The following is a 72089-nucleotide window of genomic DNA, read 5'->3' on the forward strand; positions in this document are numbered from 1 at the left end:
TGGGTCGCAGTCCAGTAACATAACCATAATACCAAACAATTATCCGGGTAGCAGAGCTGTTAACTGGCTTATATACTATTCACCACACTTCATTTGGGTTGAAAAATAATGTGTATGTAAAAGAATACATGCACAGAAGAGATTTAATAAACCATAATATTATTGCATCCATATATGCAATTGTAGCAATGTTGAATTTGATTCAGAGATGTGTTTCTCTAAAGGAGGTCAGATTCAGTAAATATTATGATAAATTATCTTTTATACTTTATAAAAAATATTTTTTGTAATTGTATTTTAAATAATATTTAACTTTTTAATGAAATTACTTAGTTCTTTACATTATGTTTACTGCACAGTTTGTTATTTATCTTTATTATTTACATATAAACAAAAAATCTATTTTGTATTTTCTGTCGTATATTTCACCAATAAAGAAATTACTATGGCAGTTTTAATTTTGTCCTATTATTTTACTTTTACAAAAGCTAAAAATTATTCATCGAAAAAAAAATCTTAAACCCCTATTTACTTTAAGGAATTATTATTCAGTCAATTTTGGTAACAAAGCAATAGAACTTTTTTTAATTGTATGTTCTAGGATGTTTATTTTTACTAAATATGATGGATAAGACCGAGGGACTGAAAATAAATTCTATGATATAATTTTCTTAGCATTATATTTATTGATTTGTGCAACATAAAATATAATTCTATACCTCATTCAAAGCATTTTTCCAATTGGAATATATATGTCTATCTCTAGTAGTTTTGTAATTAATTATTGGGCTACAATTAGAGTGGATACCTAGTATATAAATGAAAATTAATTTTGCTAAATTCAATATATATTTATTCCCTTACATATTCTAGTTACTGTCAGATATATTCAACACTGTTAACTATTAAATAAAACTGGGAATAAAGTAAAACTCAACTATTTTTTTTAAAACTTTCATTGAAATTTTCAAAAATTCTTTAAGCATATATACAGAGAATGAATTTTTCTTTCTTTTTATGGGAGAAAAAAAATTGTAGCATGAAAAATCTTGTTATTATAGACATTAAATTAAGATTGAAGAAAATAATAAGAACCATCAGGAGCGGTCTCCCAAAAACCTCCTTGCATATTCTCTAACAAAAATATTATCCCCCCCCTCACACATAAAATTGTAGGTCTTTGGAAAGGTCGCGAATGCTTGCATGACATTGGTGAAGAATAATTACGAAATATATATCTTCGGCGTGAATTTATCCTTTTAATTAAATCTATCGTTTGATCCTTCCCGACTTCTTTTGCAATTAATCTTTGGTATTTAGCAATAGATATTCTAACATCGAATTTGTGTTTTTGACACATTATTTATTTCAAACTGATTTGCTACAGAATTATAATTGTAAATTCAAAATCACATAACAAATTTCATGCATTTAAATCATTGCATCTTTAAGTAATCGCGTTCACATGCTTATGACCGACAGCAAGTCAACTTCTTGATAGACTTGGTTTAAAATTTTATAGAAATTTACACTTTAGATGCTAAATTCGAGTACCAACTTTATCCTTTTACCCCTTTTTCTGTTTGTGTTGTTGTTTCTAAAGGCACTTTTCATAGACAAGCCCACTGACTTCAAAAGTCAGTGATTTTAAGTCAAAGCTGCGTCTCTTGTTTTTTCAGTAGCGCCATCTAGGGCGAAGAGTACAACTTAACTACACACACGCCACAGCTCTTTTTACGGGACGGACTTCATTCATGCATTCATTCATTCATCCATAGATCGTAATTTAGATCTGAATCAGAGAACGATCACCCCTGAATCAGTACCCCCAGTCGCATTATTCTCGACATGGAGGACTTTGTGACCACGACAGATTTATACGTGCGCCAGCCACTACACACACGGACAGTCTTCGGCCGGCGGGGTTCGAACTCGCAACCCAAGGGACGCGAATCCAACGCCTTACCAACCAGGCTATCTCAGCCCACATAACATTTATATTTGTAATTATTCTGTTAACTTATATTCGGACAAACTTCCTCTGAATTGATTTCAGCTCAAAATTTTATAGAAATCTACATATTTGGTGAAAAGACCAAATAGAAAATTTGGTAAGTCTAGCTTAAAGCGTCTTTCAGTTATCTTTGTCACAGACAGACATAATTCCAAAAATATGTTTTTCGAACTCAAGAAAATTTAAAGAGTGCATATTCTTCAAAATCTTGATTTTGTTTTTTCTTACAGTATTTTATCTAAACTTCGTATACGAGAAAGTAAAAATGACAAATTACTTTTATTATTTCCTGTATTGCTTTTTAAATTACTGATTTAAATTTTAATAGTTCATTCATATATTTTAATTTAACTAACCGTCTCTTACCTTTGCCTGCATATTAGAGATATATTGCAAAATACAAGACTGAGTCCCATCCCAAAGCTCAACAGCTGGACGATTTTACCATTTGGTTTCACATTGTTGCAAAACTGCGAACCAATCAGAATGCTGTATCAATATTATGCAATGATAATTTTAAATAATACTTTCTTTTGTTTTGATACGATATATTTGGTCAGCGATCATTTCATATGGTCCTCAAAACCATATAAATGATTGCACATTTTACCTTTATCAAGTATTGTTAATATGATCGTCATAGGTGGTTTAGTAAATGAAATTAATTTAGTCCTATCTATCATCTCTAATGTACTACAGCTTACCATAAAAAAGTACAATAAATGTATGATTACAAAAAATAATTATATTTGTTATTATTTTAAATTATACTTCCATAAAATGATGCAGCATTTTGATGAATTTATTATACTTTAAAATGGCGAAAATTCTCAAGCTGACCGTGAAAATTCATGAAATTTGTTCAGCTGTTGAGATTAAATGCTCTGTCAAAATTTTATTTTGCAATATCTCACTGAATGGAAAGAAAGATAATAGAAAGCTATTAATGACATATTTACGAGTCATGATTTTTCATTTAATATTTCCGAAATCGGCTTAATAATTGGGTCTGGAGAATTCTACCATTTATTTTTCCTAATACAGAATGTACACAAAAGTTTTTTTTTTTTTTTAATTCCATGTATATTCGAGCTAGAGAGTACATAGAGCCAAGCGACCCTTGATGACATATGATATTTCATATGAAATAAAACTTTTTGAAAGAGGAAGGATGTTTAGGGAAGTTTTGATTTCCGATTGGTCTCGGAAATGGAGAGTGCAGGAAGTCAATTAGTCCTTGTTAACTTTGCTAGAGGTCATGTAATTTCATACAAAATCCAAACAGCATCCAACGGAGTTGATCATAAAACGGTCTTTCTAGTGACTGAGAAAACTGTGTATGGAAGCAACACTACAGATTTGTAACAATATATATATATAAAACAATTTTTACCACATGATTTTTCTTTCCATTCATGCAGTACCTTTTTTTCACTGTAATTTAGATGTATTGCACCATAAAAGAATCAATTTACTTCTTTAACATATTGTGAATAATGCATTTAGTTAACCAGAAATTTTGTTCACTTTAAAGAAGGTGAAAAAAATGAAAATTCTGAAATGTGTTATTACTCTTATTATGAATTGAAATATTGTATTTATAACAGTTATATTTACAAGAAATTTGTCAGAATTAGAACTCTACAAAAAGAAATCATACGATTGTGCTGAATGATACTAGTATGCACTTCTATTTTTAAGTACATATAATTGGCATCTTACATTTTTTTTAATTTTGATCAAATTTAATAAATTATTAAAAAACATATTTTAATTTTTAAGACTCATATTTGACATTTTATTCACTTATTTATTCTTTAAAGCTAGAATTTAAATCTCCAAAAAAATCCTAATAAAATCAGTAGAAGAATTTTGTCTAATTGTATTTCAAAAACATTTTTCATAAATTTAAATTAAACTTCCTGTGAAAGTAGGCTCATTCTAAGAAACAAGCCAAAAAATTAAACCACTTATAGATTCTACTGTTAGATATTATCTGTAAAAATTTCATAATAAAAAATTAAACTTTAGAGACATTGCTCATAAGTATCAATTTTCATATATATGTGTGTGTGTATGAAAGAGAGAGAATTCCATTTATAGCTTTTCTTTCACTGTTTTATTAATTTAAACTATGTCTTTTCCTTTTTAATCTAAGACATTTTTTAAGTTCTCTTTTAACATCAAAGATGTTGATATAATTGTATAGCATTATTTTCAAGAACACATCTTACTCTTCCCCTTCCAATTACGATTTATATTCATAAGAGTTAAAATAGCAATAAATTAAACATTGTTTCTATTCCTTATGATGTCTCCTTTCTAAGTTTGAAAATATTCTCTAAATATCTGAAATCTAGTTAAAAGAATTAGAATGTTAATTACTAAAAGTGTGCATCTGCATCATGTAATTTCAATATATTATAGAAGGATAATGTTTAACTGTAAGAAACAATTACAAAAACAAAAAGGTACATGCAGAATGTCTGTAGATTAGACTTTATCATCTGATTAAAAATCAGCATGATTATCCTTATTCATATTTGCAGGTATTTGAGAGTAATTGTCATTGTCAATTTCTGAAAGTAGAACTATAATTTTTTAAAGGCAAATATAAACTGCTGGTGATTGACAAGTGCACACAGTCCCAGCATGCCAATGGTCATTTTGGAGTAGGGTAAGCATTATTCAAGGTACAAAAACAATAGGCAAATCAAAGAGAGTTAAAGTTCCACTACAGGCAATGGGAATGGTTTTCCCAAAACTTTCTTGAATATTCAAAAATATTTCTTCCTCTCCCTTTATAAAAATTATAGATCTTGAACAAGGCCAAAAACTACAAGTGCTCAGATTTCTATTTTCAGAGCCTTCACATGAGCATTTTCTACTAATTAATATAGAAAAAAAAAAAAAAAAAAAAACAAACAAACAGAGTAAGCATTTCAAATGACTTTTTTTAAGCCAACTGAAATCACAATTGGATATGGCTGTGAAAATAGAAACTGCTATTATATTTATATGTATGCAAATGTATGGACAGACAGATAATCAATCTTTTAAAGGAGTGATTCTAAATTTGATTCATATCTACACTTTAGATCCTAAATTGGTAAATTAATTTTTGTCAGCTTTTGCAATTTTTTCACTTTTTGTAATTACCATGTTTCCTTTTACTTGGACAGTTAATCATTTCTTTGAATCGATTTCATATAAAATTTGATAGAAATTCATATGTTTGGTGCAAAGATTGTTTTTAAACTTCACCCATTCAGCTTAAAGCATCTTTAAGACATTAAGTTCACAAACAGCCATAGTTTCAAAAATGGGTTTTTCCAACTTTGGAAGATGTAAAATGTGGACATTTTTCAAAATCCTGAGCATAAATCTTTTGGGGATTACAATATTTTTTCTATATATGAGAAAGCAAAAAGGTATCTGAAGGTAGAAGTGCAGTTTGAAAGCATATTCAAGGCATGAAAGACCCACTTTACTTCAAAAAAGATAGATGTGCCATCTAATTTATGCTACCTTAATAGGAATGCTACTTCAGAGAGCCATTATTTTGCCATTACCAACATTCTCATGTATCTGGGAGAATCATTTTTCAATAACTAAATAATGCTAACTAATTAATGGAAGTCAATTAAATGATTTTAACTTATGAATATCATTATTAAGAAAGATTATGACTGTGTGATTAGCATACTTTTTGGAATTAGCAACAAGGTTCTGGGATCAAGATTTCTGATAAAAATCCTATTCAGCATCAATTGTGATTCTGAGCACTAACAGTTGTGAAAAGAGCAGAGGCTCTTTTTATGTTCAGGTAATTAGCCACCAAAAAATACTAGTATGTGAAACAGAAAAATTCTGTCCCCAATTTTTGATGAAGTTAGGAATGTCACGCCTACTTCCCCATGATCATGTCTGAATTTTCCGTAGTGTACTGTTAAAATTTAGTGAAATAAACAATTTCTTTTGTTTGCTTATCTTTCATGCAGGCAATACATAAGCCATTTTTCAAAATAAAGGAACTTTAAGATTTCTATTAAATATATACCACATTTCATTTTCTGAAATAATTTCTGTCATTCGTTATAATTTAAGAAAAACTCTATTTTTTTTAATTGTTAAGCAGTATATGCTGTATATTCATTGAATGTATAATTATTTTGATTATTCAGTATTATTCTGTATATTTATATTAAGGTAGGGTGGCAAAAAGTTTTGGAACAAAAATTAATTTTTGCTTTGATTAAGGAGTATATGTATATTAGCAGTTGTAATATTCATTTTGATCAATTGATATATTTGAAATAGAAATATGAACACATAAATGAGTCGATTTAATATCTTAAAACCATATATTAAAGAAGTAATCTTATATGATACTCCCCCCTGGTAATCTGAAATATAAGCAGCAGAAAATAACTTTATTTCATTGAACATAAATGATTTTCAAAAACAGATATGCATTATTTAATTATAACAAGCAGTTGGTTTTTTTTGTTTTGGATTTAGATAAAAACATCTGCTTTAAAATCAAGTTGGAATTTTAAATATTCCAATAAGAAACAACAGCACAAGAATTTGAATAATAATTATTTTAAAGTTAATAATTTATTTTAATAATCCTAAACATCAACATTACAGATCAAAACAATAATATATAATAATATCCGATTATAATACAAAAAAGAAGTCTTGAATAATAATGTCCTAGGAATGTGGGTTTCAAGGTTAATGAAATCTGTAACAGAAAAAGACATATTTTTATCAAACTATTTTCAAACACAAGAATCTGATAAATAATTTTTAATATGTAAAAAGACAGAATATGTTTAAACACAAATTTATTTTGTATAAAGCAAAATAGGAAAGCTTATTTTTTTAATCTTTGATTATTTAATAGAGCCTATAAATTCCCCATAAATAAAATTCATGTACTTACATGCAAGATCTTTCTGATACATTTATCTATATTCTTCCGCTTGGAATATGCCCTGAAATTAATACAAATAAATTTTAATGATAGCAAATAGCATTTTATTTGTAACTGAAACAACATTTCAGTAAAAAAAAGATATTTTCACAAAAACTGTCAGATGCAAAATAAATAAATAATTTTTTAACAATGATAAATCATTTTATACTTAAAAAATATAATAAAACAGCTAGCTTATTTCAAAATATTGAAGTTAAATCTTTATCTTAATACTGGAAGCATAGTGATTGAGACAACAGGTGGCTGGGATGGATATAGATGCCTTAAGCACCAGTCTTAAGGGTAATAAGAAGACAAAATGTTAGTGCATTTAAATTACTTTTTAAAAAGAAGTATCACAGGAGAGTGAGCAAAAACAATGAAATACTACAGATCCCACTTATTTTTGCCATGCCACAATTTTAAATTAGTAAACTTTGCACTACTTTCTAACATTAGCTATTTTACTTATCCCAAAGGATAATAAGGAGCCTAAACTAGTAATATTTTTTACACCACTTTAATGGCCAGTAAGTAATAAATTGTTTAATTTTTTCATTGAGTTAATGTGTCTCTGCTCTCATCATGTACAGACAGTTTCACTCTCCTTTTCTATTTTCCTATATGGGAAGAGCAGATTAGCAGGAAACATTTTACGGCAAAGAAAGGATCAAAGGGAACCATATATCTTATTTTCCAGTGATTTGAAAGGGAGAAAAGTACTTTCTGATTTCTGTGCTGAGATTCCTATTCATAGAAAATATTCGAGAATATTTTCTACTAATGGGCAGTCATCAACTTATGGATTAATCAAAAACTTTAACAAATGAGTGACTATTAAAGCTTCTGAAATCAACACCTAGCTTTTACGCGAGTTGTTTCTCACAGCACAATCTAAGAATCAAATGGATAAAAACTATACAACACATTAATAAAAAAATTAATTTCTAGGAATAGAGATCTAATTACAGAAATACCTTCCAATAAGAATCTGTTTTTTAATAGAGAGATTCAATTTATAATTGCTTTTCGAACCAATATAACAATTGAAAACACAGAACACTGGTATTATTTCAGATTTAAAAAAAATAGCCATACCTTTGCTCGTCTAAGAATGGAATCCTTGTTAGGATCATAAGGATGGTCTTTAGATGGAATCTCCAAAACTGCTGGAACTGGCTTTGTGTGAGCATCAATAACATAACGAATCATCTCTGCAATCTGTAATAATAATAATAATGCTTTAAAATTTCAAACAGTCTATGGTTTGTACATATTCCATTCTAAAGCACCTTGCAACTTCGAAAAAAAAATCTTAAAAACTGAAAAGTTAAAATTATTTACTGGTCATAGATATGAAAAGAGCTTTTAAAAGCATTTCTCATTCATAAATGAAGAAGGAAAATAAATCTGTAATTTGAAGAACTTCTTACCTGCTCTTTTTCCAGAAAATATACACCATATACAGTAGTGGCCAAAATTGAGGAAAATTTTTGGAGAAGATGCATTTTGGAAAATTAATGGTTCTTAACAACAATAACATTGATGGTAATACCATAAGGCTGTACACAGTTTAAAATATAATTGTATTCTAAAAACTTACACTTAGTATTATATTTTTTAAAATTTTTTGCAAAATAACCAGAAGAAAGAAACATACATTGCTTTAGTTGATAAGAGGTAGCTTTCCTTCATTTGAAAGTAATCAATGAGCATGATGGTTTTCACAACCAATAATATACTATCTTGTTATGAGTAGAATTCATGTCAAATTAGTAGAATGATGCCATGTTTTGGAGTTGAGGGGAGGTCATTTTTATGTATTGTAAGTAACTGCTCCCAAATTGGTCACTTCAAAAAAAAATTTTTTTTCCATTTTGTGAGCTATTAGAATATTTTTTTTTAAAAATGGCACAGAATTGATAAGCTATTCAAAAACTGATAAAAATTTCACTACTGCATGAAAAAGACTTTAATTATAATGAAATTAATAAGAAAATTTGTGAAAACCTCACTTAAAGCAATATTCCTAAATTTTTGAAGGAACACAAGGAAACTCAGTCATTACAAAATCACATTGATAAAAATAGGAAAACTTGCACAACATCAATTGACAATAGAATAATTAACAGATAATTGCAGCATCTATGTGGCAGAAGAAAATTATATGGCAGCATACAAAGTCAAACAGTACAATGCAGTATGAAATTGAGTGCTAGAATCATTTAACATAAATTGCAGGAATCTATCAGGTCTAGAATTCCAAAAAAGAAAGTCAGTTTGAAATCTAAAATAAAAATTGAAAACATTTAACTGCAAAAAAAATCTATTTTATCTGGACTTCAAAATAATGAAACTGCAATTGAAGGTGAAGAGATCAAATTTCACTATTTGGCAGTAATGTCATAAAACACAAGGAAAAGAATAAGAACATATTTCCATTTTGAATTCAAAATCTATTGTTAAATACTCTATGATTATTATGACTGAGAATGTATGATAGCAACAGTTGTGAGCAGAATTTATATGATTAAAGGAAATATTTTTTCATTTAGACATTTCAAAACTGCTGCTTTCAGTATGAGAACTTTTCCCCAATAATGAAGCACCTATATTTAAACAGGATTCAGATCCGCATCCTGTTGTCAATATATGTAAAAACTGATTTCAAATGATTTGGAAATAGCGAAATCAATTCAGCAAAAAAACCCAATAAATAGAGGCAATAATCCAATCAGGATATTACACAATAACAGCAGAGAAAATAAAAGCACTTTTGAAATTTTTTGAATGACACTGCAAGCCATAATTTATGCTAAAGGTTATACCCAATTAAGAATTAACTACCACCAATAAGAAGTTTTGCATATATCATGTTTCTTTTTTCTTCCTTATAAATGTTGTTCCAATAAAAATACAATTATAAAGATTATTTTATTGAATTTTTGGTTAAATTATCTTCAAAATGATATATAGCTTTATATTTCCAAAAAGCTATATAAAATGCTGTCTCAAAAATGCACTTTTTTCAAAAGGTTACAACAATTTTGACCAGTCCAGTATACATATAAGCATCATTATTCAGATAAAAGTTACTATCTATCTACCTTATTTACATGTAATTGTAATCCTCCATATTCCATTTCTAAATGCCTGGATTCCAGAAAATTTTGTTAAAAAATTTTGATGTGATTTATTTGAATTAAATATATAAATAAAGATATTCTATTTTGCTTTGATTCTGATTACTACATGTGTCAGAAAAAAAGTGACATGAACAAGGACAAGTATATGTACATGCATATATATATATATATATATATATATATATATATATATATAAACACACACATAGATACTTACATATAAATGCAGAATTTTGAAGAATTCTTAGAAGTAAAACTGAAATTTAAGTGTTATCAGTCAGAAATTTTTTAAATTATGTGTAAGAATGATATTATTTAAAAAACTTTCTCCTTTAGAGATTTGTATAAAGTACCTTATAGTATACGATATGACACCATTAAATTTCAATAGAATATTGACTACAAAACAATATTTTCAACTAATTAAATTTTAGAAATATCTATTACATTGTTTGTATTTAAAAAAAACAACTTGTGTTTGCATTAAAAAAAAACTCGAGATTCCAAAATTATTTTAAAACAAAAAGATAACAAGAGTGATGTAAAATTATATTCTTAGTATCACTAATATCAATAAAAATATTATTAATAGATAATACACACATTTCTAAAGCATGATTATAAAATAGTTTATTTTAATAAAATTTTGACATACAAGTTTAGAATGTAAATTCTGTTATAATTTTATTGAAATTATATGAAAAATATCATTAAAAATTCTTAGTGAAAATTTCAGACTGAAATTTTACTAAATATATGAAGGAACAGAATTTTAACATACATTTTGGTTTATAAGTATAATATCAATGTCATCCCTCTTCACAAAATTCTTAAAAGTTTCTTCTACTTCACTAGCTGAGGTATCTAAAACACAACAATCTAATATTAAAATATAAGCATACTATATACTACAATAAATCTAAATAATAGAATCGAACATTATTTACAGTTTAAATATTCTGAGAAAATGAAATGTATCATAATTTTTAAGTTAGATATTCAATACTGGTACATTTTCATTAGACATAACATAATTCACGAATTCATCTTGTAATAAATGCACCAATGAAAAAATAAAATTAATAATTAATATTCCCCATATGTAACCATAATTAACACATACATACATAATATATTAAAAATAACAAACCAAAGAATGACTTTATAGAAGATTTATATATTATAGCATATATTAATATACTAATTCCTGTTACAAGAAATGCGAATAGCTATACCAACTGCACTGAGACAAAATGTATTTTCATCACAAAAATAAAATTTTCTCATAAAAAAATTTATAATTTTAGGAAACTTTAAGGCTAAAAGTTTCACTCAATTATGAAGTTGCTAATATTTATTTCTTATACAAAAGTATATCAATGAAACTTTTTCAAATTTTTAACATAAAAAAAAAATAGAATCTAATATTTCTCTAAGATAAAATAATTCAACATACAAGAAATAACCTAACAAAACCATAAAATAAACACCATTATTCCCATATTTATTTTAAAAATTTATATATTTAAATTAGAAATTGTGTTATTGAAAAATGAAATTATATTTCATTTTATAATATTAGAAAGAATAACTTTTATGAATAAGTTTATAATCTTCTAAGTTCAATAAGCAAACAAATTCCATTAGCTTCCATTGCAAAACGTCTTCTAAACATTCTTTTTATAACATTATATCACATACAAATTTTTATAGCCATTCATGTCTATGTTAAGAAAATATTTATTAAAGATAACTGTCAATAAAATCAGACATCAAATATGTAGTTTTTGAAGAAATGATAAAGATTATTATACTTTTTTCCACAACCATAAAGTTAGTTTGCCTGGATTTATTCAATTCTCCAATTCCTCCAAGAAGAAAACCCACACATGTATCCTGGAAATGAAAGTTTTAACTAGTTATATATATATAACACATATTTGCTCACCATAATTTAGCAATTTACAACAAAAGAGTCCAATGCCAAAATCTAGCAATTTTGAGATTCTGTCCATTATTATATCAAAGTAGTAAATAAAGAAGTAAAAGCAAAGAAGGGCAAATGTAACAGTTTAATTATTGATTTGTTATCAGTATTTTTTATTTCCATAGACCATTATCAAATTTTCTTTTACATAAGAATTCCCTTCGATTAATAACAAGGAAAAAAATTGTCTTTGAGATTTTATTATTATTATTACTTATAAAATTACATTTAATAAGAAATATTAAAATATTTTATAATGTCAGAAATATACTGTTTTATTAATTTTAAAGTTTTATATATCAAAGTAAAAATTATTTTAATACAGTCTTTTCTAGTTTGTTTAATTCTAACAAACATCAATGTTGTTTTCTTTCTGTAACATTTTAACAGACTTAAGAAAATATAACATCTCATAAAATTTTATATTTTCAGAAAGTATATTATAAATATAATATAAAATTCATTTCAAATTCAAAACAATATTGAATTTTAAAAGAATAGTAAGAAGTACTAAATGTAATTGTGAAAGCACAATAAAAATAAGGCGAATACTTTATTTTTTTATATTATTACACAGTTAAATAATGTTTCAGATTTTAAAGAATTTATCAGAAATCTTAAAAATCAAAATCGTATTCTGAGTGATTAAAAAAAGAAAAAAAAATCACTCTTAGAATAGTAGATTTACAATACATACAAAAAGGAGCAAATTACCTAAAATACTGTAAATATGTTTTGAAACTGCGGTTAACTTTACATACGAATAGGTGTTTTTTAAAAATTCTCTTTTTTTCTTTTCATGCATTACTAGCAAAAAATTTTAATAGAAATTTTTAATTTCATAAACAATTCCCGAGTTTTCTCATAAAAGCAGTCGAGAAATTTATAATATAATGATAAATAATCTACAACAACATTCAAAATATAAAAATTCAAGAATCTTACTAAAAATATTTTTAAAAAAAATGACTGAATTTTATATGAATTAAAAACCCACTTACTTCATCGCCAATAACTGCAATCAATTTTCCTTTCGCAGCAGCAATCGCTGACATGATTTCCTGAAGTTAGAAAAGCTTTTAGGAGCAGTTATGAATTATTTTAATAATAATTTTTTTTGATCAAGTAAATAGCATATGATTCTACTATATAAACAACTACGAGCAAAGAGAATTCCAAATCCGGAAGTCACAAGACAACAAACAGAAACATGGATATAAAGTTGCCATTATGGTATAAATCAAATATTACAGTTAAAAAAATTCATTTAAAAAAACACAGCATTGACTTGTTTTCTCCACTTTCAGAATAAAATTAATTTGAAATACTATAAATATTTTTTTTTCAATCATGAAAAATATATTATATTAACTGAATAAATCTCTTAGTTTCGTTATCAGAACTAACCAAAATCGAAAAAAAAATATTAAATTTTACTATAAGACTCTTGTTGCTTTAATGGTGGAAAATTTAAAAGAATTTTATATAAAATTGACTAATATATAAAATTAAAAGAATTTTATTTTATATATTAGCCATTAATATCTGATTCAAATTTCATTAAAAAAGAAAAAGGAATTTAGTAAACAAATAACGATGACGTTTTCTCCGCCTACTTCTGCTCTCAAGAAGATCACTGTTTGTAGCAAAATGAAAAATTGTAGTTTGTCAAATCTTGGATCTGTGGGTGTTTATGTTTTACGTGAACTTTTGAGCCGATGATTCAGTTTCTAATATTTGTGACGTTACGTTTGGTTCTCCTTCAAAATAAACGAAAGTATGGAGCTCTACTTACAGGAATGCAAGCATAACCTGGTTCGAATTTTTTACTCAATATTATAAAATATAAACAAAATTCTAACTTGCATTTTGTTGCGAATTCATTCTTTTAGGTCTTTTAAATTATATTTTAGTTGAAAATAGTTTTTAAAATTATTTTTTATTTGCATAATTTAGGGAGCTGTGTATTTTGATTAAATATGCATTTTTTAATCAAATATGTACCTTACGTTGTCGATCTATTTATATAGCTGTAAATAATAAATATCGAACATTGAGTTTCCTAAAATTGTGTATTTGTGCTTATGTATAAAAATGTTTTGCTGCATTAAGTATATAAAAATGCATTCCATATACAAGTTTTATGCAGATTTTATAGCCTCAGAATTCTTGTTCTAACGCTGTTAGTGTTTCACCCATTCTTGATTGAAAGGCAAATTGCATGTTTATATTTGGCAATCGTATCAGTGTATTGACTAAATAGAAACACCTGCCCATTTTAAGTAATAAAAAATATATCGATTTATATATTTATAGTTAATAAATAATGGTTGAAGTTTTTTCTATTGACATTTATGAGCATGGTTTCTGGTCTGTTCTGACCCCTGAATTATTTTATTTTCATTTTTTTTTTACTGTTGTAATGTAAAATTTTTAATGTTGAGCATAATTTTCAATAGAGCTATTAGTAAACTTGTAACAGAACTATAGGTGATGCTATAAACGTTTATTACAGGACTCTGCAAAAAAATATAATCATATATTATTCTAAATTTTTTTTAATTCTAAAATTATCATAACGCTTTCATTGCCCATTTCATTTGGGAATAGTTTTTTTAAAAATAAAAATTGCTCGCATTATCAGATTTGCAAGTTTTTATACATGTACAAGTGTCAAGGACTATCTTTGAACTTAAAATTCTTGAATATACATTTAATATTATTTCATTCAATATAAAATGATCATTTATTGATTTTTATTTTGTTGAATTCATTATTAGCAATTACATTGTGGAAGTAAAATATAAATTTCTGCCACAATTATTTTTATTATACAATACGAATGTTGTTAAATAATAATACATAGATTTTTTTTTTCTTAATGGGAAAACTTTATTTTTTTAATTTTGTAAATATAACATTGTATTTTTAATTAGACTCTTTCTTGCACTGTGTATGATTTCTACATTTCATGATTACTATTTTTAAATTTTTCAGAAAAATGCCAGTGAATCCTCTAAAATACAAATTGTCCTTGGAAATGAAAGCTGTGACTTGGATTCAGCTATTTCCTCACTTGTCATGGCTTATTTTATTTTTAAAGTTTGTATAATTCTTTATAATTATTTTTTCTAGAAATTTTATTTTAAAACATTATTTGAGTGAAGAAATTTTTAGACTTTTAATTTTGCTATTGTAAAATTTGTATAACTGTATTAGATTGTAGTTTTTTTTCTTTGATTATATATATTTGATTTTATAACAATTTTATGGAAGTAATACTTAGTTTCTATAATAAATGGTCTTCATTTTCCCATTTAGGAAACTAATGGTTTTTCTTTCTTTAAAATATCATTTTATTTTAAAACAAGAAAAACTTTTATAGTAAATTGTCTGCATCTGGCTTTGTAGAAAAATAATGCTTTATTCTCTTTCTTTAAATTTTTAATCACCATGATTGCAGATTTTTTTTTGTATTATTGGAATTGTTATAAATTTTCTAGTAGTTGGTTATAGAACTAATAGAAACTATTTAAATAATTCCAGGGACTTTCTATTCTAAAAGAGTAATATGGTATTATGCATGTAAACAAATAATATTTAGTTTTATACATTATATAATGTATATATTGTATGACATTATATCTTATTGTATTTTCAAGTATTTATATATAAATAAGTATATATAAATAAATGTTAAAGAAATTGAAAATGGATTCAAAGAATGTTAGATAGGATAAAAATATTGGAATAGTATGTTTATAAAAACCTTGCAATAGTAAGATAAATATAAAATATATAAACAAAAATAATTCATTGAAAGGCAACCAAAATAAAAGCTAAAATTTCTCTTGCTACCTATTACAGTATTGTGACAGAATTACCACAAGGTAGCCCATAGTGATGGAGATGAGCTTTTTATAAATTCTGCCTATTTCTAAATAGCATAAAGAAGTTGGCTATATGCACCAATATAAAAAAGATGTTTTCATAAGCAGTTATAACTAGTAAAAAGGCGGGAAATATTTTCATGACATAAAATGTTTAAAATACTTAGATTTACAATTCACCATTCCTTTGCTTTAATTTGGTATTGAAATTATATTTTATTTTAATTTTTTAAGTTGTAAATTGTCAAAAAGATTTCGTGTGTGATTTAATAATTTAAAATATTGGGAGTTGTTTAAGAATTAGAATATAATAATGTACATGAAAAATTAATGAGGTAAGGGAGGCTTTTTTAGCTATGCATTCAACACAACTTTTAAATGCTTGTTTTATTTATATCTTTATCTATTATATATCTTATCTATTTATATATTATTTATATTTTTATATAATTTTTAACATTTTTATCTTCAGGTGCAGAAAACTGCTGATATTGTAATTCCAGTCTTAAATGTAAAAAGAAAAGAATTGGCTGTTCGAACAGAAGTAGTTTTTTTCTTAGAAGAAACAAGCATTAACATTTCAGATGTTATTTGCATTGATGAGATTGATTTAAAAGTATGTAATATTTTAGTTAAATATATTTTTTCTATAAATAAATTTTTATACATAATAATTCTGTAGATTCATAGACTTAGTATCCAATTTTAACAAATATCTACATACACACTAGTTTGCTGCATCTTTGAAAAAAAAAAGTTTCAAATTATTTGTTGCTGGTGCAAAAACTTTAAAAATCATCTAATCACTATTTAAAATTTCCCATTCCAAAATAGCTCACATGTAACTTCTTTACAGAATAATAATATAACTAAATTAATTTATATTGTCCTTTTTACATTTTGAATTCAAGTTTTTTTATTTTAATTTTAGACTCTACATGGATATTGATGCTTTAATGCTTTAATATACCTGTCTGATTTCTACATGAAATTTCATACGACAAAGTGTTTATTTAATGATAATTCTAGTTGCATTGTACATAAAAGTTTTATATGTAATTTCGATTTATTTATGTCTTTTAATCATTTGAATTCAAACTTCATTTTAACTTCTTAGTTGCATGCATTTTTTCCCCCCACGCTTTCATAGTTTGCAAATATCAAAACCAAATACTTGCTTAACTAATACTGGGGTCCTCTTTTTTTGAAGCTATATTAACACTAAGTGCTTTACTTATGTTCTCTTATTTTCTGCGCTTTACCTTCTTTAATTTGAAGGGTAATGCTTACAAAACTTTTAAAAAAATTATCTAAAAATGGGGTATTTTCCTATAACATCATCTTTACTAATAATAATGATGAATGTGTGTGTTGGCATCTTACAAGCTTGACTGTTTGGCCAGAATTTGGCACATAAATCTTAATTTATCAAATTTGATTTTGGAGGATGGGAATGTGCACCTTAGAGTAATTATTTTGAACTTTTTGATTAGAATTTTTATGAGTTAAAAATTAAATTTTAATTGGTATGTTTTCACAATATTTTCTAAAAATATTCTGGCAACAAATAAATTTTATGGCATTTAAAATTTTTAAAAATTGTCTTTTTAATGATTTTTGCTTAAAATATCTTTTTTAAACCTAATTTCCAACATTAAAACATTGTTGCCCTGGAGTTCAAATCATTTCCATTGTTTCTTCAACTATCTGATTACCTGATAATTTTAAATTGTTAAAATTTAAAAAAGGATTTTCTTTAATATATATAAATTATGAGATGAATCGAAAAATTAATAGTAGAGTACTTGAAATTTAGATGATAGATGAACCAGGCATTTATATTTCTAATAGTGCTATGATGTTATGTTATTGATCTCCATTAGAAAAATTCATGTAGACAATAAACAGAGCATATGTAAGACTATTAAAATAATACAGCTTTGAAGTCTAATAATTTGGTGGAATCGAGCATGAAATTGTATCTACACAATTTAAAAAAATTAAATACAATCAATATTCCTGGTGTATCAGTTTGTCATCAAAGTGAATAATGAGGCAATAAAATGTTTAAAAAAAGTCATTATCTGTAACAATTTTATATACTATCATGTGCCGCTACCTCCCCATTTGTACATCTACCATTAGCTCTTACACTAATAATCTCTAATATCCAATTCAGTCCAAGGAATTCTTATGATTTAATATCAATGAATTTTAATTTTTAATTCATACTTTTTAATGAATCTGATTAATACATTAGATATAATTCTGAAAATAGTTATCAATCATTTACCAAACTTGCAATAATTTTTTTGTGAAATTCATTAATATTCTTTGTAATTACTTTTGAAATTCTCCTTTTTAAATAAAATACGTATCTGTTCATAAAATATTTTACTTGCATGAAAAGATCAAACTGGAATATTTGATGAGTACAGGGTGATTCAAAATTTATAATTCAAATTTCATGGCGAGGTAGGGAATATGTCAGCAAAGTGATTTCACATAGGAAAGTATTTGCGCAAATGTATGCATGCATATGTAGAAGGTGCTATGTGTACCCAACCAATGTATAGCTTGCTCGACTACTGTCACTGTTAATTGAGTCTGGTAGTAGAAGTTACACTGCACAATATCGTTTTGCTGTGAATGTGTGGGCTAGAATCATTGGTGACTAGTTGTTGGGAGCTTACTTGTTACTGCCACGGTTGGTCGGCCAGAGAAACTTATCTTTCTGGAGACAATGTTACCAACTTTTCTGGATGCTGTTCCTGTGCATATGTGCCGAGATATGTGGTATCAACATGGTGGAACTCCAGCCCATAGCACAATTGTCACATGTGGTTACCTGAACAGAACATTCAGAGCTCGATGGATCGGCAGAGGTGGACCAATCGCTTGGACACCCTGGTCACCTGATCACCCATGATTTGGGGGGGGGTCATGAAATTCTAAGTGTATGAGACCCCTATCTACAGTAAAATGGCATTGGATGAATAGTGGCCACTGCAGGCATTGTCCGTGATATGTCGGACGTTTTTTGAAAATGTTGAGTGGTCAATGCAATAGCCGTGTTTGTGTAAATAATTGAAATTACACAAACACAGCCTGTGTTTCTGTTAACCTGTAATTTACCTTGTTAGAATAAAAGTCACATTCGCTTTCACTTAGCTATGCTATTTCCTTGTGTTTGCTTCACTTATCAATTTTGTCCATTCAGATGACGTTAATGGACATACTTTTCTATGTGAAATCGGTTTCCTGATGTATTCCCTACCTCCCCATGAAATTTGAACAATAAGTTTTGAATCACCCTGTATATAGTTGCATGTAGAATACTAATACTCAGAATTGCATTTTAGATTAAGATCCCCTGTCCAACTTTTAAAATTCCCCAAGGAATATGCTAGTTATGATTATAATTTCAGTAGTTTATGAATCCTTTTTATACATTCAATACATTTAAATATAACTTCTTGGTAATGCCTAGGAATCTAGGAGGATTTTCCCCCTTTTCTCAAATGCTTTAATTTTGATTTGAATAGTGTTTATCTGCTTGTCTAAAATTTCTTCTAAACTGTAAGTACCACTTTTAAATCGTTATTAAATTTCAGATATTCTAATCTTAAATTTCATATATTCTAATTTTCTATTGAATTTTCTTTTTTTCTTACTAATACTGTGATGAAAAAACATGCATTAATTTCAGAATAATAGAGAAGTGAAACTTATTTAAGAGGAAGTTGAAATCTTCTAATAAGTGTTTTACTCTTACAGTTGTGAAATGTCCAATAAATTTTGAGAGTTTATTAAGTGAAAAAATATGTATCATATTAAGAAATGTTTATCATGTTGCCTTTAAGAAAAGCAGTTGTAAAAATGATTGCCTTAATTTTTTTCTCTTCTTTTATACTATTTTTACACATCAAATATACCACTTTCCATTAGAGAAAGGTATTGGAAAGCTTGTCAAGTATAACAACCTTCAGTTGTGAATGTTTGATCACGATGTAGTGTATTTTATATTAGACTCATTGGTGCGCATTTTAGTACTAGAAATGCTAATAGAAAACTGAGATGATCTTTTCCATGTTTGGTTGATGTTAAATATTGTAAATGCAAAAAGAAAATACCAAAAGATATAATATTTTTGACAGAATTAGGATTTCTCCCTTTTCTATTTTATTTCTAATGATAGCTTGAATATTTTATAATATTTTTTTAATGTATTTGCAGGCTTTACATGAAAAAGGCAAGCTGAGTCTTGTTCTTGTTGATCACAATTCATTGAGTGTTGAACAATCATATTTGGATTCTAGAGTTGTTCAAGTTTTTGATCATCATGAAATTGACAATCCTGACAAACTAAAAAAGTATATTTTCTTTTTTCACTTGATAAAAATTTAATATGATCAAGTAATTTTTCAAATCACTTGAAAATGCTGTCAAATGTCTTTCTTCACCCATATATATTTTGAAATTATTTACTGACATTTCTGTTATATTTTTGAAAAGTAACTAAAATTTTTTATTCTTATGATAAATTTCCATTCTTTTGTCAGTGAAAATGTGAGCAAGAGCTAAACTACTATTCAGTGCAGAGATTTGAATTTGTAAATATTTTTGATCAGAGAGTAATTTCTTAATCCAGCTATTGCCTGAATAAATATGTATTCTTAACTGAAGTTAAAAATCTTGTGAAGCCAAACATAGTGTTTTGATGCAAATTCTGATTACTGATTTTTTATGCCACATGTGATATTTGTATTTGTTTTGACAATAGATTTTTCTTGTATTGTATTTGAAACTAAATAATAAGGTGAATGCCAAAAGTATGAGACCTTTTCACCTAAAACTTTTAAATATTCTCAGATCTTCACTTGGTTCTATTCAGTTATCAAATAATATCTTGGAAATATTTTAATTCCAAGATATCTTGGAAATATTGTAAGTTTTGTAGTTTAAAATTCTCTTTGTAAGTTTTCATTACTTTAGGCGAGGAGAAAAGGAGCATTTTAAATAATAGTGATAATGCTGATTTTTCTGCAAATACATTTACATATAGGTATTATAGCATTAATCTGTGTCATTATTTTCACTTTTTTTTGATTATTACAACATTAAGATATGCTTCTGATATTTTTTTCTTTAGAATGAATGCAAAAGTAGAACCAGTTGGTTCCTGTTGCACATTGGTTGCAGAAGAAATTTTTAATTCTAGTGTCTCTATTATGGACCCACAAGTTGCAATGCTTCTTTATGGTAAGTCTGATGCCAATATTTTTTTTTTTTTTTTTTTTTTTTTTTTTTAGCATTCCAAAATAGCATTAATTTTTTTAGCTGCTTTACTTTTTAATAATTTGCATATTCAAATTACCTAATTTACAGAAACATTTTTATCATAATTTACATAGTTCAGTAAAATGGTTTTAAAAAGAATTCAATAAGTTACATATATACTTATTATATATTAATGAAGTTTATTTTGTATTTAAGGTATATAATTAAGTAACAGAAATTATCATAAAAATATATTGTCTGGATTTATTAATATATGCTATAGCCTTTAAATGATGCATAAAGTCTGTTTTTATCTAATAAATATTAACTACCTCCTATGAATCCAAACATGCATTTCAATTTTATATAAATTAAAAGTTTAATAGTCACTAATTCAATAGATGAACATATAAAGAGTTTAAAATAAAATATGTTAATCTTTTGCAAGAAAAATTACTATTCTGTTTATTCAAATTGCTATATTATTTTCTGCACTATATATATATTGTATTGTACAGAGTGAAAGATTTGGTTTAGAAATTATTATTTCATTCTATTTAAAAATAATTCATTTATATTTGCCATTTCCAAAAGTATAAATAAAATCACTAAACCACTTTTGATTCATCCTAAACTTAAATATATTATAACAAAATAAGTTATATTAGACAATTATTTTTTATATTTTTTATGGCATTTGTATAAATACTTTGTTAGAGCATTTATACCTTTTTATATTAATTCTTCTAATTCATTTTGTTTCTCCTTTTTCAGGAACAATACTTCTTGATACTATATGCTTAAATGAAACAGCTCAAAGAGTAACAGAGAAAGACAGAAAAATAATTGCAAAATTGGAAACAATTCTGGAAGGAGTTAATAGAAATGAAGTTTTTGAAACATTACAGAAAGTTAAATTTGATGTATCAAGTAAGTTGTTTAATCATATCTAATATAATAATCTAATGAAAAGACTTGTATAGCATTTACAGAATCAGTTTGATCTGAAAACTTGTTTTTAATTGTTTATAGTTAATTAAATTAGTTATTCAGTTTATATACGTATTACAAATGTATAGTACAAAGGGATATCAATTAGTAATCTAAGGACTGCAATGACCTAAGGATAAAGTCTGAACTCGGAGCTGGAACACTCCAGGTTCGAGACCTAATTCCACCAAAGATCACCTTGTATGTTGATCTGATGTCTTGGGTCAAGCTTCCTCTCATTGGCATGGTGCAGTAATTTGGAGAAGGGGTGCTAGCTCTGGCATCATCCTCATCTTCTGACTATGGTGTAAAATCAAAGGTCCCTCCCAAAATAGCCCTGGTTTGCTGTCAAAATAGGATGTTAATTAATTAAACTTAACTAAACAATAAGTAGCACATAATTTTGAATACCATAATAAAAGAATGTAATTCATGACAATATAAAATGAAATGAAAGTATGACTAATTCGTTACTTTTTAACACTGCTGCTGTTCATGTTGAAGTACTTGTTCCTGCACTGAATCAGTTTGAAATTCACAGTATCATGCAATATTGTTAGTCCATTTCAGATTGTTATTAGAAACAAACTTTTGATAGTCAAGAACTTCTTCTTGGGTCCAAATAGTTGAAAACCTGATAGTGCCAAACTCAAGCTGCATATTGAGTATTTTGCACAGTTGGAAAGGGGAAGGTCGAACAAGTGACCAGGATTTTCAAACTGATCAGCTGAATAAATGCCTCAACAAGAGTGTCAGTTATGTCAGAAAATAATAAATTGATGATACTTTCACTTTCATGTCATATTGTTATTCATTGCATTTTTTATTATTGCATTCAAAATTATATGCATTACTTATTGATACCCTCTTCCTGTTTAGAGAGGAAGAATAGTGATTAGTAGAAAAAGATTAAAAGTAAATCTGAACGATGGACTGAATTTAATAAGTACTTAAATTAATTTAAAGAATTGGAGTTAATAGATATTTAGAAAATTGAATAGTGTTTGAAATTTTAAAGACAATTGCCTTTTTAGCAGCAAACATAATATTTCTTTAAACTATGTGGGTCACAATAACTGAGATGGAATCTGAACTCTGACTAGAAATTTATGGATTCAATTCATAATTGTTATGAAAATCTGTTACACATTACATTATTGGTCAGATGTTTGTCAATTAACATGGTATGATAGCTCATAAAGTGTGATTCATATCTTCTAAAAATAAATCAAAATGATGAGAATTAATCCAACATAATGCATGTGTATAATCCAGATGAAATGTATATTTAAATTTTTCAAGATTAATAATACATGCTTGCTATTTTCTAATAAAGTAGTCATAGGTAATGAAATAGTATTTTATTTTGCTCTTATGATGTTTCTCTTTTGCACTACTTCTGTAAAATAAGTAGGCTGTTTCTGTCTGGCTAGTGTGATAAAAGTCCAGGTTGGATAGTAAAGATGCCAAATATATCCTATTCCTGCAGTCACTTACAAACTTACATTTTTTATACCTAAGCACACTCTTATTCATATTTTCTGACTTTTTAGTTTAAGCTAATGTTTTACTAGGGATAATTATAAAATTTGTTGTGTTTTAAAATATTTATAACAGCAAAAGAAGTTCAAGTATAAAATTTTTGCACATTTTTTAGACCCATTTTCTAATGTCTTACTTAAATGCAAGAAACTTATACAATCTCAGTACATTCTCATCTGAAATAAATAAAACATTAAAACAAAACAATGATGAAATTTTCATAAAAGTTATTTTAATAGATTTTATTGTTCTTTGATAAATGATACTGTTGTAAAAAAAAAAAAAAAAAAAAAAAAAAGTAGGCCTCACATCAAATTATCAAAATTTAGTGTCAAATTTCCTTGATAAAAAACAATCTTCTCATTTTATGACAGAAATTTAAAAAAAATAGAAAAAAACAAACAACACTTTTTAGAAGCTGGGTAGATGAAAATGTGCTATTAAATAGGGTACACACATTATATGTTGTTTAATATAAATAACATTTTTATCAATGGTTCTTTTTTTGGAGGGGGGATTCACAAATTAAAATATTAATTATTGGGAAAATGCCTTTTCAGTAATTTTTTAATTTTTTCTCTAAAATTTTATGTAAATCTATATAAGTGAAAATTGCTTTTATGCTTACAAAGTGGCATTTTATTGTGTCAAAATTAGCTCTTTTGGAAGATAATTATTCTGAAGATATAAATCCGAGTTTCAGAAATTGTTTTATCCTTAATAGAATAATGCTCATTATTTAAAAATTGTTTGCTGAAATTGATATTATACATGATATGAACTTTATATATAAAAATTAAAATTAATTAAATTTATATCGTCATGGTTAATTTGATTTTATATCATTTTTTAAAAAAAAATTAGCTTTTGGTCACTTTAAAAAACCATTTGATTAAACTGATATTTGCATTTAATTTTTAAAAATATGTTTCAGATGGTAAGAGATTTGATGTACAATAATATTTTATATAAAAGTTTTTTTTTTAATTAGAAATGTTAGTTGTGAAAGTATTTTCATCCTGAACAACTCCAATAGCTGCCAATTGAGAACTGAACACAAAATAATGTACATTTTCCCTTTTTTTTTTTTTTTTTTTTTTTTTGTGTGTGTGTGTTTATTTACAGACATATAAATTTCAACTTGTAATTTTTCTTCTTTAGAATTGACTCCAGTGCAGTTGCTATACAAGGATACCAAGTTGATATCAGATAATTCTACATCTATTGCTCTTATTTCATATCCTGGTCTTTTACAGGTACATAAACAAATTACATTTACATATTTCATCTTGCATCACATATCAGCTCATGATTTTGACATTAGAAATTTTACTTTTTATTCTTGTTAGGATGTGCTGCAGGAGGAATCTTTCCGTTCTGCACTTGAAGAAATGGCATCTTCTAAAAATCTCAATTCAATCATTTTGCTTGGAATGAAAGTTGCTGAGGGTCAGTCTATTGTTCGAAGACAAATTGCAGCTTATGATAAAAATCCTTCATCACTGGAAAAAGTAAAGTATAATGTTGCTCATTAGAAAACATTATATACTTTTCTTTGAAATATTGTATTTATTTTTTTATATATATACAAGTTGATCTCTAAAAAATTGAAATGTGATACAAACATTATTTAGATACAGTACAAACTTTTATATGTAACTTTACCTGAGTATAATCATGTTAATAATCTAATTATCCAGAATAGCTTTTTTTAAATGCTTCTTAGTAGAAGTAGATATTTCATATTTATTTATATATTTTTTAAAATTTCAAAAATCTCTTAAAATAATGTAAAGTCTACTTAAAAAGTATACTACTAAAGTATCTACTTAAAATATTCATTTTCAAGCATTATTTGATTAAAATAATTGTCCTTCATTAATATTATAGCGGTTTCATTTTTATTATCATATCCATAATATATAATGTTTAAAAAATAGTCTTTGAATTGCAAAAATGTTGTTTATATATTTTACCTTTGCTAATAATGATAAATATGTGTGTGTGTGTGTGTGTGTTGGTACTCTATAAACCAGACTGTTTGACCTACAGCTACCAACTGTACCATATGTGTATTTAGGATAATGGTAATGTGCACATTGGAGTGATATTTAAAAATTTTTATTAGAATTGTTAATTAAAAATTAAGCTGAATTTTGGAGTCTCTCTGTGATAACGTCTGAAAATATTATTGTACAAAAATGAGTTTTACATCCTTTCAAGTTTAAAAATTATGTATATTTTAATTGGCATTAATTTAATATTTGTGCAAATTTTTCCTAAATTTTGGCAGTTTTCAAAAAAATATTTTTTGCCTAATTTACAACAATAGATTACATTGTTGCTTTGAATTTCAAACCATTTTCATTGTTTCATCTCCTATCTAAATGCCTGGTTTTCTTCCATTGTTGAAAGTTAAAGAATTTTGTTTAATATCTGTGTAGTTTACAAGTAGAAAACAATTGAATACAATAATGTGAAATTTGATGACAGATTATTAGGCATTTAAAAATGCTCTGATTGGAATTGATTTGTATTAGAAAAGCTCATGGGCACAGTGAGTGATGAAGCATATGTAAGACAGTTAAAATAATATGATTTTAATGTCTGATAATTTGCCAAATTCATAATCATGAGGTTATGCCTTTTTGATTTAAATAAAGGTATGTCCAATATTTCTAGCAGACCAGCTGGTCTCCAAGGTTGACTACATTCCCTACTCCATTCATCTGTAGGAAAGACTCAGTAACATTGCATGATCTTACATTAATAAGGACGATTAAAAATGAATGAAAAGTAAATGATGCATCATATAACAGTTAAACCAAAATCTTTGAAAAAACAAATATTTACAATTTAAGCTGGCATATAAAAAACTTTTTGCAATAATTATTTCAGAAATTGCAAAATGAAGTAAAGTTGAAATCAAGCAAAAACACTAAAGTTTGACTTTTGATTACTCATTATTTAATATTTTAAGACATAATTAAAATTAATAAATAGCAGAAGAAGACTGACTAGCAGAAGTATGATCTAGAAATAGACTCTAGAATTGCATTGCAAATATCATGTTGTAAATGTTTAATAAAAAAAGTATTTTGTTAAGAAAATCATTAAGACATATTTTTACAAAAAATTTAATTCTTAGTACCATTAATGCCAGTAAACCAGATGGTCACCAAAGGTGGCTAGTTTTTAATATTTGAAAAATATTTTTATAACCTTTCTTATTCCTAACTCTATAAAATGGCATGCAAAATTTCATGTATAGTTTCAGATTGAAGATTGTTTTAAATAAAACTAAAATTTATTGGGAGAAAGAGCTGATATAATTCTTTTTATTATTATTAACATTTGAGATATTTGTAAAATTATTTATATACTGTACAGTATTGAGATTTAATTTAAATACTGATATGTGCTCCTTGATGGAAAATAAATTATTCTAAAGTGTTGTATATAAATATTGCTGTGTTACCTGATTGAAATTTTTTCTTCTTTCTTTGTTAGATTTCCAAATATCTGCAGAAGTTAGAAAATCCAAGTTTAGGTCTGCGGCAGTTGCCTTTATGTGGTTATCCATTAACTCTTTTTGAACAAGAAAATATTGCTTTAACACGAAAATTTGTTTTACCAGCCATGCAGAATTATTTAAAAATTGATCTATCAGGTACAGATTAAATGTATTATTGAATTTTTAAATCATCTAACATAAAATAGACACATTACATAATCTTCTTAAAAAAAAAGTGTCTGCATATTAAATTCTGCTAATAAACATTCTTGTCACAAATTAATTTTCTTTTCTGTTCTGACAGTTATGTAATATCATTTAAATTCTAATTCAATCAGTTTTTTCAAATTTTTTATTATCAAAAAAGATTTATTTTTTTTGTATGAGTTTGTAGTTAAGCCACTTTTTTAATTTTGACATATGTGTTTCATATATGTTGAAATCGGTATTAACATAATTGAAGCATTTATTTGTAACTCTTCAATAACTTCAACCTAACTCTAAATGCATTACTACTAGCACTAAAAATTGTTTGCATTTGTTTTATTGTTAATATTTTTACTTGTTACTGAATTATTTTTTAAAAAAAATGTCTAAGTGAAAGAAAGACAATATAGTAAAATCATTTACTTTTTGAATCTCATTTATTGGATTTTTTTTATATTATTAATGTTTGTAAAAAAAACACACGTTAGAATTCTTTTATCTGCTTTGTCATAAGTTGGAAATTTCCTTGAATGCACAGCAAACTGATTGAAAAAAAATATTTAAATGAATAATATAAGAAAACTAACCTTTTTCATAAAAAAATTCACAAAGATTTTTTTTTTCAAATAACCTAAATGTGTTGTGATTTTTCTAATCTGAGTAGTTAATAAAAATGCTCTTAATTAAATGGTTTTGCTCCTTGGATGAATCTATAGTATTTCAACTGTATTATTTATAGTAACAATGCAAGGCTGTGCATCCCATGTTTATTTCTTGTTAGTTGAATTTGTGTTCATTAGTGGCTTTATAAATATATGAATAGATAGTTCTTGCCTTACACAGTGTTCAGCAGATTAAAATTTTTATTTATATTTATTATTCTTGTATTAATTATGTGGGATGACTTTAAATAAAATTTTGTTTTCTTCCTTTCTTTTATTGGTGTGGTTTTATTTATTTCAAAATCATTCTATATATTAAAAATTAATAGTATTATTTTAGGCTTTCTTACTGTTCCAAACTAGAATTAACTAATAGCACTATCTTTTACTTTATAGTATAATTATAAAAGGTGAAAAATACAATAATAATAACATGAAACCACATTTTAATATTTTCGAATGTACACTTAGTTATAAAAATGTAAGTTTCATTGCAATATCAGTGCTGTCTATTTATTTCATTTGTAGAAATCTTATATTTATTTCTGCATATTTAACTTTTGTATTTGTGACTTATACTCTTTATATTCTAAGCAGTCAAATCTGATTTTTATTTACTGCAGATCAGTTCACAGATTTAAGTCTGGACTGATTTGAAGTCAGCAACTTAAAATATGAAATTCATTGTTTCATAGAATCTGATTAGTTATTTCATGAAATAACTTGGAATAAAATAATTGATTTATTCACAATACCAAGAACATATATATATATGAAGAAAATCTGAATAAATTTCTCTGGGTTTTTTTTTTCTGCCCTTTAAATAGTCAATCCCTTTAAATTAAATCAAATTTAAGGTTTATCAGGGTTTGTTGTTTTTACTATTTAATTAGGCTTGACCTTTTATAACAGTGAAATCAGAGTGAAGTTTGAGTTGTTTGATGCAATAATTTTTATTAATTATTCTTTTATTATATTCTCTTGTTTATATATTATTCTTTATATCATTTTTCCACTTTCTAACTTTTCAAAATATTATAATTGCTTCAGAATTCTCTATATTGGAATCATAAAATTAACAAGGTAATGTATTTTACTGTTGTAAATACCAATACATGTTGTTCATTCAACATTAGAAAGAAAAGGAATCTGCATAAAAGCATGTGTATTAAAAATAGCTTTCTGTTCATCTATTTAATTGTGTTTAATAAAAAGAAATTATATAGTTGCTTTCAATCAATTTAAACTCAGTCATTAAATTTATTGTTTAAAAAAACTATCTATTTAATTAATATTTTTTGTACTTTGTATGATTTTGGGTTTTTAAAAGATAATTTCTTTTTGAGAGATCATTATCTATCTTTTAAAATAATTATCAAAATTAAAGTCTACATTTCATTGATTGCTTTCTTGTAAAAATATGTTTCTTAAAATAAAAAAAAAAGAAAGAAGTTGCTGAAAGTTCTTAACATTGTAGGAAACAAATTTTTTTTTGAAATATTTAAAAATTATAGATAACTATTAACTTTTAATTTCTTTTAAATTTTTCATCTGTCATTGAAAGAATACTTTATTTTAATGTCCATTAGTTGTTCTAAATTCCTATACAGATTTTATGAATAAAGGGATTTATATTTATTGCCCATTGATTTAGAATGCATTTAAAGGCTATACTTTTTAGTAATTAAAAATGTTACATTAATACACACTGTACTAAAAAAAATTAGTATAGTTTGTTAAAATTTTATTCACATTCATGAAACAGTAATTTGTTAAATGTAACACTCTTTTTCAAAATCAAACTTAGATATATGAAAAGCTTTTTTGTCGTTGCAAAAATATTATTACCAAGTAGAATATGGAACTTGGAACACTTATTTTTATTCCACTTTTTTATTAATTATTGATATAATCCTTATGGTTTCATTGCAAAATTTTAAGAAATGAAAGTTTTTTTTTATTAATCATTTAATTTCAAAGGTTTTGCCATTTTTTTAAAAATTTAATTATTGATATTTAATTATTTGAGATCATTGCATATTGAGCTATAATTTGACTGATTTTTACAACATATGCATTGAGTTATTTAAATTTGCAAGTAAATTTCAAAGTAAAGGTCTTGGATGTTTGGATAAAGGATGATTTTAATTCTCTTAGTAGAAAATAGAAGTTTGTTCAAATATATCAGATGTTTAAATCATGTCACCAGCTATTTCAGTATAAGAAATTAAGATGAATAGCCAATATTTTCCTCCCAATCTATTGATCCTTTTAATCGAACTTTCATGTTTTTTTTTTCATTGTTCGCTATAATGATTTGAAAATATAAATCTTTATTAAAAATAGACAAATTCGAGACTGTCTCTTTTTCTAATATGGTTCAAATTTAACTTCTTGAATGTCTCTGAATTTCTTACTTAGTTATGAAATGGGAAACCACTGAATTATAAGTCCACCTTATATGAAATGATGTTTCCCATCTTAAAACCACTTGAAAATGAACTGCATTGTGAAAGAACTTATGCCGAAATTTTCCATTAGATCGTTAACAAATGGTCTGATATTTTGGAAAAACAATTGAATACACTTTTCTTTGTATATAGTAATTATGTGAAACATGAAAATTATTTCCTGGCTTCTCATTTCATTCATCTCCCTCTAGGAGTACACTTTTGCTGAAATATATACTTTATTATCTGTTTAGAATTGAATTCTGTATTCTATCACTTATTTTCTCACAATATCTTCTCTAAAATATGTATAAAAATTTTGATGATTAAAATAATTTAGCCTTTTATTTTAAAGGGATTAATATGTACAAATCATAAATTATTTAAGAAGTATGACTAGATGCTCCACATGTGTGTGCTGATGAATATTTTATAAGAGAATACTTTTTTTTTAGTTGGAATAAAATGTTAAATATTTAAAGAATTTTTTTATTTTGTATTTTATTGATAATAAATCAATCTTAAAACTTTTCATAATATAATAAAGCTTTGTAATCTTTAGTTCATGTGCTGAATATATATAATTATTTGAGATTTTTTATCATTTATAAAAATTTGTGTTGTGAGCAGCTTGTTTGTGTAGCCTTTTGTAGCTACTCTTTTTTTACGTATTTATCAGTCATTTATAAAATCTTGGGGGGTTTTGTATATAAATAATTAAAAACAAATTCAGTGTACAAACTTTTTTTGTGCCACCTTTATAATTTTTTTAATTTTACTTTTTCAGACCATTCAGAATTGAATAATTCTTGTGATAACCGGTAAGCATTAAAAGCAATTCTCATTTATTATTTTTATTTCAAAATTCATGCATAAATTTTGATTTTGTTTTTTATAACTCAATTTTTTAGATCTGAAATATTCCAAAAATGTTTCACAGGTTTGATATATATTGTTTATTATGGATATTACTCTACCAAGAACTCTTCCATTTTATGATTTTTGAACTATTTATTACTATACTTTTGAATTTTTATTTATAATATTGTATTTAAATTTGCTGATATATTTACAACAATGCATTATTATTATTTTATTTTTTTAATTATGGATAAAAATATATGCCGAGATTAAGTCTACAACTTAATACAATACTTTAATATGATATTGCTTAATACAAATGTGTCTTGTAACAAATAATAAGTATTAAGGATTTCAGTGAAGTTTCTATTGTTATTATTATATCATTTACTATGTTTAATATATTATCAATGTTTAACATTTTTTTAACTTCCATAACTTCAGTTTTGCACATACACTTGCATGAAACCTCTACAAGACTTTAACCTTATACAATTGCATCTTATTGCAGTATTTTTTTAGAAGACAGACATAGAATCAACATATAAAGCTTGAAGAGCTTACCAGTGTAATTCAGACTCACTGCTAAACATATTGATTTCAGAGCATTTGAAATTACTTCGAACAGTATACCTCATTAATTAAGAATGACATAAACAACTTTTTATGCTTGTATGCTCTGACTGTGTGTATGAAAAAAATGCTTACTTTTAAATAGTATACTCACTAATATAAATAGACAAACAAAAAAAAAAATCCTCCCTCCTTTAAATTTATAAGTTGTTTTATGTTTAGTTTTACAATCTGTGATTGATTATTTTTGCAACCTAATGTGCGTTCTTTTATAGGAATGAAAACAATTCAAAGACTGAGGAAGTGGACAATTATATAGTTGAATTTCCTGAAGATGTTATTCCAACATATCAAGCAGAACCACTTGATTTTCCTGATAGTCCTGATCATTCTAAACTCCTTGGAATGCCATTTCAAGTAATTTATTGTTATTAATATTTATTCTGAATGGTTAATTAGATCTAATTTATCCTAGTTATTTAAATATATAGCAAATATATTTAGATAACTAGGATAAATTAGATCTAAATGCATAGAAAAATAGCCAAATGTCTAACATACAGAGTATGTCAAAAGGTTTTAGACAAACTCTAATAACAGGTCAAGCATATGCAAGTAATTCATTTATATATAGGAACATATGATAGCTAGTGCAATATATCATTGCTAATTGGGTCATTAATAGCTCATTGCTTTAAAAAAAACACTAAGATGTCATGTTATACTTTCTGGTAACTATAAAATTTTCTTAATTTCTGTAGAAATTAGGTGAGAACTACAGAGTTATGGATATATAGTGAAAAGCTACAGACAAATATATTAAACTACAAAAAAAAAAAAATACTGAAAATACTCTTAACATGGTAAAAAAAAAAAAAAAGTTTCAAAATGAATACAAAAACACTGGAGTCATTTTTCATAACAAAAATGTATAGGAGAGTTTATTATGATGTTAATACTGAGCAACATTGACTTTAAAAAATGTAAAAATGCTTGCTATTTAATAAAAAAAAAAATGTAAATATCTAACAAATAATATTTTGATCAACAAAATCATGTTGTTTGATTTTTTAAATGAAGTTACTTTGCATATAAATTTCATCAATAATAAATGCCTGTTAAATAATTTTGAATAATGTGTGAAAACATTTGTTTTAATTAAAATTCTTTTGGAAATATCTATTTTTCAATACTTTTTTGTTACTGCATATATATAGCATCTGTTACAAGTACTACTGATGGCTAGGTAAACAATCTTGGAGTGTATGTCTTATGAAGAATATCCACTATAACATAATTTTGACAACACTTGCTCTAATGCATTATGTCAACTGTAGATATTGAATGTTTTAAATATTTTTTATAGCATCTGTCCAAACATCAGTGCTGAAATATTGTGCACCTTGTTGCTTGCCCCCCCCCCAATTACCATTTTTATTTAATGACCTCCCTCCTTAATTTCTTCTATTGGAAGGGCAGGACAACCTCAAAAAATCTGCATATTGCTTGCTTGTCAAAGGTCTTTTTACTTTTTTGCATTGTATTTATTAGTATATTTTTTTTATGTACAACAATTCATTTGTGTATGCTTAAACTTCCTTTAAAGCTTATCTGAGACCTTTCAATTTATCCTACAGTTAGTGATGTTTTGTATTGATAATTCCTGTTAAGATAAGGTCTCTTGTTGCGGAATTTTTTTTTCTGCTACTAAATCTAGCAACAACTTCTCTTTTTTTCTTCTAGGAATTGCTGTTTTTGTTAGTGTGCACAAATGTAACAGTAGTATTTTTAGTATTCCCAACAACTTTTTGCATTCTGAAAGAAATGAGGGTTATTTTATTTAATTAGATATTATAGAAGAGATCTTTCAATGATAAGATGCTCATTTATTTTATATTATACGTTTTATATTATACGCTTTTTATGAATTTCTAACTAATACAAATAATGTACATTCTTGTTTTGCTATTTACAATCTTGTTATTTTGGAAGCAGTTAATTCAGAAAATGAATATCAATCATTTTTACATATAAGAAAGCATTAACTACCTTCAGTGAAATGTGTTGTTTTCATTTCCTCTTTTACAAGAGTTTTTGTATTTAATTTTAATTAATGTGTAAGTAGACAAAACTTTTGTTTTATTTTCTCAATTTTCATTTTTGTGAACTCATAATAAATCAATTTAATTAAAAATAGAATTATTTCATGTCTTAGATATTTAAGTTTTAAATACTTTATATATAATTTTTAATGGTATGAAAATTTGGTAAAGATGGTTATTGTAAGAGATTTTAATTATTTGTTCTTATTTTTGTATATTCATCCTCTTATAACCTTTTTAATAAAATGACACTTTTTTTCCAGAGTCCAATGTCTGGTCAGGTTAGCTTAATATCTGAACCTGATGAAGTGGAATTCAAGATAGGTGGTATGAATCTATTATTATATTTTCTTACAAGATTTGTTAAGAGTACCTGTATCACACTATTTACTTGCTTTTTTCCTTTGTAGTATTTTTTATACATGAGTTTTTATTCAGAATAAGGAGAGAAAGATAAGAGACAGCTTAATTATGGGGAATTTTTTGCATTAATTTTATATTTTATGTTTCAAATAGTGCAAAATGTGTCTTAAAATGTTGTTTATTACCTGATTTTAATTCATGTAAAAATATCTGTAGCACAGTAATCAATTTTATGTTATTATATTTTCTGTAATTATATTTCAGAAGCAACTCCTGAAGGAACTGGTACCTTAAAGAGGATTGCTGTTCATCCCAAAGTGCTAGAAAGTGAATATGTGGAGGATGACCAACGGAGTCTTTCTTCTCTGAGTAACAGAAGTGATGCCTTCTCTCAGTCAGAGGACATAATTTTAGATGATGATGCAGCCACCATTGATGATTTGGATAATTCAGATTGTGATTCAGGTGAAAAGTTTAGACCAATGATATTTCACCAAAAAAAGCTTTCACTTGGTATTCTTAGTGAGCAGTGTAATTTTATAGCTATTAAATAAATATAACTGCAATGTGGTGGAAGTTTTGATGCATTATTTGATACTTAGAATATCAGCAATATTCTTCTTTTAAATTTTGATATATTGTTACTGCGTCTTTATCTGGTTTTCATTTTTAGTCATGCTTTAAGGATGGAAAAAAGGACTAGTTCTTTATGGAAATGCAATATGTATATGAAATAATAATAAATTAACAATTGTGTTCCAGAATTAAAATCGTGTTGTTCCATTTAGTGTATCACAAATTATCTAAGAACCAAATTTGCGCTATGTTTTTCATTATCTCCAATAAAGAAGTTATGCAGCTTTTGAATACTTTAGAACAATTAAGTATTTATCATATTTACTTAAGATATTAAAATTTTTAAAGATTAAAACCACAGAACAAGATATATAATGTATCCTTGATAAAAAATTACCATCATGATCATGGTTTCTGAATTTACATTGTCTTATTTATTTATTTATTTATTGACTAATAACTTGTCATCCTGTATTGCCATTGCAGCCAATCTATTGTATACAAACTTCTTACAAAAAAATTTCTTTTTGGAATTTTGATTCATAATTAATTTTTTAGCAAATTGCAAATTGGGTATATATACTATTTGATTTGATTTTAAACTGATTATTGGCATTTGATTTTAAATAAATTGTATTAAATTTGGATTAATACAATTTGTTTAAAATCATTTATAAATTGCAATTTATTTATTTTTGAACTATTTATTTGGATTAATAAATACAGTTTATTTATTTTTGAAAAAAAAAAAATAACTTGAGAAATTTTTACCGTTTAAATTAAAATATATTCAGAAATGATGAAAGCAATTTTTGAACTGACATTGTAGTCTCTTAACTTATTCAGCAAAACTGCCTTATACATAGCAACAAAAGGCAGTTTAGTTTTTGAAAATTTAATCTTAATCTTTTTTTTTCTTTATGTAAAACTGATTAACTCAAATATGTATCTGATAATTCTGAAACTATCAGTTTTTATCATCTGTGTATTATGTTCCCTTTACTCATTTGGATCTAAATATAATCAACAGTGTAATTTCAGGATATTATAAATTCTGTTTTTCAGTAACTATACAGGCCTTTAGTTAATTGTGAATTACTGGAAATTATAAAAATATTTTCTGTTTTGCACATTTATAGATCTTGATTCCCCTATAAGTGATCGCATTCCTGAAATGTCTGCTGCTGAGGAATTTGAAGAAGAGCGCAGCTGGAAAACTTGTACAGTGAATGGAGAAGATAAGAAAATTGATATGAAAGTCATTGAACCATATAGAAAGGTTCTTTCTCATGGAGGTAGACCCCTTTAATATTTTTGTTTAATGACTTTAAAGGGTAGCTTTATATATATTCTGGAATTTGCTTTTTCTTTTTGTTTTTCATTATTGAATTTTAATTATTTAAAAATATGAGATTATATTAAAAATGTGAGTTTTGTATTTCTCTTAGAAAATTTTCTTTTTGGGGATCTGAAATGTGTTATATTCAATACAATTATTTATTCTCATTCGTTAATTCTTCAAGCAGCCAGTTATTTTCATTTAACTGTAATCATTGTTAAATATTGAGGTTTTAAAATATTTTAATCGTGTACTTCTAATATATAATTGAATATTTGCAAATTGAAAAATTTTAATCTTATGGCTTTAAGAAATTGTTTGAATCCAAAAAACAGTTTATGTTTATTTAATGTTAAAGAATGAAAAAGCTAGTGCAACTACTTATAGAATACAGCATGTAATAATAAATAGACTACTTATAGAACACAATGTAACAGTAAATCTCAACATAGTTTTTGAATCCTCCCTTTCTTATGAATGCAAATTATCAGTAAGCAGGCAGATATCATAGTTATGATGTCATTATTCACTTTTTTTTCTGTTTTACAGGCTATCAAAATTCTTCCGGCCATGCAATCATCATATTCTCAGCTTGCTACCTTCCAGATCGTAGTCGTAAGGATTATGAATATGTGATGGATAATTTATTCCTGTAAGATCTATATTTATTAATATATGCAATAATCCTACACTTATACTGAAATAATTTATTTAGTTTTTGTATATTTTGTGTGAAAATGGGAAAAAATTTTTATCTTGACAGTTATTTTAAAATTTTATTTTTCTAACATTTTCTACTTTATTTCTTCTAAACTTATATACAATACGAAATTTTAACTCTATATTAAATTACTTTTTTTGTTATAAATTGATATTCATTTTCAGATTAATTTAAAAAAGTGCTTGAATCTTACAGCACCTATCTTATAGATATTTGTTTTACATCCTTGTTTTTGTAAAATTTTTTAATTCTTTGTTTGAAAACGCTGACTGCTTATAAAATTCAGCACATTTATTTATAAAGTATACATTCATTATGTTTTTACCACATTTTGTTTCCTGTTTATTAACTAGTTTGTCAATACGTTGGTCATCAAAAACATTTGAATTGTCTCTGAAATTTTAACTTCAATTAAATTTGAAGAATGTGCTGAAAAAAGTTTTTCCTTCCTTACCTTTAGATATGTGATAACAACCTTGGATGAATTAGTTGCTGATGATTATATCTTAGTTTACCTTCATGGAGCCACTGAGAGAAGTAATATGCCCAGTTTTGGTTGGTTAAAAAGATGTTATCAAATGATAGATCGAAGGTAACAGGAATTATTTTTCCTAAAACTGATAAAAAAATTACTGATTTAAAAAATTACAATCAATTGTTTTTATAGTAAATACAAAGTTAGCCTTTTTAGTTTTTTCATAGCTATGAATATTGTTAAAATGAATTAATATGAAAGAATGGCCCTATCTGGAATCTTAAACCCTCCTTCTATGTTTTTAACCCTAGATAAATAATAGAATAATTTTTTTTAAAGAAAAAATGCTTACTACTGTAAACTTCTGTATCTTTTTTTTATTCATTCAGTGAAGTATCTATTTTTGGTAATGTGCTGAAAATTAATATTAAGTTATTCACTGTTAGGACTTTCTTTTTTCCTTGTTATGTTTCTGTTTACATTTAAATTGTTTAAGTTTTGTAAGATTTAATGGGTTTATAATCTGGCTTTTATAATTTTTTTTTAATTTTATGTCAGGTTGCGAAAAAATTTGAAAGGATTGTATTTGGTTCATCCTACCTTTTGGTTGAAAACTATAGTTATTATGACCAGACCTTTTATCAGGTATATTTTTCATTACATATTTACTTCATAAATTATTTCTTTTACCAAGTAATTCTTTCTAGTATTTTAGAAAATGTTTTTCTTATCAATATAATTTTTTCTAGAATTGCTAATATTATTATATAGTATAACTTTGTTTTGGTTAAAAATATTAGCTTTTTGAAACTATTAATAAGTATTAATAAATTTTCACATTCTCAAGTTTTACAAAAGGGTTCTGCATATGCTTTCAATATATTTAATTTTAAAGTCCATTTTCTTTTTTTTAAAATTCATTATTTTTAAATCTTAATTTTTAAAATAAAATCACAAATTTTATGTTTGTAAAGTAATTATGCATTGTTATTGAAAAAAAAAAAAACTTATTTTTTCAGCTCAAAATTTACTCGAAAGTTAAAATTTGTGTATAATTTGAAGGAGCTTTCTAATTTGATACCTTTGGATTATGTTTGCATTCCAGACAAAGTTAAGCAGTAAGTAAATTTTAATTAGCTAATAATTAATTATAAACTACTTTTGAATAGTTTTATTTATCTAGAAACTAATTGAATTAGATTTTTTTCAGAGATTTTAATTTTGTGTTACTTAATTTTTTTTGGGGGTTTACTAGACAAAATGAAATTACAATATTTCAAAATTTAGATAAATGAACAGAATACTTACATTTTTAAAAATACTATGATACCGTGGGACTGCTTCCATCAGAAATGCTCGTATAGGCAATAAACAGAACTTAAATATGACAATTAAAACAACAAACCTTCAATGTCAAACTATTTGGCAAAATCATGGACATAAAATTATATCTAAATGATTTATTAGAAATCAAATATAACCAATATTCCTAAAATCCAGCTGGTTGCCTGAGGTGACTAGTATATAATAAAAATAAAATTGGAAAAATTTTTAATTTCCAGAAATAGGAAATTGAAAGAAGTGAATTTATCTAGAACTTTAATTCGCAGTAGGATTATTATGTGAAATGTTGCTATTAATTAACTTAACATATTAGCAGTGCATATTATTAAAAAGAGAACAAAGCATTATATGGAAAATGCAATATGTAAACAAGATATAGTTAGTTAATTGATTATCAGTATTTCTAAATGAATTAAAAAAAATTTAAGATTGGTACATTGGGTTGACTATCGGTGCACATTTACAGAAAAAAAAAGTTTGTTTCCATATTAATTTCTCTTAGGAAGTGAATGAAAATAACAAGCATGTTATTAAAAGATATATTTTCTAATATTACTGAATATATATTGAAGGGTTTATGGAATGTGTTTTAAATCATGAATCTACTAATAATGCAATAAATAGAGTGTTTAATCTTCATTTATGACCGTTTGCTGCTTTGAAAGATTCAAAATGTTTTTGACTTGACTGTATATTTTTACTTTAGGCCATTATTCTTTTATTCTCTAATTATGGAGTCTATCAACTATGGTCATTGATAAATTAATTTGACATTTCAGGAAATGTGTGTCATATGCTCTCTTTTCTAATATTCATTATGATTGTTATGTGTTTGAAAATACTTCGAATCAGATTTAATTTTAAACGTTTTTAATTATTCTGTATTATGAAAATTTATATGTTGAAAGTCGTTTTTTTATTTTAATGAAATCTTTTTACAACTGTTAATTGAATAGAAACATGTGTTGTATCATTCACTTGTAATAATGGTTATTTATCCTTCTTTGTACTCTCAACTTCATTTGCCATTGATAATTTTTCTGCCAGTTCTTATGTATTATCATCTATATTTATTTATTGCTCTTATATATTATCATTTATATTTATTTATTGCTCTTATATATTATCTATATTTATTTATTTATTTATTGTTATCTATATTTATCTGTTGATTTGCACCAAAGATTTTTTACATGAATTCTCTATTATATACAGATTTAAAGTGTTAGCTATAATACATTATCAACATGAATTTTAATAGCTGCCTTAAAAGACCAGTTAGTTTGTCCATTATTTTAATAATATTAATTTATTTATGCTGTTCAGTTATAAAATTTGCAAATCATTCTATTTCTGGTAAGATAAAACATTAATTGCAGCAAAGTATCAAGAAATGAACTAAATAACGCAGAAGAAGGCACAGTATGTAGGAAATGTATTAGTATTTGAACTAAAATTTTATGAAAACTTAATGAAAATATTCTTTGTTTTATTTGTACTGAAAGTAATATGCGATTCATGTATTAATTTGTTATAATGAATTTTTGTTTTAAAAAAAGGTATGTAAATTTATTACACATTATACATCTAATTATAAAGTATATATATAAGCAATTACAATACATAAATTAATAACAAAATCTAGAAAAAATCATATTGGAAGAAGTGGAAGGTAAATTAAAGTATAAAAATCTTTCAAAACTGTTGGAATCAACAGATTTTTAAATCTACTTTAATTCATTGCAAAAAGGTATTAAAAAACAGATTGAAAGCAGTTGTCAATAGTATAAAAAAAATAAATTTTATTGCAATAAAAGAAAATAAAATTTCAATTATATTTTAGAATTTTTATTCATTTCACTTTAATATCAGAAAATGAAAATAAAATAAAACGTTATTAAAAAAAATCTTTCCTTACAGTAATATAATTGTTATAAGTAGCATAGAAAAATATATTTAAAATTAAAAGAAAAATTTGATTTTATCAAATAAAAGTTTTGAAATCACAGCAAAAAAAATCATTAAATTTTGCTTTATTTTCAGTTAATAAAAATGTAAATGAATTTTTTAAAAAAATTACTTTTAGATACCTGTATATATCTTTTATGATACATTGTGTATTAGAATATGTTTATGCTGTATTTCTTTCATTGTAGCCAGCAAACTCTCTAATACAGCACCAACAGCTGCATGATAGCACAAATACTTGTATTATTTGTAAAAACAATTACTTGTTGCACGCAAACTTATTCTTAATTTGTTTAGGAAGCCTAAATATTTTTGATTAAATACATGAAATTAATGTATTTTTTTCACAGGGTATATAGGTATATACCCTGTGTAATTTTAAGTTTACTTATTCTGTTTTTAGGTTTTCTGTCACTTGCATAAATTATATAATTAAATTAAATAGAAATATATTGATAAATGTGCAATAAATTTGAATACTGTATAATTGAAATAAAATTTTCAATTATATTTCAAAAATAGAAATAGAACAAAACTTACTATTCATTAAAAATATTTTTAAAAAATGTTTAATTTTATTTATATTTGGAGATTACAAACAAAAGATATTTTTAATGAAAATAAACACTTTTTTTTATGTGTGTGATTGCTATATTTTCCAAAAACTCTTAAATTTATAAGAATACAAGCCATAATATTTATTAAAAAAATATGTTGATATAAATATCTTTCAAAAGCATGACTTATTATCTTTTCCTTGAACATTTCTTATTCAGCTTTGACTTTTTTTGTAAAATGGTTGCCCCATTTCCGCTATGTGGAAATATATAACAAGCATCCTTAACCTTGAAAGCTTTTGTTGTTGTTGAATTCTTCTTTTTAAAAGGAGTTCTGTTGCAATTAAAATTCTATATTGTTATCCTTGGGTACAGTTTTTAATATAAATGTTTTGTGTTACTTAGTTTTAATAATGTGCTGTTCAATTTTTTAACCTTTTTTTTGCTTACATTTTCCTATTTATTTTGTCTAAAATTTGTGTTGCCAACCCTTACTAATATTATAACCATACTAAAATGTGTTCTTTTTTAACTACTTAAGATTTGATGAGGACACGTTTCCTGATTAGCCTCGCAACTTTTATCTGCAATGGTAGGTTTTCTACTTACTGTATTAAATTGAAAACAGAAAACTAATGCAATGATAATGCATTGCTGTATTAAAAAAAAAAAAAAAAAAAAAAAAAAAAAAAAAACATTTGTCTTAATAATCTTTTTAATTTGACTATTTTATTGTCCATTTTTCATTATGAACACCTGAATTTTAAATGTGTTTTGTGGTTCATTTTCTTTCTTTATTTCTACTGCAAAATATTCGAAAAATAATATTCTGAATATTCTTTATTCTAATTAGTTTCCCTTTTAAAATTTGTAATTTTTTTTATATAATTACTTCATCTGTTTGATTATGCTAATCTGTTATTTACTGTTAGATATTCTAATACACATAAAAAGAATCGGATATGTTATAAATTCAACAACTACATTCTAAATTTTTCTTTCTGTTTAATTTTAAGAATTCATCATTAAGTATCACTTTATACTGTATAATGAATGTCTTTTGTATATCTGTTAGTAATAGTCTCATTTTATTAGTTATAAAGAATTTACATTTGATGTAAACTACTCTTTGTTGACATTTTAACTAAAGAAATTAATACCAACTACATGTCTTGGCCATATGTGCAATATTAATTGTACCACTTATTCCCATCTTTATAAATACAGTCAAACCTCACTTAATGAGCATCTCACATAGCAAACAAAATAAAATCTAAAAAATGGTTCACTTACAAGTCATAAAGACATATGCTGGATTGGTTTGTATTAGTCTGAATTTGGCACTTGTTTGAAGGAAACCCTTTTATCTATATCTAAGAAGTTTTGGCCGGATAGCGTTATCAAACACAATTCTGGAGTGGGGTGGGTCTTCTTAATCGGAGAGATTGTGTCTCTGGCCAAGATAATAGGGTTAGAGATGGATAGCGATGACATTGATGGAAAAAAATAATCAGAATTACTGAAGAAGTTATGAAATCTTTTTCTGTGTCACAAAATAAAGCTGTGGAGAAGATTTAGTCTGGAAACAGCGATGATTTCTAGAGGAAGAAAAGACAGACTGAACACAGCAATAATCTTCCAGTGAAATTAAGGAGATGCTGCAAGTATGGGAAGTGATTGTATCATATATTCAGAATCACTATCCTGATTAGGCAATGGCTAAACATTCTAGAAATTCATTTAACGATAATGTTGTCACATTTTCATCATTAAAGTAATGAGAAACAAATATCTTTTGTCAATTTTCTTTCTAAAAAACCATACAATTATATTATTATAAGTTTGTTTGAGGTTCCCCCACTTCCCCTGAAATGAAATCCCTATTTTACGTGGATTCCTATGAATTTTTATTTTTTTTACTTCATGAGTGCTTTGCATTATGAATAAGATCAGGGAACAAATTATGCTCATTAAGCATGGTTCCATTGTATATTGATAAGTTAAAGATTAATGGTGACTTTAGTTTAAATGGAATAATTAAGGCCTTTAATAATAGTTTATATGTTTAAGGCAAAGTGATAAAATTTTTAAAACAAAAAGAACATTTTAGTATGCATGTTTTGACACTAAAAGGCTTACAGTTTTGATTCAGTTTCTGACCGTGCATTACAAATAAGTCCAAATCCAAACTTTCAGCTTAATAGTACTTAGTAATTTTGTTGTAATTCTATAGCTGTTTTTGATATATTTATTCTCCTATATATATATTACATTATTATCCTTTATGCAATTACATAAAATCTGTTTCTTCATCATTTGAAAATAAATTAGTATGTTTTTACTTTTTATAAGCCTCTTAATCATTTCTAATTAGTTAAAATCTAAAATTCGTCTAACTTCTTAAGATACCTTTTATGTTATTTTTTCATAATCTAAATGAAGTAATCTGTATAAATTTTTGAACTTTCTAAAGGCTCATCTAATTATGTTTTGAAATATATAGAAGCGTTTTTTCTATATTACCTTAAAAATATTATTTTTCTGTTATTCTTAGGTTGGATTTTGAGAAATCTATGAGAGAATACTTCCGACAGATGAAAACTCATAATTTAAATTCTAATCCTGTGTATATAACATACTTGAACTCTCTATATAAGACAGAGATGTCCTAAGATGAAGAAAAAACTGCAAGACTGCTTTTTAAAAAGACTAATTGCTTTAAAAGGTCTTCTACCATATATAATGAGCTTTATATATGATCTCAGAGAGTTATTTGTTTTAGCACTTACTTCAAAAGAAAGTTATTGAGTAAGTCTATTCCATGCTGGATTTTAAACTGGATTGTTTTCTAATCTGTATTGTTGAAATCGTGATAAATTCTATCTTGTGTTAAAAGTTATTTTGCATCTTCTGTTAGATTTTGATAGGGATAAAAGAAAACAATTGTTAATGAAAAGTTTCAAACTAATAGCTTATTGGAACTATTAATACTTTAAATTTGTAGTGTGATACTAGATTTAATATAAACATAACATAATTGATTAAGTTTTATAGAAATTGATGTGATAGGATATTTGTATTTATTTCAAATTTTGGTAAAATCATAAATCAAACTGTAAATAACTGCACTAATTATAAAACATTTTTATTTTTTTATTTTTTAAGATTTCAATTTAACTGATTAAAAAAATATTACTAGCTATTATTTAAAGATGTTTCTTATAAACAAACTTATTTATTTAATATTATATTTATTGTATAACAAAGGTACCTGTACATGTTTAGTGATTATTAAGTTGTCTAATAGAAACCAATAAAATGTAATTTTCAAAAAAGATATAAATTTCACTGATTAAACTGTGGTATTTCTGTTTTAAAATTTATTTCATAAGTTGTTAGTGTTATAAATATTTTATGCTAAAAAGAATTTTTATATAAATGTTTTGTTTAACATTCAAGAGTTTTTAACTGCATTTTAAAATTAAAAGTAGTATTTCAAAGAAAACACTAAAAGCATTTATCTGTATTTGTTGAACCCTTGTATTACTTTAATGAATTGATAAAACCAAAAAATTTAACTCTTTTGTATTAGGATTTAAATATTTAGTCATAAATAAACTTACACTTTTAACATTATATTAAATAAAAATTCTTGTTGAAATTATCTGATGCATTTTAAAACTAAACTAAATAATTCAAGATTGTTCTTCAGTTTATAAAAGGTGTATATAATTTATACTTAAACTTTTGTATTATAAGACTGAATTATTCCTTTTTCAAATGCTCGTGGGCAATTTTCGATTGAGTGTTCATATGTAAAATATTTAGCTCATTTATTCTTGAATGTGCTGTACTGTTTAAAGTATAAAGTAGTATTTATTTAATAGTATGAGAAATGTTGTAACCTATAAATTATTTATATAGTTAGAGACACTTTTTAATTTTAAGGTATTTAAATATGTATGTAAGAATTTAGTGATTTGTTTATGCATTTTTTTTCTTTATTTAACTCTTTGCACTTGTAATTTGTGTCAAACTTGCCATTTGATATGATGCAAAATTTTTACATTCTTGTTTGATAACAATTATTATAAAATCAATGACTATATTTTTCAGCTTCCTCTCTAAAATGAATCATTATACTCAGGCATGTGTAATTACATATTTATTACTTATTTGAGTAAAAAGAGTTAAATAAATTTTATAAAATACTATTTGTACAATGAATTTTTTTACTTTTATATTTTAAAATAATGCATTTTGAATTCAATGTATCTGTGTAGGCAAGTTAATCATTCATTTTTGCATTGTTGCGTCATGCTTTTTTTTTTTTACACTTATTCAGTCCACAATGTATGAAATATATCACATGAAGCAAATAGTATAGTCCTTAAAGATTTGCATTTTTCTGAATGTAGTGTTTTTTTAAGTACATATATAAATGATAGCATGAATTGAAAAAAAATTCTTTTCCTGCCATAAACACTATAAAAAGGAAGAAATTTTCCACTGTAATCTTATTTTGTTATGATTGCTTATTAACTGTATTATTTTGTACCTAAACATAATATAGTTACCATATTTTGAAAAATAGCAAGAATAAAATTAAACTAAGCCAAAAAAAACAAAAAAACTGTTAGTATTTTTCATGTATTTATTTCTAATGTAATCTGTAAATTTTATTTTTTAAAGAAATTCAGGTATATTTCAATCCATCCTCACATTTTTCAGAAACAATCCACCCATATTTAAATGCAGTATATTTTACTTATTGTGATATATTGCAAAAAGGAATGTTTAGGATGTAAATTCCTAAAAATTGGAATCTTCCTTTTCCTTCTTGGGTTTCCAAAGAAAGATAACCCTGTGTTACATATTAGTTAATGATAGTGATAAGCATGTATTGTAAACCTTTCAGTGATTTTTTATTTTAATTTTTAAAAATATTTGTGTTGGTCATATTTGATTAAACTTTCATTTCATACTGATACAAATGTGCATCACTTGCTTTTTTGCCTTTTGAAAAATTAATTTTAAATCAAATTTATTTTGCACTTTTGACTTCAGATAGAAAAACTATTTGGAGTCAAAATTTTAATTTAACAATTTAAATTTTTTTATTAATTCCAATTAAAGGAAGTCTAGTTCAAAAATGTTTCAAATTATTTTTTCATTACACTTGTACTTTAAAATTTCTGCTGTTGAGAAAATATTTGCAGCTTTAGGAAGAATTAGTACAAATATTAATTTTATTTTTAAAAAAATTATGTTTAGGTTATGTCAGTATATATATTTATTATAAATTCTTTAATTGAAGTAATGTTCCTAATAGTTAGTCTTATTTAAATTATTGATTTTAAAAATCTTGAGTATATAGATTTTTTTTTTAAGTCATACTTTATGAAATGAAGGAATACTTTCCATATTGCATTATTTCCAATTTTTTTTTATTTGAACACTTTCTGTTTTAAGCATTAATTTTCTACTTTAATTGACCATGCCATCTATTAGATATTTTCTATAATTATTCAATATATTTATATTTTATACAGACTATTAAAATGAGTATAGTTCAGTATAGTTTGAACTCCTGCCAAAATATAATTCATTTTGAGATTCATAAGTTCAAAGTATTTTGTGCCATGGTATACGCCAAATAATTTTTATAATGAAAATAATGATGCCATTATTATAAAATAAGGAGTTTTAAAAGTTGCACTTATGCATATGTTATAAATGTAATATTTAGATGCAATGATCAATAGTGTTATTAACCATTCATATTATTTTATGAAGAAAAATTCTCTTCTCATTTTACTTTTAAGTTATTAGTTATTTTCTGTTGCATTTTAATGTGAAAGAATATAATTACATATTTTATTATTATTTCTATTCTAAAGGAAGGCAGTTGTCTTATTTTTTGATTTTCTAATTGAAAGAAGGTATTCATTTATTTTCTTTTTTCATGATTTTGTATTGTAAATGCTTTTGTTTGAAATATTTTCCTGGTCATCTTAATACCTAATTCTTGTATCATATTATTAATTTTATTTGTCACGTGTATTGGAACTGTCTTACTATCCATGCCTATCTTTTGCTGATTTTTGTAATGTGCCTAAATAATATGCCAAATATTATACTATCATTCCTTCATTTACATTTCATATTCAGTATATCATAAATAGAATTCATTTACTTGTTATTTCATAAACACTGAAGCTTTGGAACTTATTTTATGAACATTTAAAATATATGATTGTTATGCACGTTAATGTTGCTTCAGAACTGAACTATTACAGATTTGTTTTCTATGCACTAAAGAATCTGAGCAAACAGTAAATTTGCTGGAGCAATTTTTCCCTTTTGTAAATTTATCAATTTAGAGTTATTGAAAATGATAAATTGCAGCAGTGTTACTAATGGGTGGCTGTACTGGAAGTAGAGTGGCTGGTTAGATGCTGGAAGGTCTGACTGGTGTTATAATAATCACATAGGGCACATAGACAGAATTTTTGTTCCATCAACTTAAGATGATAAATGGCTTAGTGATTTATAGTGATAAATGGGTCTCTTCTTTAAACATTTGCCAGAACCCTTGATTGTGCAATTATACCTGTAGTAATTTGCAATAACTTAGGGAAGCATTTCTGTTTAATGATTGCAGGTTTTCATTATTCATTATTTTATAATGATTTCTCTTTATATTTTGTAGAAAAAATGAAAAACATAATATCTTTCCGGTCATATTTTTGCAGGATTTATAAACAAAATGGAAGACTTAACTTTTTTCCATTATTTATTGATAGTTTTATTTGTGGGAAATGTATTTTTCAGTGAATAAGTATTCACCAACTATTACAAAACTCCTATCCTGCCAAAAGCATGTGAATACCCTATTGCAGCAGATAATAATACGGGTAATGTGATCTGCTCAAAATAGCCTTTTAACATGCACTAATTGTACAATGCGACTGATGGCCAGATATCTTCCAAAGTAAATAAGTCTTAACCTGCGATGGGTTCGCTAACATGGCAAAGCCACCATTATTGAATTAGCATGGGGAGCGAGAATCGGCTTACTGAATTGAGCCTCTTCTTTTTCCCTATATTTTAGGTGTTTTCCCAAAATAAAAAATATATTCCTGGCCTTCTTGAGTATTTAAGGTGAATTGATGACCAGGCCAACATGAATAATAATTTTGGGATTTATAACCTATTAACAGCCATTATGAGCATTACATGGGATGACCCCACCTTTTCCAAGAAAGATAACATCCCATTATAGGTCTGCTATAAGTATCTTGTAAAAAAAAGAATCTAAATTTCTTGAATCTATTTAAAATAAGTAGAAAAATAATTAAATCATTTAAAAATATATAAAGTAATTTGTATTTACAAAATTAAAGGGATTTCTAGCTTTGTGCCCATTGATAAAGGGCATTTAAGTTGCATTAAATCCATAACATTATGATACAATCTTAAGCGAGATCAGTCACTAAAATATCTAAGAAATAAAAGACATTCAAAAATATTGATAATGATGTGTTTTTCACTGTAGTGGTGGAAAACTCAAGTTGATTATGAGCAGTATTAACTGAATGAAATATTTCAAAACATTAATTATTTGCTTTTCAAATAATTTTCAGGCCCGTCATTAAATTTTCAATGTATTAGAATTACTTTCAGAACCATTTAATTCTGCATAATTATATACCACATAACATTCTCTATACTATGAACTTGAGTTATATATATATCTGTTTCCAACAAATAATTTAAGTGCACTCATCAAACCGAATTGTCATTTATAAGTGTTTCATATCATGAATCTCTATTTAAATCCTTTGTAGTTAAGTTTAGTAGCACATTTTTGTTTCACCAAAGTGTGGTGAAACCGAAGTTTGTTTTTCATTTAAGTGTTTGCATTGTAGTTTGAGCATAGTAAAATATATTCATGGCATGTCTTTTCTGCATTAGATGCGGAAATGATAACATCTGCAAAAGTAAGTTTAATTTCCTCTCACTTTTTTTTAAGCATGATAATGTTTATAGGTTGGATTCTATCTGTAAATAAATTGTGACATTAATAGTGCAAAAATCACTTGAAACGTTACAAAGTAGGTTGTTGGATCTAGAGATCATTTGACTCGTTCTTTTCTTGAGTAAGAAGTACTCAATATTTGTTTTATTTAAACATTTTGCATCCTTAAGTAGTGCACAACATGATAGTCCTCAATAATAAAACAAGTTCATGATTCAACTCTTCATTTCAGCACATTTTTAGCATAATAAATAATTTATTTTAGGTTAATCATGTTTTTATTGACTCTAGCAAAATGTGTCTTTATCTATTATAATTCTAAAATACTCATCTTTTGCATTTTTATGCAATATTATTAAAGCTGAGGCTCAATGTTTATAAATATTTTGGTGAATAAGTGAATATAATGAAACATATTGGAATCTGACCAATTATATTTAATTTTTTTGGCCGATTTTTGCCATTATTAAAATTTTAAATCCTATGTAAAAAGGGTTCTTTTTGCGATAACCTATATAAAAGCAGGATTTATTTATCCAGTATTGAATGTAATCTGATCTCTGGAACGTACATGCCCATTAGGGCCTAAAGGCTTTATTGTTGATATTATCCTAATATTTTATCATCAACAAAATTTATATTTTTTATAAACCTATTTATTTGGCAACTACAAAAATAGTTTTTTAATCGACTTACTTGCAACAATCTCTGAGCCTAGTAGAAAATCTGCGACTGTAAAAATGATCATTGTTTCTAATGTTTAATTTTTTTTAGGTATTAAAATTTTAGCATTTATTCTCAATATATTTAGAGCATATATTATCACAATAAATTTTTAAAAAATATTTTGAATTTTTTTACAGCAGGACTTTTCCTTGTTGTAATTACTGCATTTATACTTTTAACAACGTTAAATAGATTTATGTGGTGCATTTTCATGATTATAATTAATTATTTTTATTTAAATTTATAAAAATGGCATTAAAACAAATGAATCAAGCCTTAAACATTATTATGCTGCAGTGTCTTCGTCTAAAGATATGAATCTCCTTTATTCTTTCTTATTCACATATATTTTCACTTTTGTATATTGTTAAAAAATTATTCACATCTTGGTGCAAATTACTTGTTGAAGCTATAAAAATGTCTGGACTCTTTTTTTAAATCAGAACATTCGTCCACGTGTGTTCCTTTGCCTTGCAATATACTATCCTTCCATTTTTCTGAAGTTTACCAGTGAAATTAATTTGGTATAACCCAGTGTTGTATAATTTTTGTGTACATATATTGCTATACTTGTTGAAAACATTTTGTGACATAGTTGGCTTGTAGAAAGATACATTCCAAGCTTCTAGCACTTATTTATGTTTCATAACACTTTAATTGAATGGATAATATTATGTGTTATTTGTAAAGAAATGAAATATGAAATAAAGCATTCGAGTTATGATTGTTATTTCAATTTATTTCAGCTTTTTATTACTGTCTAATTTTCTTAGTTTAGGGATTTATATTTACATGCGACTTTGTTGCTTATTATGCACTGCATAGCCTATAAAAGACAAATATTAAGTAAGATGAATTCATGTTTACCTTGCAAACAGAATATTATTCATTATACTAAAATAGTTAGAAGAAACTGCCAGTTCGATCAAGTACTGAAAGTTTTAAACATTGTAATACACTTTTTACTTTCTCATATACGGTGCATAGAGAATGTATTGTAATCGTCAAAAAATTTTAACTCGAGATTTTGACAAATTTCTACATTTTTTTTAAACCCCCCCAAAAAAGACAAATATAATAAATTTTCGGAAAATATCTGTTTCTAACAAAAATAACCCAGAAACCTTTTGAGAAGATGGGTGAAATTTAATTTGGTATACAGTCTTTACACTGAAAATGTAGATTTCTATCAAATTATAAATAAATTCTATTCAGAGAAAGTCTGTTTGCTTGAATACAAGTTGACCTTTTCTAAGGCTATGGAAAGTATTCTTGCCACCAAATTCACCAATGTTTGAATGAAGTTATGTGAGTTGGCGTAAGTTTTTACAAATTTTTCAATAAATCAAAATCTTTGATGCTTCAGGTTCTTACCATACACAAAATGCGTCTTGATTTGTTACTAAATTATTAATTAATCTAGTTAAGAAATCTAATTACATTTTTCTGATAAGCTAAATGAATTACTTTTCTTAAGCCAGTCTTAATTCTAAAAATATTTTAGTATACAATGACTAGGAAAAAACTGATCTTTTAAAGGGTTAACATAATAACTACACAACAAAGCGAATTAGAGGAATAAAATTCGGTACAAGATTTAACATTTATAGTGTAGACATCTGTCAAATTTTTAGCCAAATCCAACAAAGGGTTGAATGTCTGTCTGTACTTTCAGAAGCATGTAAACGCGATAACTCAAAAACGCCATGATTTAAATATATCAAATTTGACATGTGATTTTGTGACTGAAGTTGTAATTCTGTGCCAAATTGTGATTTCAGTCGGCTGGAAAAAAAATGCGTGTAAAACAAAAATTCATCTTTATTAGCTAATAATGTGAGACAGTTTTAGGGAGACCACTGACGCTAGTTAGAAACCGAATCGATAGCAACCCATTGTGTCTTGAATTTTTTTAGAAATTGAAATGAACTCTGCATCCTTCCTGAAAGAGATTCTATGGACCAAAAAGGAACTTCTTTGACCAAAAGACTTTTATTATTAAAAATTTATACAAATGAACGAACGGCTTCGAAAAGAATGCACACTCAAACTTAATTGAGCGTTCATAATGAAAGGAAGTTTCTGATGGCAAGTTTATATTCCATCTGTGTATATGTGTGTGGGGGGGGGGATTGACGGTTACAGTGCTCTCCGGTCCTACGAGCTGAAGGAGCTTTCATGAACCTCAGGAACTAAACATTCACTTTTCTATTTTTTCTTTACATTATTAAAAATAAAAAAAAATAAAAAAATGAATTTATTTAATGATGTTTGCGAATTTTTTCTGGTGAACCCGCTATAAAAATTGCATTACAATAAAATGGTGTAAGATATTATTTCGAGAGGATGCGACAAACGCATAATCGTAAATCCTCCTCCCATGATATCCTTTATATATAGTTAGTCTATAAATGACTCTTTTCGGTCACGATTAATATTTTCTAAAACATATATTTCACACACTTTGAGAGAATGCTAAATTATTATTCCATGTTGGGTATGAAGGAAATTTTTCGAGAGGAAAATATTAGAGGCCTGTCTGAAAACAAGCTATCTCCCACTGGATTACGTTTAAAAGATTTTATGTTGTTAAGCATCCTGCCCTACAAAAGTTATCCAATATGAAATACGCATATTTAAAAAAAAAAATCATTTTTCATCAAATTTGTTTAATGTTTATTTTAAATCCTTTCACTTTTACCTTAATTATATTTTTATGCTTTTTTTTTTATTGCACCCGAATGTTTATTATGGTGATGGCCGGTCTTGGGTAGTGTCTGAGGTATTCCATGGAAAAGTAAATCTCAGAGAAGCCGCAAATTCGAGTAATAGCCAGTTCTCTTTTAGTCGTCAATCACACGTTGAAAAGGCAGTTGGTTTGTTTCTCCATTTCTTGTCACTGGACACTAGACGCATATTTATTTATTGCACTATTTTCTGTTACATAGCTTGTTAGAAGCCCACATGTCATTTTTGTAAATACAGTAGACTCTCGATTATCCGCGCCTGCCGCACAAAGGTTTTTTTTTTTTTTTTTTTTGACTGATTTCTTCAAAAGGTGCAGTTTTACAGTTATGTTTTTGTAATTACATAATACATTACAGTATTAAAACAGTACATATGTATTCATTTTTCTGTGTATCCTTGACGCCTCTCGTAAGTACAAAGCACTTTTCTGTTTTCATTAACAAAATGCATTTTAGGTTAGTTTTGAGTGATATACTAAAATATTAAGCGTTAGTTAAACCTTTCCTGCTGTTTATTTTACGTTTTATTGTACATAAAACGATTTTTCGAAGTTGGAATGACTGTTTTCTGTTTTGCTATACCCGTTTTTAGCTTTTTTCGGATTATCCGCGAATTTTGTTATCCGCGGCGGCCGCGCCACCCAATTCCGTGGATAATCGGGAGTGTACTGTAGTGAAAATTTACATACATCTTTAAGGTCTTGTGATCCACTGTTTAGAAATCCTTGCGTTAGATAAGAGTTATTGCGTTAAAATTTATTCAATTGCCAGGATATCCATCACATGATATGACAAGCATGCATCTTTTTTTTTAAAAAAAAAGTAAAATTGAAATTGAAATTTACTTGAATAAATCATTTTTAATGCATTTTAATTATTTAAACCTTATTTGGCACTTTCTGCTTAAATTTACTTTCAGATTTTTTCCTGTAATCGAAACTTCACTTTTGAACCATGTTTATGAATATAGTCACCGAATTTTTTTTTTAAAGTTAATACTGCAAGTATGATCTATGAATAGGATTATTTGTATGTTCCCCATTTTACGAGTAGTTGCACGTGTGAAAAAAAAAATCTCCTCTTTTGACCTTTCACTTCTTGGGGAACTAAAATTGACCAGTCTTGCTTCTGTAAACACGCAACGTTCAATATCTGTTTCCATTTAGCACTCATTAATTTGAATCTCCGCTGTTTATAAGTAGTTGTTGGAAATTCTTTCTTAGTTATAATTTGAATTCCCACAACTGTAATATGAGGGAGAGTTTAAAATTGTTTAGCTGTGATTGGATAGATAATTTTTTAGTAACTTTTGACTTCTTCAATCATCTTTTCCTTAATTTTGCCTGACCAATGAATGTCAACCTAAACTTGGTTGGTTTGGCGAAAATTAAGTTTTTATAACTGCTTGGACAAGTTTGAGATGAGAGGAAAGGTATAGACATTTTCTTGACACACGAAAGAGAGGTTAATTATTTTTTAACCACTTAACTGTTTTATTTTCTTTACTATCTAATAAGATGATACCTTCTATTTTGGGAATATTTTCTTATCTCGATTCAAATGGAAATCTATTGAATACTTGACTTATCTATGTATTCGAAGTAATCTTAATATTGAATTATTGTTGTTGTTGTTTCTAATGGCACTTGCCATGGACAAGCTCGCTGACGAAGGCAACGATTTTAAGCCGAGGGTGCGTCTTTTGTTTTAGTAGCGCCAACTAGGGCCAAGAGTACGTCCTAGCTACTCACGCATCACATTCGCTTGCACAGCTTCTTTTTACAAGGGGGGAGGCACATTCACACATCTCACAGACAGAAAAGACGAAGAACAACCATGCCCGAACCGGGACTCGAACCAAGGACGCTCAGATCACGGGGAAGACGCGCTACCCCTATGCCAAGACGCCGGCAGTATTGAATTATAATCGTTATGAATGGTTTATTTTTTTGCTTACAGCTATCAAAATTCGATAAATCGATGCACGTATGGCACTCGGACAAAACAGTTGAGAGGTTAGGTATTGGTGCCTAAAAGAAACATAGTAGGAGAACGATTTAAACTTTTCTTGCTTCCTAAAGCTTGGAGATTGCTGTGAATGCCCTTTATTTATGCGGAAATAATTGAAGAAGGGTTGGGGTATAGAATAAACACGGGAAACCTAGCTTCCAAACTCTTTGAACTAGATATGAAATTTGGTGAGTAGAACTTTATCCACATTTGTTGACTTGGTTCAAATTTTGAACGATATTCATTCAGATTGCGTCTGGCTGTCGGAGTGCAAGTTAACACGATAACTACAAAATTTAAAAGGGCTAAATATGTAAAATTTGTTGCACAAATTTAGCATCTGAAAAGTAGATCCATATTAATTTGGAACCTCATTCGTCAAAGGATTAACCATCTGCTAGTCTTCACTCCCTCGTGCATTTAAAGACAAAGAATTAAAACATGATGTGATCTTGTGATTTCAGTTGTAATTTTGGACAAAATTTCATTTCAAATAGTCGGGAAAAGTCTTCTGACATTCATATCTATTTTCAGGTACTTGTTTATTAACCATGTGCCAACGATTAATCGCCAATAGTTTCACGCTAGATTTAACACTAGATCCATATCGAATATCGATGTTTCGTAACTATAGTTCTCCAATACCATTTAAATAATACACGAATACAGACTTTCTTTATTATATTACGGGGCATGCAAATTTCATCTATAGGATTCAAAATAAAAATCTGTGTACTCGTGGTATTTATAATCTTGTTAATAAACTGGTATTTATGACCTTTTTTTAATGTTTTTAAAATGGCGTTTATTTATTTCTCACCTTATTTTTCCGTAATATTACAATGCCTAACTAAAATTGTGCAATTCAACACACAGTAAAGGTTGTTATTTTATATGAAAATGCTCTTTAAAACATTTATTCAATTACACATTTCATTACTATCACAATTAGCGAATATAAACCAAGCAAAAATTCAACTACTCTTGAATAAACTAAAATTGCAAAGCGTAGCTCAAGTGGATATTACAATTATGAGGATTAATACCTTTTAAATCTCTGAACCAAATGGTCAACAAACTCATAAACATTATGAGACTGCATTACCTTCATTTTATTGAACGGTTTTTATAATTTGTATCAATTCTATGTCTGTGAATATTGTTTAACAATCAGTAGAAGCAAAGCCATCATTTCTGCTTAAGGGAAGATGATTGTGTTACCAAAGGTATAATAGCCCGAATTAATTCCTTTTAGTAAATTTACAATTCTAAATTTTTTTGAAATATTATTTTACTCTTATCTTCTAAGTATTTGCCACAACAAAGTGATATTTTTGCCTCTTATTATTTGAAAGTGTTATATTTGTTTCAAATTATTTGAAAGTGTTATATTTGTTTCAAATTATTTGAAAGTGTAATATTTGTTTCGCTGATTTCCAACTAGATGGCAGCACAATATCAAATGAACCTTCCTTATTCCGGAGACAATTTTTTTATAGCTCTGTATTTTTATTGAAAAAAAAAAGTGAAGGAAAAAAAATTAATTATTATTCTGTTTTAAATTTTATTTCGAGTGGGTAGATGATAATGTTTCAATGCATGGATATTATCTTTTAGTATAATATATATTATTTGCTTTAAGTTTTCTCTCAACTATTTGGGTTTTTTTTTAAAAAAAAGATTTCATATCGACTATTATTCAACTAGAAGATGTGCCTGTCTAGATGGACTTCTATTCTGTTAAAACTATCTAAAATCTGATAGCCATGACTTAACTAGAGAAATTTGTAGTAGAAAATCTCATGGACATTAGTGCACTTTAGATGTAAATGTACAATAACATTAAAATTGAAAAATAAATGCTTAGTTCCTATGAACTAAAAAAATAAATTAATTAAGCAAACTTAAATCAAAGTAATCACTAGCTCTAGTCAAAAGGTTTTGACCTGTGGAGCACACATACTTTGTCTTTATTACAAGTAGAAATAGAAGTAGCGATATAAATTATATTGATATTAAAAATTACAGAATTACTTCCTTTACTTACAATAATGAAAGAAAATCTCACAATAAAATATTTCATGAAAGATTATTGAATTTTAATTAAAAATGAAAATTATTATTGGAAATGTAGAAAAAAAAAGATTTAAAAAAAGATTGCCAAAAATCAAGAAAAATTTGTAATGTTATTAAATTAAAATCATAATTTTTTTCAATTTTAAGGTGGTATATTTTTTTTTCTTTGATATATTCACGAATATCTTAGTAAAAATGAAAATTTCAATAAAATTTTAATTAATTGAAATTTTAAAATTTACTCTGTGGTGCACATTTTCATCCTCCAAAATATATATGTGCCATGTTGATAGCCTTAGATCAAACGATCTGGCTTGTAGAGCGTCAACATACTCATGTATTCTCCTTTATAATTAGAAAAGATTAATCTTTTTTTTATTAAAATTAATTTACCAACGCTTCTGTTATATTCCTGAAACTAATGTGAAATGTTTGTTCTAAGAGTGACTGTAAAAATTATTTAAATGAAATTTGTCGATTCTACGTGAAAAGGAAAACAACATCGCGATTTCTCTTTTCTCTTAACTCCAATTTTTCTAATTTGCAAAATATCTATGAAAATTGTACATTTCTTGTTTAGAAACTGCTAACACAAGATCACTAACTCTTTGCAATAAATTATCCACACAGTTTAATTAACTAATTTTTGTGAGATTTGAGTTTTCTTTCAGTATTAATTAAACAGTAATTATTAAAGGAATTTAACCTTACTTATCTGATAATTTTGACTATTTTAAAACAAGGCTTTTTCTACGCGCTTTCTGTGCCTCTTTAGCGATTAAAATATATTTGATATTACAGAGTCAGAAAATAAACAGAGACGTGAATTATGGGTTAATTATAACTAAAACAAACAATATAAATAAATAACTAATACTTTAATTTTAGCGGAATCATTTAATTCGGTATGAATTTTCTTCCCTACTTTGGGCTCCGTTTTTGTTCTAAAATGTTGAAATGCTTTAAAATTTGGAGATCAGTATTTTCAATACTTTTTTTACAGATGCTTTAAGCATGAGAAATTAATAATGAAAATTAAATTTTATGTTCTTCCATTTTATAAAATAAATTTCTGAAGTTAAAAAACGCTATCACATAAACTGTGTCACTCATAGCAATACAAAATTGATTTTTATTAACGCAGACGAGAGGCCAAAATAAGAACAATTTCTTAACAGCATTAATTTTTATTTTTTTATATGAAAAGAATCAATGTACTATTCAACTAGAGTACAAATGACAGAAGAAGTATTAATAAAAATTTATTTGTATAAATTTTAGCATTTCATTAAACGAAAATTTTCTTTTTACAATTAATATACCACTCTTCTTGAATATTTTTTTCTCTCACTGCCTTTATAAGACACTACTCTTAAAAAGAATGCATTTCATATGGAATAACTTTTTAAAATACTTGAATAAGCTTTTTTTAAAAATATTTTAACAGAGAATCTATATACTCTTCAATTTGAATTTAAATGATAATAAAAGAAAAAATGATAATAAAAGTTTTTTTGTATAAATTTTAGCATATGATTAAATGAAAATTTTATTTTTACAATTAATGTACCACTCTTCTTGAACAGTATCCTCACTGCATTCGTATGAAAGTACTACTAAATGTAAAAAAGAATTCATTTCATACAGAATACGTTTTTAGAACATTTTAATAAGTTACTTTTTTATGATCATTTTAATATCTGTGACATCTCATCAAAAGTATTATCGAATTCTTAGCATTCCGCATTTTAAATTCAAATAGCTTGGATTTAGTACTCGAGAGAATAGTTGAAAGAATGTCATTAACCCCTTCACATATGAATTTACTTGACTTCTTAATTAAATTTTTCATCCTATTTGGATCATTTATTATTATTTTAATTCCTGTAATACTATAAGGGCACTCGAGTAATTGAAACGTTTATAAGAGATCTTTGCATTTAAAATTGTTTAGTACTTTTACATAATTACAGATTTAAAATTGGAAATTCGAATTATACGAAGGAGCTAATGAAAGAAAATCTTAAAACAAGTCTTTAAGAAATTTCCCAATAAAATGTTCCCAAAAAATAACACTAACAGAGAGGAATTGAGTTTCTTAAAAAAATTATTTTGTTCTTGTAATATTTAATCTTGTATTAGTAATGTAACAATAAGAGAAATACATTAAATAGTTTGCTCTAAGTCAAAGTAATAATTCATCTAAATATGCATCACAATTTTTCTCTCAATCGAGACGCATCTTTGAAGAGAAGTCACAATACCAATAGCTACTTCACCATCTTTGGGCTCAGAACTCTTGCTCTATAAACCAGACAATCTTCAAAATATTTTGAAAACCCGTCAAAGCTGTCCAAATATCGTTTCCATCGTGGCTTTATAGAGCGCAAAAGAAAACATACTCAATCTTGTTATATAAACTTTCCATACAAAGCTATACTACTGCACATTGCAATTATATATGGCAGCACAAGAAAGAGGGTGAAAAAAAAGCTTCTAAGTATCGTCTTGTGGGCAGATCATAAACGGGGATCTGGGGTTGAAGAGCACAAAACAAGTTAAATAAACAGGACGACATTTGGTGTGGACCACCCCACTATGGGATAAGTACGGAGCGTTTAAGCTCACTTAGGTCGGACAAATCCCTGGATTTGTTTTTCTAAGGGTAGGGAGGACCCTTAATCCCATTGGATGTATTATAGCTTTCAGTTACGGTTGGTGGGAATTTTGTAAGTATGGGAGAAATGTTTCCAACTTTTCCCTTTTAGTAGAGTGTTTTTAATACAGAAATTTCCTATACAATATTGAATCTGTATTGAGAATTTATCCATATACCAAATTTAAGTAAAAGATCGTTAAATCTTCTTTTTCACATCTTTATAACAGGCTATGAATAGAATCAAATTTAAATAAAAGACCAATTTATAACAAAGAAGATATTGGCTAATTGCTTTCTCCTATACGAATATACTATAATCATCAAAACATTCGAACTTGAAACTTTGATGAATCTCTCGTTTTTAAAATGGCCTGAGTTCGAAAAACATATTTTTGGAAAATGTTTGTTTGTCTGTTTGTGACAAAGATAACTAAAAAACACTTTGAGCTAGACAGATGGAATTTGGCATACGGTCTTTGCATCAATTTTGTAGATTTCTGTCAAATTTTGATCAAAATCCATTTAGAGAAAGTCCGTCTGTTCAACTATTCGAATATAAGTTAACACAATAAGTACAAAACTACGAGATCTAGATGGACAAAATTCGATACATTTAACATCTATAGTATTGACATCTCTCAGATGTTGAACCAAATCCAACCAGGGGGGCGAACTTCTGTCTGTCTATACTTTCGGAAACATGTAAGTGCAACAACTCAAAAATGTAACGACATCAATATATTAAATTTGGTATGTAATTTTGAATCTATAAATGTAGTTTTTTTGTTTCAACTGGTTGTTTCGTCTAAAACACAAATTCGATTTTTGGATACTTTTAAACGTATGCTGAGAATAACCCCCACCCTCCCGAAAAAAAAAACACTCACCAAGGAGGTTTCAATAAAAATACTAATACTACATACTACATAATACTAATACTAAAAATACTAGTACTAAATAATAAAAATACTTCAATAAAAATGCTACATTCACACCAAAGGTTGATATTTTATAACTATTGTATGACAATGTTATTCAAAGCTTTTCTGAGATAATACCTATATTAGAGAGCAGGCGAGAAAGTTCTGTGTAGATCGCTCCCGCTGACTTTTCTATTATTTCTGCCTATTTATGTAATTGAATAGAAAGAATAGATGTAAAATTTCAAAACGATAGATTTGAGTGTTACCCTTCTGAGAAAGTGAGGAATTGATTACATGAGAAGAAGGGTAGATGAAATTCTTTGTTATTAAGTGGCTTTTCATTCTGGTGTTTGTTTTTTCCCATGAATCATTTAACTATCTAAGAAAGGGCTTTTGTTCTATGATTATTTCTGAAGTAAAATAATTACTTTATACGTAGAATTATTTCGTAATATTTTCCACGTAACAGGTTAGGTGTGATAAATAACAAAAATTGTGCTAATATTTATGAAAAATCTTTTAAACATTCCCTTTTTTTAAACCATACTAGACAATAATGGGATATTATATAAGAATTATTCTGGTGGAATGGTGTAGAGTTTCTAAAACTGGAGATAGGTTATAAAATAAATTAGTTATAATAATAATTTAAAATGTTAAAATCCGTGTTACTTAGTTCACCCTTTCTCTAATTAACATATACATGTATTAATCTATGCAGTATGGAAAATTTAATATGCTTTATTTCAATATACTTATTTTATTACTTTTTAAAATTTTAATTATTTATTTTATTACTTTTATGCTCGTAACTTTTAATATAATTGACAATTTAATATTATAATTAGAAATTTTCGAGTGTTTCGAAATCTGTGGAGTAAAAATTATAAACTTTGGGCATAGATAATTTCTTCAACACCGAGTGTTGCTATCAAATTCTAATCAACCAGAGCTCGATTTCCGAAATTTTTATGCGATTGGCTATTGAACAAGAATTATACTCATGAGCAAGTGAATTTATGTGTGTATAGATATTAATTTCCTAGAATTATTAAATTTGTTAGAAGTACTGAATTATTTAACAAGCATTTAATTTTTAAAATAGGAAATATGTGTAAATATATAACTAAATATTTCATATATCGAACATTATATATGCTGTTCTATCGACCGAATGTCCATGATACGATGAATTAAATTTTAGAGCACAAATTCAAACTCCCTCCCCCCCAAAAAAAAATATAAATTTGAACATTTTTAAAATATTCATAATTTTACCAAATTTCATTTCAGAAGAGCCGGGCCTTTTAGAGGAATTCCATGCTTTTTTGTATGCATATAAATTCTAAAAAATATTTAATTTCGAAAAATTTGCTTTTCGGGCAAAATGCTCAAAATATTTTGCAAACATATTTGGAAAAATTCGGAAAATGGGTACACGTCGTATTAATTTATTTTATATAATTAATTATGTTTACATCAAAATCACGTTTATTTATGATATGTGGATTTGTTTTAAGTAACTAATGAGAATTTACAGTTTCCTAAATCATTAGGATTTATTCCAATCGTACATTTCTTTTATTTATTTATTTGTTTGACAAAATGATCTGAATGCTGCATTATTGAAAAATATTCATAAGTTAAATCATTCATTACTTCAAAAGCATTTTATTCTGTACAATAACATAAATGACAAATTTTTGAAAGATTGTTTTTTAAATAACAATAAACATTTAATGCATAGAAGAGATTGATAATCGCATTTTATTTTTAGTTATTCATTTGTTTGCAAGCGTCAAACAAATTTTATAAAAGAATAAATGAATGCGAAAGCAATGTTTATAAAAACTCTCTACAATTAATTTTATTGCGATTTTATATATTAGTTAAAGAATATCTTCAACTTTGTTTTTAATTCCAAACTAAATAAACATGCCATCTATCAAGCAGTTTCTATGCTATTTTACATTCACTTAATTTGAATTTGAATTTAAACATTTGAATTTATTGAAGTTTTGAATTATTTCCCGGCATTTTTAGTTGCAAATACAATTTTAAAATGTTAAATAAATTTGTTGGAAACTTTTTAAAAGTGAGAGAAAAAAGTTTTTATTATTTATAAGTGCATAAGTGCTATGAATCAAATTTTGAAAAATATTGTAGAGATTTTCAAACTTATTTTATGAAAAAAATTATAATAAAATTTGTATGCAAATAATATATATATATATATATATATATATATATATATATATATATATATATATATATATATATATATATATATATATATATATATATATATATATATCGGTGATGAAATATTATTCCAAAAATATGATAGATCATGTAGCAGTTCTTCGCTTTATCATATCAAGAGCAGAATAATGAATAAAAAAAAAAAAAAAATAGAGAAAGCAATTATAAAAAATTTTAAGTGACTTTTTTTTATTAAAGATTCTATTTTTTAAATTTTTGATGTTTTTTAAATGTATAAGTTGATTTATTATGACAATACGCGAATACAATTATGAAAAATTTTAACTTTTATCTTTTTGGCTAATTTGGAGAATGTAGTTATCATTTTAGGAATAAATTTTCGACGAATTTTAAAATGATTTAAAACATATTAAAGCACATGGAAAGTATTTACTTTACAGTGTATAGTATTTGAAATTTGAGAATGCTTATTTAACTAAATATAAACTTTTATGAAAAATTTCATGATAGGTGTATATATAGTAAATTTCACAATTGTCCGATTAGGACTCTGTGAAAGGGAATATCTTATCGTTTTGTTGCATTTGATGTATACCTATAGCAATAAAATCGTCAAATAAATGTAGTTCCGAGATTTTTATGTATATCAACTTTTTACACTACCATTAGTTTAAATAAATAAATGACATTTGGCAAGCATACGGAACGCTTAAATGCTTTTAGAAATATATTTGGTTGTCTGTCTGCCTTCTTGCACGTGTGTAGGCCAACACAATAATTTATAAATGTAACGAGCCAAGTAACTAAAATAAAGAATGTAATTTTTGCTCCAACATTGTCAAAATGTGAATCAAATTTTGGTCCAGTACCATCTATGCGGGAATTACTTTACTGAAGCAGATATTCTTCTTTTATAAAACATTTTCTTCAAAAGCAAAATATAAACTCTTAAAAGCTTCAAAACTTTCTCGCAACCTCTCTAATAAATGTGTTGTCCCAGAAATGTTTTAAAAGGCATTAGAGTACAATAAATATAAAATATTATTGTTTTTCAGCAGATTGTAGCATTTTTATCGAATCTATCGTATGATCATTGACTAATTTTTTGCTATTAATCTCTGGCATTCCGTTAAGATTATTCGAAAATCGAATTTTTGTTTAAGAAAACTTTTTTCTTTACCGATTGAAACAAAAATTTAACACAGAACTACAAAATCCCATACCAAAATGTTTGTATTTAAGTCATTGCATTTTTGAATAACCGCGTTTGCATATTTCTGAACGTACAGACTGACATATGGTCAACCCCTCGATGATTTCCCTCAAAATTCGTCTACTGTATCGATGTTGAATATGTGTTTCGAAATATATTCATCCAGATCTCTTCCTTTGTAGTTATCGTGAAAACACATATTTGAACAGACAGACAGAATTCATCTGAATGGAATTTTCACGGAATTTGATCGAAGTTTATAAATTATACCAAATTATACCAATTACCTTATACCAAATTACTTCCATTTAACTCAAAGCCTTTTGCAATTATATTTATCACAGACGGACAGACATTGAACTGAGCAGACAAATAGACATAATGCCAAAAATATGTTTTTCGAACTCGGGGGGGGGGGAGGGGGTTAAAACGTGGAGATTTGTCGAAATCTCGCGTTCGAATTTTTTCCCGATTACTGTACTTTCTCTGTATTACGTATATGAGAAAGTAGAACGGATTCAAATTTAACCCTCTTGGCCACGTAATTCTTTAACCCTTTCTAGGGCCGTGGGAAGTATGCTACCCACCAAATTTATCAATCTTTGTATGAAATTATGTAGGTTGGCATAAGTTCTGACAAATTTTTTAGAAATACAGAAACTTAGATGCTTCAGTTCTTTATCTGACACAAAATGATGTGTCTTGATTTGTTACTTAATTATTAATTAACCAAATTAATTAATTAATCAAATTAAATTTATCTAATAAGCTAAATGAATCCCTTTTCTTACTCTAATTTCAAGCCTAAAAATAGTTTAACATAATACGACTAGAAAAAAATGGCCCTTTAAAGGGTTAAAATCACTATTTAGATGCGATGTTTACAAATAAGTTCAAATATTTTTCAAAGAAAGTGAACTGATGCGGTACGTTACACGATAATAATATAATATAATAAAAATCTGTAATCGTAAAAATAAACACTCTAAACTGCGAAAAAGAGGGATGCAAAAATGAACTAAATGCCAACCCGCAGAAATCATGGAATATGCAGCTGGAGTGTTAATACTTCTCAGAATGTGCTAATAGACCTGAAATCCTGTGCTGCTATTTCACTTTGCGATGCGATTTTGTATTCGTAATTACTTTAACCTTTTTTTTTACAAATGATATCCTCTTGTGAAAAATGACGTAGAAATGAAGGGGAGAATGCTTCCTTTATTATTATTTCCTATTTCTGGTGGAGATTGATATTGATTCATTTATATAATTAATAAGACTTAATTATATTTTTCGCACATGTAGTCGGTATTCATGTAATTGAAGTTATTTACTGTACGCATATTAACTAGTGAATAATAAGATAAATAATTAATAGATAGTTTCAGTCGCATTTAGTTCGAATGGACAGTTTTATTAGCATAAATATAATTAATTGCTGGAGATAATTACTCTAATTGAGTGCACCACTTATATGAAGGTCCATTCATCTATAAAAATATAGTATTCAAGAATTATATTGTTCACCTAATATGATATGAATACATAAATATTGAAATACACAAATATTGGTGAATAAAGAACAACTAGCCGCTTTTGGCGATGTTAAATGATGAATTTGTTAAATTTTATCTTTTTATTTGATACGATTGTAAAAAATAATTTAATTTTTGTCCTGCTAATTACTATGAGTAGAAATTAAAAAGTATATATAGTATGAAATAAAAGCAAAAGTGAAAATTCTGCTTTTGAATTCATGTTCAAAAGCAACAATCTTTTTTGTCTTTGTTTTAAAATTGGCAAAAATACGCTATTGAATTTTATGATGAATGAATTTGACCTATGCCGGCGTCCTGGCATAAGGGTAGAGCGTCCTCTCCATAATCTGGGCGTCACAGGTTCGAATTCCGGTTCGGCCATGGTTGTTCTTCTTCTGTGTTCTATCTGTGAGGTGCGTGAATGTGCCCCTCAGTAAAAAGAACTCGTTGCAAACTAATGTGACGCATGAAGGTGCTAAGTCGTACTCTTGCCCCTTGTTGGCGCTACTGAATAAAACAAGAGACCCTCACTCGGCTTAAATCGATGACAGATAACTGTCAGTGGGCCTGTAAAGTGCCATAAGTCACAACCCAACAACACAAAATGCAGTTACAAGCACTCAAAAGTGCAATGTTCAAATAGCGTAATCATGGACAAATAGACCAAATAGTGGATTTCCTACTTTACTTAAGCGATCACTGGTAAAGCCTTTTCTCGCAAGCAGCAAAAATCAGAAAAATTTAGCTTCAATTTATCATAGTTAGAGATTGTGTATTGCGTTTAAAAAGTTTCAAGTTTTTAAAAAATAAAAATATAATGAATTATACAGAAGTGTAATTGATATCATTAAAAAAGCAATTTTTTTTTTTTGAGTCTAAGATGATGTAAAATCCATTTTTATAAAATTATAGTTTTGGATATATGGCCATCAATTTCCATAAGTAAATCATAGTGATAACTCATCCGGCGACTGTTAAACGTTGTTTTATGCGGAATTAAATTTTCTGTTTAATGCCTATTTCTTGATTTTTTTTTTACATCTTCTTTCTATTGACAAGATGGAGTTTTTGGTGATACTACGAGAGCATTTCAAATAATATTTTACTCCATTAAACCCTTCGCATACAATGACATGCCTGATACACGCATCGAATTACTGAGTTTTTAGTTTGAAATTAGGTGCATTTAGGTCCTTAAAATGCAAAAATTCCTTAGAAACCCTTCAATACATCAAATGCCACTTATATCATTATAGGAATTTATGTATTAATAAACATCCTAAACAGAATATGTGATCTAATAAGGAAGTTAAGTAAATTCGTAAGTCAAGGGGTTTATTAGCAAAGTTTAAAAAGCAGCTATAAAAATGCTCAATGTAGCGATTTGAGTATTGCACTTCCACAATAAGTAATACGAATGACTTCTGCACCACGTAAATTTACGCTTTATATTTATAGATATTTCTGAAATGAAGATATTTCCAATGAAAGGAGAATGAAATATGATAGAATTTCAAGAATGTTTATCCTCCAGTAACAAAATTTAGTGAAATCTTGTATCTAAAAACAAACGGTATAAGAAATTGCATAAAGTGCAGAACAGACACCAAAGGTTATCGTACAATAATTAAGAAATATTAATTTTTGTCTTGAATGCAGCATTTTTACTGATTTTATCTGTCATCCTTGACGAGATAGATTATTAATCCTGCCATACGTTAATAGTATCCAAAAATCAAATTTGTATTTTAGACACGTTTTTCTCAATCGATTGAAACAAAAGTTTGACACAAAACTGGACTTGTAGTCTCAAAATCCCATGCCAAATATGATATATTTAAGTCATTGCGTTTTTGAATTATCACATTTACATGTTTCTGACAGTACAGACCGACAGACAGTCAATCCGTCGTTGGATTTGGCTCACATTTTGCCAGATGTCTAAACTATAGAGGTTAAATCTGTGTACCGAATTTTATCCATATAGCTGTCTTCGTTTTGTAATTATCGCGTTAATTTATATTCGAACGGACTTTCTCTAAATAGATTTTAATTCAAAATTCGATAGAATGCTACAGAAATACACAGACCCTGTATAACAAGTTTCAACCGTCTAACTCAAAGTGATTTTGAGTTATCTTTGTCACAGATAAACGGATATATATATATTTTTAATTTGTTTTTTGAACTCAGGAAGATCTAAAACGTGGAGATTCGTCAAAATCTCGAGTTCGAATTTTTTGAAAGTGTCGTCATAGGACAACTAAAAACCGGTTTTTGTCAGTCATGCTTGGTCACGAGTAACTTGTGACAGTGTCATTCTATAATTTTAAAAGCCCCTTCATTTAAAATACTGCGACGAATCCTTCTCTATATCCTTGAATTCCTTTCGAATTCAATATCTTTTCATTGAAATCCTTGAACTCACTTCATAAGGACTTAAACTCCCGGCTGCTCAATTCAATACCCAGTTAGATACACACAGTTGATCATTTCAATTGCATATAAAATAACAACATTCCCACAGCTGTAATCTTTACGGGAAGGGGGGGGGGTATTCCTCGGTGGACGAAGAATTACGGGGAGAATCTGGGGGACATGGGTCCGAACAATGCCGCAGGCCCTAACAGCTATCCAAACATTTGCATTCTATTGTTGAAAGCGCATGCGACGCACGGGAAAGCTTAATTCTCTTTAAACGAACAACTATAATAGGACAAATGTTTACAATCCCCCTATTTAACGGAAGCATAGAAACGAATTAGAGTTCCAAAAATATTTATTTTGTCCTATATTAGGTCTCTTATTAGAGAGCCAGCAGAAAAGGGGACCCGTCAGGGATTTACATAATTTCTCTATTCAACAGGGTAGAAGATGTTTGAGTCTCAGCTGTAGATAACGTGTTCTCTTCAGGAATAGAGGAATGTTCAAGACAAGATGGGTGTTTGGGGACGCATTTTGGCAAGCATGTTGTTGCGTATCTGTGATCTATTGAAATAATACATCTTGAACTCTAAGCCAGTAAGTCAAAGTGGTGTAGCAAATATAAATTTTGGGATCATAAATGCATTTACTGCATGGATTTCTGTTAAATAATTAAATAACTTAAATATTAGCTATCAAGAATAATAAAGAATATCTCGATTTGAACCATATTAGTATAAAATCCACGAAAGTAAGCTTCTTGAAGTATGGATCCATATGTCCAAGAGGGATTGCAGATATGTATTTAGCGATCCTAAAAGCATTTACAGCATATTGCTGTTAAATAACTTAAATATTAGTTGGCAAAAATAGTTAGTAATGTCTTGATTTGAACCATACGAGTATGCATCCACGAAGGTTAGGCCTCTTGAACCATGGGTCCATATGACTAAGAGGGATTGTAAATAAGAATTTAATGGTTCTGGAAGCATTTACAGCTTGGATTACTGTTAAATAAATTAAATATTAGTTGGCAAGAGTAATTAATAATGTCTTGATTTGAACCATACGAGTATGCATCCATGAAAGTTATGTCTATTGAACCATGGATCCATATGACTAAGAGGGATTGTAAATAAGAATTTAATAGTTCTGGAAACATTTACAGCATGGATTACTGCTAAATAACTTAAATATTAGTTGGCAAGAGTAATTAATAAGATCTTGATTTGAACCATACGAGTATGCAACTACGGAAGTTATGCCTATTGAACCATGGGTCCATATGTCCAAGAGGGAGGATTGCAGATATGTATTTAGCGATCCTGAAAGCATTTACAGCATGGATTACTGCTAAATAACTTAAATATTAGTTGGCAAGAGTAATTAACAAGGTCTTGATTTGAACCATACGAGTATGCATCCACAAAAGTTATGCCTATTGAACCACGGGTACATACGTCCAAAAGGAATTGTATTAGTGGTCCTGAAAGCATATACAGCATGGATTTCTGATAAGTAACTTAGATATTAGTTGGCAAGAATAATAAAGAATGTCTTGGTTTGAACCATATCAGTATGCATCGATTTAAATTATGCTTCTTGAACTATGAGTCCATAGATCCAAGATATACAAAATATGAATTCAGTGGATTTCTGTTAAATAACTTAAATATTAGATGGCAAGGAAAATAAAGAAAGTGAGCGTGATTTAAATCAAACTAATAAAATACTTTCTAAATAAAAACGCCCTTCTGAATTTCTTTCTGTTTATCATTCGGTGTTATATTTACCTTTATTAATTAACCTACTATTAATTAACAAATCCAGAGAACGATTTACTACCATTAATTAACTACATTAATTATTTGCTATTTAATTGCTGTTCTTTTTGGACTTATAAACTCATAGTTCAAGAAGAGTAACTTAATGGATGCACATTGATATGGTTCAAATTTATTATTAATTATTAATGGTTTTAAATTATTTATTATTAATTATCTAAAGAATCCTTTTGAAAAAGGGAATCCAATTGAAAAGGGGATGCGAGTGAAATGAATTTAAGAAACTAAGTTTTGAAGTTATTTGAAAAATATATAATTTTTCGTTTATGAAAACTTATAAAGTTCTAATTTCGCAATGACAAATAATAAAAGATTTGGCGATATTAATATATTTGATGATTGACAGATGTTTGATTGAAGATTTGATGATTAATATATTTTCACGATTCAAATCAGTTAACTGAAAACATCAACAGCGCTTGTAAATATTTTAGAAATTTTCTTGCATCAAATAGGAAACACAATTATCATATAAATTATTATCAGTTATTATGTTATTTAACATTAATTAATAATCAAAATTGGTTGCTACGAATATGAGTCACTGCGCAAGGAGATTTAAAGGTGCCCCGCTGGCCTATTGGTAAAGCCAGCGCTCCTGATTTGAAAACCTGGAAGCAAAGAGCAAATTGCAGTTCAGAAGTCAGACAGATTCCAGAAAATGTTGTTTTTTATTCTTATCGCTTATGATTTCAATGATTTTTTTCGTAGACTTACTAGTTGTTGATATCAATTCTTCACTCATGATACCTCCCCCCCCCCTAAATACAATGTAGAATTGTAAATCTGTTTTTACCCATGCTATTAACCCCCGGGGGGCACCTCGAAATGAGGATGAGATGTTTCCGGCATGGTAGTTGGATCTCGCCACCTTGGAAGGTACACAAATAGGTGGGGAATCTGACTCCTCCCATCGATTACGGGACGTACTTCCTTCGGGAAGGGTTGTACCGTGGCCAGTGATGGCCCTTAGGACTCAACCACATTTCCCGCCATGTGTTGCTGTTTCGACGGTCCGGTCATTCAGCCTTATGGTTTAAATCCGTGTGCCTTCGTGGCGGGTCGGAGAGTCAGTTGGTTTACTTACCCATGCTATTGTTATAAATTCAATTTTATGAGCAAGAAAAATTTTAGAGAATGGAAATCACAATAATCACCAATGTTATTTTGACTGGAGGAGAGCTAAATGTATGCTTGTGAAGTGTCGACGACTTTGCACTATGTATTTATCTAGAAACAGGATGTCAGCCATTGTTGCTATGTATCGCAATCTCATACTTTTGAATATTTGTAAGGTTTTAAATGCCGCTCTTGGCGATTTCTTGATACATTTTTAAAATACTCCCACTTTTTCTTTCTTTGTTTGTTATGATGCATAAAATACTTTGTGATGTGTTTGACTAGCCGCCTTTGTCGACCAGATTGTTTCCCTAGATTATTGATATTTTAGGCTTTTAAACAATTAATTAGGAATAATTTTTAAAAACATTTCCCTTTGTTATTTAATATGAATGGAAAACATAAATTCAATTGAATTAATTAACATCGAATTAAAAAGTATATATATATATGTATATAAATATATGAAATAAGAGCGAAAGTGAATTCTAATGCGAAATTAATAATTGGCAAAAGCATGTGATTGAATATTTTGATGAGCGAGTTTTAATTCCATCATAACATTTCAAAACAAAATTTGTATCAAATTGAATTAGAAAAATATTATTAAAAGTAAGGAATAAATTATATGGTAACGAAATTGATATCATTAAAAAAGTAGTTTTCTGAGTCTTAAGATAATAGAAAGATCATTTTTAAAAGATAATTGTTTTGGGAGGTATGAACAATTATTTCCATAAGTAAGTCATTGCCATTGCCATTTTCTTATTGTTAAATCTGTTTTCCAGTTCGATTAAACTTTCTGTTTGAAGTCTATTTCTTGGTTTCCTTTATATCATCTTTCTTCTGACTAGGTTCATTTTTAATAACACAGCGAACTCACCCCAGAATATTTCTAACGATATATCGCATTTCCATTAATTAGCTAGCTGTAAGAACGTTCAATAAAGAAGCCTGAAATTCATTGAATGGTTTGTTTGCATTTAATTGATGCCATTCGA

General features: G+C 26.8%; 2 protein-coding genes across 3 annotated transcripts; one reads left to right on the forward strand and one right to left on the reverse strand.

Annotated features, from left to right (window-relative positions):
• Window positions 1–6615: 6615 nt before the first annotated feature.
• LOC129972976 (V-type proton ATPase subunit F-like) lies at window positions 6616–13338 on the reverse strand. Its single transcript, XM_056087309.1, has 6 exons — window positions 13133–13338; window positions 11959–12040; window positions 10926–11008; window positions 8097–8219; window positions 6966–7017; window positions 6616–6764 (listed from the first exon to the last, which is right to left on the reverse strand). The coding sequence occupies exons 1-5, from the start codon at window positions 13184–13186 to the stop codon at window positions 6988–6990; spliced, it is 372 nt and encodes a 123-aa protein (XP_055943284.1). The 5' UTR covers window positions 13187–13338; the 3' UTR covers window positions 6616–6764; window positions 6966–6987.
• A 322-nt stretch (window positions 13339–13660) lies between these two features.
• On the forward strand, window positions 13661–44693 carry LOC129972945 (protein prune homolog 2-like). Of its 2 annotated transcripts, XM_056087270.1 has the most exons (20): window positions 13663–13946; window positions 15129–15233; window positions 16494–16637; window positions 20258–20394; window positions 21174–21283; window positions 22076–22231; window positions 24995–25089; window positions 25183–25344; window positions 27344–27503; window positions 31454–31487; window positions 32376–32517; window positions 34466–34529; window positions 34830–35030; window positions 36281–36436; window positions 37030–37132; window positions 37662–37793; window positions 38235–38321; window positions 38696–38794; window positions 42087–42137; window positions 44100–44693. In XM_056087270.1, the coding sequence occupies exons 1-19, from the start codon at window positions 13911–13913 to the stop codon at window positions 42112–42114; spliced, it is 2151 nt and encodes a 716-aa protein (XP_055943245.1). In that variant the 5' UTR covers window positions 13663–13910; the 3' UTR covers window positions 42115–42137; window positions 44100–44693. The 2 variants fall into 2 exon arrangements, with proteins under 2 accessions (XP_055943244.1, XP_055943245.1); XM_056087269.1 differs by lacking the exon at window positions 42087–42137 and having other exon boundaries at window positions 13661–13946.
• The last annotated feature ends 27396 nt before the right edge of the window (window positions 44694–72089 follow it).

The sequence above is a fragment of the Argiope bruennichi genome, chromosome 6, assembly GCF_947563725.1.
Source record: "Argiope bruennichi chromosome 6, qqArgBrue1.1, whole genome shotgun sequence".
Classification (NCBI taxonomy): domain Eukaryota; kingdom Metazoa; phylum Arthropoda; class Arachnida; order Araneae; family Araneidae; genus Argiope; species Argiope bruennichi.

What these genes read in the sequence shown, in the direction of transcription:
- LOC129972945 (XM_056087269.1), top strand. Translation starts at nt 13,911, where the DNA reads ATGGAGCTCTACTTACAGGAATGCAAGCATAACCTG. An exon ending in AGTTGCAATGCTTCTTTATG is followed by an intron (nt 21,284 to 22,075) that starts GTAAGTCTGATG and finishes CTCCTTTTTCAG; the next exon opens with GAACAATACTTCTTGATACT. An exon ending in TATCAAATGATAGATCGAAG is followed by an intron (nt 37,794 to 38,234) that starts GTAACAGGAATT and finishes ATTTTATGTCAG; the next exon opens with GTTGCGAAAAAATTTGAAAG.
- LOC129972976 (XM_056087309.1), bottom strand. Translation starts at nt 13,186, where the DNA reads ATGTCAGCGATTGCTGCTGCGAAAGGAAAATTGATTGCAGTTATTGGC. An exon ending in CTTTATGGTTGTGGAAAAAA is followed by an intron (nt 11,009 to 11,958) that starts GTATAATAATCT and finishes GTTGTGTTTTAG; the next exon opens with ATACCTCAGCTAGTGAAGTA. An exon ending in TTATACTTATAAACCAAAAT is followed by an intron (nt 8,220 to 10,925) that starts GTATGTTAAAAT and finishes TTATTATTACAG; the next exon opens with ATTGCAGAGATGATTCGTTA.